Source organism: Sturnira hondurensis, unplaced genomic scaffold (assembly GCF_014824575.4).
Source record: "Sturnira hondurensis isolate 20B ecotype Veracruz unplaced genomic scaffold, ASM1482457v3 Scaffold0003693, whole genome shotgun sequence".
In the NCBI taxonomy this organism is placed as follows: Eukaryota; Metazoa; Chordata; class Mammalia; order Chiroptera; family Phyllostomidae; genus Sturnira; species Sturnira hondurensis.
This window is the reverse complement of record NW_028076324.1, coordinates 11,854,000-11,915,777: the sequence shown is the minus strand read 5'-3', so window position 1 is coordinate 11,915,777 and position 61,778 is coordinate 11,854,000. Positions and strand designations below refer to the sequence as shown.

General features: G+C 39.2%; 1 protein-coding gene and 2 pseudogenes across 1 annotated transcript; 2 read left to right on the top strand and 1 right to left on the bottom strand.

The window, feature by feature from the left end:
• Positions 1-4,165: 4,165 nt before the first annotated feature.
• LOC118984607 (H/ACA ribonucleoprotein complex subunit 3-like) lies at positions 4,166-4,371 on the top strand (annotated as a pseudogene).
• A 25,906-nt stretch (positions 4,372-30,277) lies between these two features.
• LOC118984606 (olfactory receptor 18-like) lies at positions 30,278-31,160 on the top strand. Its single transcript, XM_037042749.1, has one exon. It carries the CDS (start codon positions 30,293-30,295, stop codon positions 31,121-31,123), a length of 831 nt encoding a protein of 276 aa, XP_036898644.1. The 5' UTR covers positions 30,278-30,292; the 3' UTR covers positions 31,124-31,160.
• A 6,869-nt stretch (positions 31,161-38,029) lies between these two features.
• Positions 38,030-38,826, bottom strand: LOC118984648 (olfactory receptor 7C1-like; annotated as a pseudogene).
• Between the last annotated feature and the right edge of the window lie 22,952 nt (positions 38,827-61,778).

Here is a 61,778-nt window from a genome sequence, read left to right as displayed (position 1 = left end):
GCCTGGCTTATTTCACTCAGCATAATGCTTTCGAGTTCCATTCATGATGTTGCAAAGGGTAGTAGCTCCTTCCTTCTTTCTGCTGCATAGAATTCCATCGTGTAAATGTACCATAGCTTTTTGACCCACTCATTTACTGATGGGCATCTAGGTTGCTTCCAACTCTTGGCTACTGTCAATTGTGCTGCAATGGACATTGGTTTGCACAGGTTCTTTTGGATTGGTGTTTTAGGGCTCTTAGGATATACTCCTAAGAGTGGAACTGCTGGGTCAAAAGGCATGTTCACTTTTAGTTTTCTTAGAAAATTCCATACTGTTTTCCATAGTAGTTGTACCAGTCTGCAATCCCACCAACAGTGAAGTAGGGTCCCCTTTTTCCCACAACCTCTCCAACATTTGTTGTTTGTTGCTTTGTTTATGATGGCGATTCTGACTGGAGTAAAGTGGTGTCTCATTGCGGTTTTAATTTGCATCTGTCTGATAGCTAGCAATATTGAGCATCTTTTCATGTGTCTGTGGATTCTCTGTATGTCCTCCTTGGAGAAGTGTCTGTTCAAGTCCTTTGTCCATATTTTAATTGGGTTGCTTGTCCTCTTTGAGTGGAGTCACGTGAGTTCTTTGTATATTTTGGAGATTAAACCTTTGTCTGAGGTATCATTGGCAAATATGTTTTCCCAAATCGTTGCTTCTCTTTTTGTCTTAATACTGTTTTGCTTAGCCATGCAGAAAGTTTTAATTTTGATAAGATCCCATTTGTTTATTCTTTCCTTTATGTCCCTTGCTCTAGGGGACATATCAGTAAAAATATTGCTGCGTGAAATATCTGAAATTTTTCTGGCAATCTTCTCCAGGACTTTAATGGTGTCACGGTTTATATTTAAGTCTTTTAACCACCTTGAATTTATTTTTGTGTATGGTGCAAATCGGTATTCAAGTTTCATTTTTTTTGTATGTAACTGTTTTGTTCTCCCAACACCATTTGTTGAATAGGCTATCTTTACTCCATTTTATGTTACTGCCCCCTTTGTCAAATATTAATTTACTGTAGAGATTTGGGTTTATTTCTGGGCTCTCTGTTGTATTCCATTGGTCTATGTGCCATTTTTTATGCCAGTACCAGGCTGTTTTGATTAGAGTGGTCATGTAATACAGTTTGGTATTGGGTATTGTGATTCCTTCTACTTTGTTCTTTTTTCTCAAAATTGAGGCTTCTATTCGGCATCTTTTATGGTTCTATATAAATTTTTGAAGTGTTTGTTCTGTCATTGAAATATGGCATTGGTTCTTTAATAGGTATTGCATTGAATCTGTAAATTGCTTTGGGTCGTATGGACATTTTGATGGTGCTAATTCTTCCAATCTATGAACATGGCATATGTTCCTATTTGTTTGTTTCTTCCTTGATTTCTTTCTTCAGTGTTGTGTAGTTTTCTGCGTACAGAAAGCAGAAAGGAATAAATGTCCTTGGTTAGATTTATTTCCAGATATTTTATTTTTGTTTTTGCTACATCGAGTAGGATTTTTTTCTTGATTTCTGCTTCTGCTGATTCATTGTTGGTATACAAAAATGCCTTTCATTTCTGGATACTGACTTTGTAACCTGCTGTTTTGCCAAATTCATTTATTAGTTCAAGCAGTTTTTTTGGTAGAGTTATAGGATTTTCCATGTACACTATCATGTCATCTGTGAACAATGACAGTTTTGTTTCCTCCTTTCCAATTTGGATGGCTTTTATTTCCTTTTCTTGTCTGATTGCTGTGGCTAGAACTTCCAATACTATATTGAATAGAAGTGGGGAAAGTGGACAACCTTCTCTTGCTCCTGAACTTAGTGGAATGGATTTTAGTTTTTGCCCATTGAATATGATGTTGGCTGTAGGTCTCTCATACATGGCCTTTATTATGTTAAAGAATGCTTCCTCTATTCCCACTTTTCTGAGTGTCTTTATCATAAATGGGTGTTGTACCTTGTCAAAAGCTTTTTCCCTGTCTATTGATATGATGATGTGGTTTTTGTCTTTGCTTTTGTTTATGTGATGTGTTTCATTTACTGATTTATGAATATTGAACCATCCTTGCATCCCTGGGATGAATCCCACTTGGTCGTGGTGTATGATCTTTTTGATGTACTTTTGGATGCGGTTTGCCAATATTTTATTGAGGATTTTAGTGTCTATGTTCATCAGCAATATTGGCCTGAAGTTTTCTTTTCTTGTTGTGCCTCTACCTGGTTTTGGAATTAGGATGATGCTGGCTTCATAAAAAGAGTTTGGGAGTCTTCCATCATTTTGGATTTTTTGGAATAGTCTGTGAAAAATAGGGGTTAGCTCTTCATTAAGTGCTTTGTAGAATTCTCCTGTGAAACCATCTAGTCCAGGGCTTTTGTGTGATGGGAGTTTTTTGATTACTGCTTCAATTTCATTTGCTGTTANTCTACCTTGTTTTGGAATTAGGATGATGCTGGCTTCATAAAAAGAGTTTGGGAGTCTTCCATCATTTTGGATATTTTTGAATAGCCTGTGAAAAATAGGGGTTAGCTCTTCATCAAGTGCTTTGTAGAATTCTCCTGTGAAACCATCTGGTCCAAGGCTTTTGTGTGATGGGAGTTTTTTGATTACTACTTCAATTTACTCTGCTGTTACTGGTCTGTTCAGACTTTCTGTTTCTTATTCATTGAGTTTTGGAAGATTATATTTTTCTGGAAATTTGTCCATTTCTCCTAGGTTTTCAAATTTCTTGGCATACACTTCTGCATAGTAATTTTTTACAATCCCTTCTATGTCTGTGGCATCAGTTGTAATCTCTCCTCTTTCATTTCTGATTGTGTTTATTTGTGTCCTCTCTCTTCTTTTCTTGATGAGCCTACTTAAAGGTTTGTCTATTTTGTTTATCTCTTGACAAAACCAACTCCTGCATTCATTGATCTTAAGAATTGTGCTTTTAATCTCTATGTCATTTAATTCTGCTCTGATCTTGGTTATTTCCTTCCTTCTACTTACTCTGGGCTGTCTTTGTTGTTGTTCCTCCAGTTCTTGCAGGCGTTGGGTCAGGTTGATTGTTTGAAATGTTTCTATCTTGTTTAGGTAAGCCTGTATTGCTACGAATTCCTTCTCAGGACTGCCTTCACTGTGTCCCATAAGTTTTGGGTTGTTGTGAGTTCATTTTCATTTGTTTCTATAAACTTTTTGATTTCTATTAAACAATGAATGGGTCAAGAATGAAATTAGGAAAGAAATAAAGTAAATCTTGATGGACATACATGGAGAGATGGACACTAAAACAGCCATAGTAGGGGATTTTAACACCCATTGACATCAATGAACAGATTGTACAGACAGAAAGTCAGAAGGAAACAGCAGGCATAAAGGACACACCAGAGTAGATGGATTTAATGGATATCTTCAGAGCATTCTAACCCAATGAGCATAATACACATTCTTTTCAAGGACATGTGGAAAGTTTTCCTAAACAACCACATGTCAGGATACAACACAAGTCTGGTGAAATTTAATACAAGTGCTATCATATCAGTCCTCATCTCTAAAAATAAAGATATGAAACCAGAAAACAATCACAAGAAGAAAAACTGAAAACACACAAAGACATGCAAGCTAAAGAACATGTTACTAAACAACAAACAGGTTAAGTGTAAGGTAAAAAAACATTTTAAAAATACCTTGAAACAAATGAAAATGATAACACAGCAACCCAAAATCTATGGGTCACAGTGAAAGAAAACCTAGAAGGGAATTTGTAGTGTTACAGGTCTACCAAGAGGAACTAGAACAACCTCAAATAAGGAATCTTTTTGATACTTAAAAGAACTAGAAACAGAACAATGAACAAAGCCCTAAGTGAATAGAAGAAATAAATAATAAAGATTGGAGCAGAAATAAGTGATAAAGAGTCTATAAAACAATGACAAAGTTCAATGAAACCAAAGCTATGCTCTGGAAAGGTAAACAACTTTGAAAACTCTTTAACCAGACTCAACAAGAAAAAAAGAGAGAGGAGACAAACAGTTATTGTAAAATCAGAAACGAAAGGGGAGTAGTGACAATTAACTCCAGCAAAATACAAGGGATAGTAAGAAAATATTATGAAGTGAGGCCATCAGTTAGATTGATCTGCAGATGGATTTGGAACCTCCAACTTCAGCGTGATCATGTTTCTCCAGTATTACCTCCATGAACAAGAAGAGTTGATCTTGTTCAGGAACTATAGCCTGAAGAAGTTTGACCCAACAGGACAACAGACCTGCTTGCTCATCTTGCTGGGTTCTCCACAAACAACAAATAATCTAGACACCAAATCACCATCAAGAAATATTTCAAGGTGCTTATGACCCAGGAACCATGCCCTGTACTCTGAGAGTCCCTTAAATTTCACATCTTTCCTGCTACCTGCGACCCCTCTGGGTCTTTCCAAAATGAAGCTCTTTAATTTGTGGACCTTGAAGCCTACTGGCCACCATTGCATTTTGGAATCTGGAGTCATCATTAGCTTTGATCATGCATGTGCAAGGCAATCATGGTAGCATCGCCTTAAAGAAAACAAGTTTGAATTTGCTTTTTATATTTGACTGTCAGGTTATTAAAGTGATTTGAGAGAGAATAAGATAAAGAAAATATTATAAAAACCTATAGGCCAAAAAATTAAACTATTTGGGTAAAAATGCATAAATTCTTAGAAACACACAATTTTTAAAAACTGAATCAGGAAGTATCAGCAATTCTGAATAGACAGATTTACAATTAATGAACTTCAAGCAGTAATAAGAAAAACTGTCAACAAACCAAAATCCTATACCTGAATGCTACACAGGCGAATTTTATCAAATATTTAAAGAAGAACTAACATCTACCCTTCAAAGAATTCAAGAGGAGGGAAGACTCCCACATTCAATTTATGAGACCAGCATTATTCTAATTATAAACGAGATGATACAAAGAAATAAAATTATGGCCAGCATCTGTAATGAACTTAGACAGTATAGTCCTCAACAAAATACTAGTGAACTGGAACTAGATACATTGAAAAGATCATGTTCCACGATCAAATGAGTTTTATTCTAGGGATTCAAGTTTGGTATATTCACAAGTCAATAAACAAGATATATCACCTAAACAAATTAAAGGATAGAAATCTCATGATTATGTCAATAGATTCAGAAAAAGCAATTGATAAAATCCAGCACCCATCTGTGGTAAAAATTCTCAGCAAAGTAGAAATACAGGAAACATACCTCAATGTTATGAAGGCCAAGTATGACAAAATCACAGCCAACATTATATTCAATAGACAAAAACTAAACATGTTTCCCTTAAGATCAGGAATAAGACAGGTTTTCCTGTTTTCAACATTCTTATTCAGCATAAAATTGGAAGTCCTAGCCACAGTGATTATACAAGAAGGACAACTAAAAGGCATCCAATCGGAAAGTAGGAAGTAAAACTGTCATTATTTGCAGAGGACATGACACTGTATATTAGAGAACCCTAAAATATCCACCAAATAACGCCTACTAGAACTGGTACATGAATTCAGTAAAGTAGCAGTACACAAAATAAATATCCAGAAATAGTTGCATTTTATATATCAATTACACTCAGAAAAAATAAACTAAGGCTACAATCTCATTTACCATTGCACCAAAAATAAAATACCTAGGAATAAATTTAACCATGGATGTAAAAGACCTATACTGGGAAAGTTATAAGAATCTGTAGAAATGAAAGAAAAATACCACATGATCTCACTTATATGTGGAATTTAATGAACACAGTAAGCTATTGAACAACATAGTAAGAGAAGATTAGGTACCTAAAACAGACTGACAGCAGCTGGAAAGGAGAATGGGTGATGGGATGAAACAAGATGAGGAGATTAACCAAAGAACATTTATGAAAAACTGATGGCCATGGACAACAATATGGAGATTGGAATGGGATGGGCAGAGGATGAGTGCAGGGTAAATTGAGGCAGTCTAACTCTCTTACCCAGGTGTCTGGGTAAGGGAAGTAGTGTTTCCATAACCTTGAATGGGCATGGTAAATAGTGTTCTCATAGCCTTGAAACGAAATCCAATAAACTGTTCCCATAACAATAAGTGGACTTGCATGGGCATAATTATGCTATGTTATATAATGTTCTGTCTTGAAGCTGGCTTTGTTTGTTCTAGTATTTAGAAGGGGCTAGAGGTTCCCTGCTGTGTGCCATGCTGGGGAGCAAGGGGCACACTGCGTGCCACACAAGAGGACAGGTGATATGCAGAGACTTGTAGAGACAAGCAGAAAGAGAGAGAGAGAGAGAGATGCAGCTTGCAGCATGCATGGCTTGTCCACCTGTGAATAAAGGCATGTCAAGCATCCCCACAGTTCTACATATTTTCTTCTGTCTCCCAGAATCTAGAGTGGATCTGCCAGGCCTTGATAGGGTGCAACACAGTGTCGCTGGTTAGATGTGGGGAAATGGAGAAAAAATGGTAAAATTGTAACAGCATAAACAATAAAAACGAAGGAAAACGCTCCCCTCTAAAAAAAATCTGAAGAAAGAAATTGAAGAAGACACAAATAAATGGAAGCGTACATTATATTCATGGATAAGAAACATTATTAAAATGTCAATACTACCAAAAGCAATCTATAGATTCAATACAATTCCTATAAAATCACAATGGTGTATCTCACAGAACTAGAACAAATGATTCTAAAATTTATATGGAAGTGCAACAAGCCCAGAACAGCCACAGCAATTTTGAAAAAAAAAAAGAAGAAATTTGGAGGAATCATGCTATCTGATATCAAACTATACAACAAGGTCAAAGTAATCAAAACAACAGAGTGCTGACATATAAATCAATGGAACAGAACAGAAAGCCTAGAAGTAATCGTTTGCCTTTATGGTCAATTAATATTTGACAAAGGAGATTGACAAATATTGCATGAAAATACAATGGGGTAAATGTACTCTATTCAATACATGGTGTTGGGAAAATTGGGTAGATACATGCAAAAAAATTTAAAGGTGACCACCTTCTTACACCATACACAAGAACAAACTCAAAATGAATTAAAGACTTAAATGTTAGACTTATAACCATGAAAATTCTAGGAGCATAAGCAGTAAAATCTCAGACATTTCTTATAGCAATATTTTTCTGATATATCTGTTTGGGCAAGACAAACCAAAATATAAAGAATGGGACTACATCAATAGAAAAATGTTTTGCACAGCAAATTGAACCATCCCCAAATTGAAAAGACAACCCATTGAATAGGAGAACATATTTGCCATTTAAAAAGGGTTAATATTCCACATTTATAAACTTGTACAACTTAAACCAAACCAAACCAAACAAAACAAGCAATCCAATGAAAATACGGGCAAAGGACCTGAATAGACACTTCTCCAAAGAGGACATATAGATGGCCAATAGACATATGAAAAGATGCTCAACATCACTAATCACCAGAGAAATGTCAATTAAAACCACAATAACATATCACCTGACTCCTGTCAGAATGGCTATCATCAATAAATAAACCAGGGACATTGAAATTAAGAACAAACTGACAGNAAGAAGAAATTTGGAGGAATCATGCTATCTGATATCAAACTATTCAACAAGGTCAAAGTAATCAAAACAACAGAGTGCTTACATATAAATCAATGGAACAGAACAGAAAGCCTAGAAGTAATCGTTTGTCTTTATGGTCAATTAATATTTGACAAAGGAGATTGACAAATATTGCATGAAAATACAATGGGGTAAATGTACTCTATTCAATACATGGTGTTGGGAAAATTGGGTAGATACATGCAAAAAAATTTAAAGGTGACCACCTTCTTACACCATACACAAGAACAAACTCAAAATGAATTAAAGACTTAAATGTTAGACTTATAACCATAAAAATTCTAGGAGCATAAGCAGTAAAATCTCAGACATTTCTTACAGCAATATTTTTCTGATATATCTGTTTGGGCAAGACAAACCAAAATATAAAGAATGGGACTACATCAATAGAAAAATGTTTTGCACAGCAAATTAAACCATCCCGAAGTTGAAAAGACAACCCATTGAATAGGAGAACATATTTGCCATTTAAAAAGGGTTAATATTCCACATTTATAAACTTGTACAACTTAAACCAAACCAAACCAAACCAAACCAAACAAGCAATCCAATGAAAATACAGGCAAAGGACCTGAATAGACACTTCTCCAAAGAGGACATATAGATGGCCAATAGACATATGAAAAGATGCTCAACATCACTAATCACCAGAGAAATGTCAATTAAAACCACAATAACATATCACCTGACTCCTGTCAGAATGGCTATCATCAATAAATAAACCAGGGACATTGAAATTAAGAACAAACTGACAGTAACCAGAGGGGAAGTGGGAGGGTATAATGGGAAGGAAAGGGGGAAGCGTTTTCAGGAACATCTATAAAGGACACATGGACAAAACCAAAGACGGGTAGGATCAAGGGTGGGATGTGGGGTTGGCTGGGGCAGGGCGGAGTGATCAGGGGGTGAAATGGAGACAACTACTTGAGCAACAATAAAAAGAAGCTAGAAAAAAAATCAACAAGCAGCAAGTGTTCATGAGGATGTGGAGAAAAGAAATCCCTCATTCACTGTTGGTGGGAAAGCAGATTGATGCAGCCACTATGGAAAACAGTATGGAGTTTCCTCAAAAAGTTAGAAATGGAACTGCTTTATGAACTCAATATTCTACTTCTGGAAATATAGCCAAAGGATCCCGAAACACTGTTTTGAAAGAATACGTGCACCTCAGTGTTCAATGCAGTGCAATGAAGACTTGAAAGCAACCTGAGTGCCCATCAATAGATGAGTATATAAAAAAGTTGTTGTACACTTACACAATGAAACACTGCTTGGCTGTAACTAGAAAGGAAATCTTACTTTTTGTGATAGCATGGATGGACCTGGGGAATTATTTTTAAGTTTTTCTTTGTTATATTTTAGTTATTATTATTATTTTTAGATATGAAGAGGAGTATGCTAAGTGAAATAGTTCAGTCAGAGAAAAATGAGTACCATATGGTTTCACTTATATGTGGAACCAAATGAACAAAATAAACTAACAAACAAACTAGAAACAGACTTATAGATAAGAAGAATGAATGGACAGCTGTCAGAGGGGAAAGAGGGTAGGGGTAAATGGTGATGGGGTTGAGGAAAAAAAAAAGGAGAACAAAAATTCAATATAGACACAAACAACAGTATGGTGGTTACCAGAGGGAAAGGCTATGGGGGAGGTGGAAGAGGTGAACAGGGGATTAAATGGGGATGGAAGGAAACTTGACTCAGGTGGTGAGCACACAATATACAAATGATGTACTATAGAATTGTGCGCTTGACAGCTATATAATTTTGTTAACCAATGTCACCCCAAGAAATTCAATGTAAAAAAGAGAAGAAAAGGACTTGATATGACAGCAGCCCTACATCTAGAGTACAGACATCTGTGAGACCCTGAGACGGGTTTATGAAAATAGCCATTTGGCATATTCAAAGGGCCGTGCTTTTTGGACCATAAGACACACCTTGGTTTTAGAGGAGGAAAATAGGGGAAAAAGTTTTGAAGCAAGAAGTGTGGTAAAATATTTAATAACATAAATAACATAATATTTCACCAATGTAAATGTAAACAGAACTCAACAGTGGCATTAACAACCATTATTCCTCCCAAATTGGGGGGACGGAGTACATCTTATACTCGAAAAAATATGGTAGGTGGTTTTCTAATTTAATACCACATGTAAATTCTATGGAAAAATTAGGATTTTGGCTGACTTTTAAAATAGTAACAACAAAGATCTCTTAATGTACAATATTCAAAATCCCATAGCAGACTACAGAAGAAAAAGAGAAAGTTTCTCCTTACAGACATAAATCTTAAATGAGAAAATAAAAGTTATATCATATTCTTGGTATAGAAAACATAATTATCTCCACAAAGAATTATCAGTTCAATGAATGGGCAGACATACAAGTCAAACATTGCTCTTTTTAATTGAAAAAAACTTGTCTGAATTTATAAAATTTCTGCAACTTGGAAGTCGGAAGTGAGGAGTATAGGTGAGCTTCCTCCTGAGAAGAGGAAAGCCCAAATCCTTGGAAATACCTTCCATTTCCCCCTTCTGTGAATAATAGCAAGTCCTCAGAGACTGGGATAACACAGCCTGATTTAGCTAATTATGAGCTCTGAGCATTGAGCTCCCAAGTCCATGCAAGAATAGACCATCAGCTTTGCCTCTAGCCCTTGAAGTTCCCTGTCTCAGTCCAGTGGGCTTCACATCTGAGTCTTCCCATCACAAGTCACTGCATCAGGAGGCCCATGACAGACTCGGCCATAATGCCAGCCCTGGAGATGGAGCCTGAACCTTCAGGGCCCATGCAGGGCAGCAGCAGTGGATTCCCACTGCCTGGTCCTGCTGCAGCAGAGCCAGAACAACTCAGTGAGTACTATGGAGATGATGGATGGAGCAGGGACTGTCAGGGGCATTTTCTCTTTCATCATTAGGACAAATAGGAGAGTTGAGGCAAACAGATGGGAGAGCACCAACCTGGAAAGTTTCAGATATTTTGATCCCTGTACAGGCAGATTCTGAATACATGGAGGGACACAATGATCCAATTCATTTCTGGCCCCCCAGGAGCTACACTCTGCTCGGCAGAGAACACCAACAATCTCTGTTAAATATTGAACAGACTCTGCCTTGGATCTCAGAAACAGAGAGTAGGCAATATTGCTTCCACACAGCAGGTACTGTCCTTCCTGTGCTTTCATTCTTCCAGCAATTTCTCAGAGGACCAGAAGGGAAATACAACCGTGTCTGCATGTATCAATGGCACTGATTTTCTAAGAAACCTATCAATCTTCAATTAATAGGATCTACAGCACTAAAACAAAAAGAAAAACTGGAGATTTTAATCAATAGGACATAATTTTAAAAAGAGAAGAATAGAGAAAGGGAAGTCAATCTTACTGTGTGGGCTGAGACACATGTTAGGATTTCCACTCACTTTGTGAACAAATTACCTGGGACCTGATAGGCTTCCTCCCCTCGCTGCTATCTGATGGAATATGTCATTACACCTTTCTCATGATTGTTTTCATCAACAAATCTGCTATTTCAAACTGATTTCAAAAATATGACTGAACATTTCTTGAGGGCAAACCTCTGTTAGATGACACATGTTTCCCAGTGGTAAGTGTTATTCTCCCATTTCTATGAAGAGATACCCACCCAGAGGAATGGAGAGATCACACACACTTCACATTGAGTGGATGACAGCTGGGGGACTCTGTCCCTGATTCTGACCCCAGAGCTCTGTCCCATCCACTGCAGCAGAAGGATTGTTTCTTTCCAAACCTGCTTTACCCTCAGATGAGCAAACAGGGGCTGGACCACCAATTCCTTCTCTTGGGATTGGGTGAGTTCACCCATGAATTAACAAAATGTACCTAGAGGTTTTCAGGGACCTTTACTGAATAAATGTGTGGATCCTAGGGGTTTGTGTGAATAGCAATGCATGTATGAGCACATCTTCTAAAGCTGAGATATGGAGATATCATTCCCCAGACAAGATGGGAACTTTCATGTGGTTCTACCATAACAAGACTACTGCTAGTCAGACATTGGGGAACTTGGTAATTTTACTCTTTGGCAATCATTTTTCGTCTGATTATTCTACTGGGAAAATAAATATAGGTAATTAATAGTAAAATTGCACATATATCAATTTTTATACAACTCACAATTGTTTTATGCTTATGCCTTTAAGATTCTCACTTGTATGATGTGGAAAGGGGCATAAGAATTTTCTTAACTACTGTCACAACAAAAAAATTAAAGAATGGGGGAAGGGTTTTCAGGAACAAGTATAGAGGACAGATGGACAAACCCAAAAGAATGGAAGCAAGGGATGGAGGAGAATTTGGTTGGGGTGGAGGAGGAGTGGTGGGTAGTAAATGCAGACAGCTGTAATTGAACAACAATAACATAATAAAAACAACATAAAAAAAGAATAAAATGAGGCTTACCCCACAGGTAATGCTGTGCATCATTTAAAGTGCTGAAATATGCCCTGGTTGGTGTGGCTCAGTGGACTGACCACTGCCCTGTGAACTGAAAGGTCACTGGTTTGATTCCCAGTAAGGACACATGCCTAAGTTGTGGGCCAGGTCTCCAGTTGGGGGTGCATGAGAGGCAACCACACATTGATGTATTTCTCCCTCCCTTCCCCTCTGTCTAAAAATAAATAAATACAATCTTTAGAAAATTAAGTGTTGAGATAAACATATGTATTTCACAGAGAGACTTAAAATGCAAAGCTATGGTAAATGAGAACTCAGAGAACCATATTGTAGCATGTGAGTATTTAGGCTAGTTTTTAGGAAAACTGCTATAAATACATAAATCAGTACCAGTACAAAAACATTGAAAATAAAATGCATCCACCAGATTCATGACAGTTTTTGCCTTTGGACAACTGAAGCACAGGAGAAGATCATGCAGGGATAAGAAAAAAACTCAAGTTTTATCAATAATAAATGTATAAAGAACCCATGGACAAAGACAAGGGCAGGTTTGAGGATTGAATGTGGGAGGTGGGGGTGGCAGGGCAGGGTCTAAATGGGGACAACTGTAATTGAATGACAATAAAAATCAATATAGTTTCTACAGCATGCATTATTAAATATTTATATTTTAATATGGGTAGTGATTAAAATGGTTTTGAAAAGAATTGATAACATTAATACATTTATTAATTGTCTGACAATAGTCATCTGCTCTAGCTTTATGATAATGTGCAAAAAGGACTTATGTGTGGAATTTATGATTTAACTGGTTCTAATTTAAGGCCAGCCCATCACTAATTTTTTAAAAATTATTTTTTATCGTATTTTTCCATTGCCATTTAGCTCCCCTAAACCTTCTTCCACCTATACTGACTCATCCCCACCACAATGACCACACTGTTGTCTGTGTTCATAAGTTCTTTCTCTCTTTCTTTTTATCTCAATTTCCCCTCCCCTAAATCCTCCACTCCCAGAGCTGCTAGCCTGTTCTCTATCTACGAGTCCATCTCTATTTTGCTTGTTAGTTCAGTTTGTTCATTTGATTCCACATGTAAATGAAATCATATGGTACTTGTGTTTCTCTGACTGGCTTATATCACTTATCTCAATTTTAAAAGATGGATAGATAATTATAATATCCACCAGCATTGATAACCACTGTTTAACAATTTTATGTTTATACTTCAATTTTATTAACCAAGGGTGGGTAGAATCAGGGGAGGAAGATGGGGATGGCTGGGGTGGGGTGGAGAGGGGGAAGAAGAGTCAGACAACTGTACTTGAACAATAATAAAATTTAGAAAATGAAAAAAGAATTTAATTTAATTTTTTACAACAAACTATAATGTCAGTTCAATTAAAATACCTATTTTACATATGAAAAACTCCTCAAATGTGATAGTATTTGTTTTTTCTCTTTTGATTTTCCTAAGGTATATCACTTCTGATGCAAAATAGTTATGATATAGTTCATGTAAATGCAGGTAGTACTTACAAATTAGAAATGATCAGCTATATCCCTAGGAATCTAGGATGTCACACAAAGGAAGAAATATGTTGACAATGTAATGCTTCAGTAATTCATGTTTTGGCCTGTCAAAAGAAATGACCTGAGTAGCCTTCAGGGAGCTGAATTGAGGAGAAATGCAATCCCTCTCTCAGGAAGAATTGACTTGAAATGACTCAGGCTGGCAAAAGAAGGCCAACATATAGTTTGAGACCTGGCTTTGTCCTCAGTTTCTCAACTGTTTGTTAGAGGGTTGGATTTGATAAGAAATCAACACTTCACAAATGTTTGTGGTTACAAAGAAATGTAAGTTTTACCTAGTCACAATGAACAAAAACAGTAAAGTACAAACTGAAGCACAGATGTTTCTCTGAGATTGTGTATCACTGACAGAAAATACGTTTTCACAAGAAAGTGAGTACAGAGTATTCATGAATGTGAATTATTATTTAATCTTTGGTGCACTGTAAACTAACACCATCTTTAGGATCAGGGGTGCTGTATGATTTTGTGCATTTAGAGAATATGGTTTTCAAGATGTGAAGTCCACCAAGGCCAAAATTATACATATTTGAGTTATAGTTGAAGGACTGACTTTGACAAGACAACCCACTCGTTTGAGCGAACACTTATCTCCATGGAAGATGGATGTCATAGATCCAAGTAAAGATGAAAACCCTTGAAGATAATTGCCATACAAAAATCTATCTGCTTATGAACATTTTATATTAAGATAGAATACAATTAATGTGGTTTTAGCTCTTCAAGACTACATTGTAAATTAAGAGAATTTCTGGTACTGCACCTGAGTGAGATAAAGTACATTCAACTTCTTCTTAGTGTTCTTCAGTTAAGATGATTTACACTTAGAAAACAATCTGTCCCATTCCATATATATATATGGAATGGGATATATATATATATATATATATATATATATATATATATATACACACACACACACACACACAGAATTTGTTTATTTATATGTATATAAATAAACAAAATCATACACACACATATATATATTTATTTATTTATTTTTAGACAGAGTGGAAGGGAGAGAGAAAGACAGGGAGAGAAACATCAATGTGTGGTTGCCTGTAACCCACCCCACACTGGGGGTATTGGACTGAAACCCAGGAATGTGCCCTGACTGGGAATTAAACTGACTACCCCCTTCTTCACAGTCTGGTGCTCAATCCACTGAGCCACACAACCCAGGGGCTATTCCATAATTTTACTTTCAAATCACAGGGCTGATATCTTTCTCTGTTTATGAAGGTTTTTTTTTTTATTTTTTAATTTAATTCTTGTTCAAGTACAGTTTTCTGTCTCATATTCCCAGCCCTGCCCCTCCCAGTAATCCCCCCTCCCTCTCATTTCCGCCCCCCACCTTAGTTACTGTCAATGTGTCCTTTATAGTTGTTCATGTGAGTCCATCCCCTTTTCCCCTATGATTCTCTTCCCTTTCCCCTCCGGACCCTGTCTGCCTGTTCCGTATTTGAGTGTCATTGGTCATATTTTGCTTGCTTGTTTGTTTTGATGTATAGATTCCTGTTAGAGGTGAGATCATATGGTATTTGTCGTTCACCACCTGGCTTATTTCGCTCAGCATAATGCTTTCCAGTTCCATCCATGATGTTGCAAAGGGTAGGAGTTCCTTCTTTCTTTCTGCAGCATAGAATTCCATTGTGTAAATGTACCATAGCTTTTTGATCCAGTCATTGACCCATGGGCATCTAGGTTGCTTCCAGCTCTTGGCTATTGTAAATTGTGCTGCAGTGACCATCCAGGTATATAGGTTCTTTTGGATTGATGTTTCAGGGTTGTTAGGATATGCTCCCAATAGTGGAATTGCTGGGTCAAAAGGCCCGTTCATTTTTAGTTTTCTTAGAAAATTTCATAATGTTTTCCATTGTGGTTGTACCAGTCTGCAATCCCACCAACAGTGGACCAGAGTCCCTTTTTCCCCACAACCTCTCAAGCACTTGTTGTTTGTTTTTGTTTATGATGGCCATTCTGACTGGTGTAAAGTAGTATCTCATTGTGGTTTTAATTTGCATCTCTCTCATAGCTAGCGATATTGAGCATCTTTTCATGTGTCTCTGGATCCTCTGTATGTCCTCCTTGGAGATATATCTGCTCAAGTCCTTTGCCCATTTTTTAATTGGGTTGCTTGTCTTCTTTGAGTGAAGTCGAGTGAGTTCTTTGTGTATTTTGGAGATTAAACCTTTGTCTGAGGTATCATTGGCAAATATGTTTTCCCAAAAAGTTGCTTCTCTTTTTATCTTGATATTGTTTTCCTTAGCCATGCAGAAGCTTTTAATTTTGATGAGATCCCATTTGTTTATTCTTTCCTTTATGTCCCTTGCTTTAGGGGACATATTAATAAAAATATTGCTACGTGGAATATCTGAGATTTTCCTGTCAATGCTCTCCTCTAGGGCTTTAATGGTGTTACAGCTTATATTTAAGTCTTTTATCCACTTTGAATTTATTTTGGTGTATGGTGTAATTTGGTGCTCGAGTTTCAGTTTTTTGCATGTGGCTGTCCAGTTCTCCCAACACCATTTGTTGAAGAGGCTATCTTTACCCCATTTTATGTTACTGCCCACTTTATCGAATATTAATTGACTGTAGAGATTTGGGGTTATTTCTGGGCTCTCTGTCCTATTCCATTGGTCTATGTGCCTGTTTTTATGTCAGTAACAGGCTGTTTTGATTACAGTGGCCCTGTAATACAGTTTGATATCAGGTATTGTGATTCCTCCTACTTTGTTCTTCTTTCTTAACATTGCAGCTGCTATTTGGGGTCTGTTATGGTTCCATATAAATTTTTGGAGTGTTTGCTCTATATCTTTGAAATATGCCATTGGTACTTTAATAGGTATTGCATTGAATCTGTAAATTGCTTTGGGTAGTATGGACATTTTGATGATGTTAATTCTTCCAATCCATGAACACGATATATGTCTCCATTTGTTTGTGTCTTCCTTGATTTCTTTCTTCAGTGTTGTGTAGTTTTCTGCATACAGGTCTTTTACCTCCTTGGTTAGGTTTATTCCCAGATATTTTATTTGTGTTTTGCTATATTGAATGGGATTTTTTTTTCTTGATTTCTGCCTCTGCTGTTTCATTGTTGGTATACAAAAATGCCTTTGATTTCTGGATATTGACTTTGTATCCCGCTGTTTTGCCAAATTCATTTATTAGTTCCAGCAGTTTTTTGGTAGAGTCTATAGGATTTTCTATGTACACTATCATGTCATCTGCAAACAATGACAGTTTTGTTTCCCACTTTCCAATTTGAATGCCTTTTATTTCCTTTTCTTGCCTAATCGCTGAGGCTAAAACTTCCAATACTATATTGAATAGAAGTGGTGAAAGTGGACAACTTTGTCTTGTTCCTGGTCTTAGTGGAAAAGTTTTAGTTTTTGCCTATTGAGTATGATGTTGGCTGTAGGTTTTTCATATATGGCCTTTATTATATTGAGGAATGCTCCCTATATTTCCCCTTTGCTGAGTACCTTTATCATAAATGGGTGTTATACCTTACCAAAAGCTTTTTCTGCATCTATTGATATGATCAAGGGGATTTTTTCCTTGCTGTTGTTTGTGTGATGTATTACATTTACTGGTTTAGCAACATTGAACCATCCTTGCATTTCTGGAATGAATCTCACTTGGTCATGTTGTATGATCTTTTTGATGTATTGTTGGATGTGATTTGCCAATATTTTATTGAGGATTTTAGCGTCTATGTTCATCAGCAATATTGGCCTGAAGTTTCCTTTCTTTGCTGTGTCTCTATTTGCTTTTGGAATTAGGATGATGCTGGCTTCATAAAAAGAGTTTGGAAGTTTTCCATCATTTGGAATTTTTGTAATAGTCTGTGAAGATTAGGGGTTAGCTCTTCCTTAAATGCTTTGTAGAATTCTCCTATAAAACAATCAGGTCCGGGGCTTTTCTGTGATGGGAGTTTTTTGATTACTGGTTTAATTTCATCTGCTGTTATTGGTCTCTTCAGGCTTTCTACTTCTTCTTCATTGAGTTTTTGAAGATTATATTTTTCTGGAAATTTGTCCATTTCACCTAGGTTTTCAAATTTATTGGCATACAGTTCTTTATAGTTATTTCTCAGGATCCCTTTTATTTCTGTGGTATCAGGTGTAATCTCTCCTCTTTCATTTCTGATTGTGTTAGTTTGGGTTCTCTCTCTTCTTTTCTTAATGAGCCTACTTAAAGGATTGTCAATTTTGTTTTTCTTTTGAAAAAACTAACTCCTGCATTCATCGATCCTTACAATTGTGCTTTTAGTCTCTATGGACTTAATTCTGCTTTGGTCTTGGTTATTTCCTTCCTTCTCTTTGCTCTGGGCCATCTTCATTGTTATTCCTTGAGTTCTTGCAGGCATATGGTTAGGTTGTTTGTTTGAAATATTTCTATCTTCTTTAGGTAAGCCTGTATTGCTATGAACTTCCCTCTCAGGACTGCCTCTCTTTGCCCCATAAGTTTTGGGTTGTTTTGAGTTCATTTTCATTACTTTCCAGTGAGTTTTTTATTTCTTCCCTAATTTCAATCTTGACCCATTTATTATTTAATAGCACACCATTCAGTCTCCCTGATTTTCGGCGTTTTGGGTTTTTTCTTTTTTTTTGTTTTCCATTGTCAGTTCCTGTCATCAGAGAAAATGCTGGGTATGACTTCAATTTTCCTGAATTTGTTGAGAATCGTTTTGTGTCCTCTCATGTGGTCCCTCTGAAAATATTTTATGTGCATTTGAAAAGAATGTATATTTATCTCCTTTGGGATGAAGGGCTCTATATATATCAGTTAGGTCCATTTCATTAAGGGTGTTGTTTAAAGCTGCAATATTTGTTGATATTTTGCTTGGAAGATTTGTCCATTTTTGACCATGGGATATTAAAATCCCCTACTTTAATTGTGTTGCTTTCAATATCTTTCTTGAGGTCCTCTAGGATTTTCTTTATATATTTCGGTGCTCCTGCGTTGGGTGCATGCATATCCTCGATGTGAATGTCTTCTTGGTGGATTCTTGCATTGATGTTATGAAGTCACCTTCTGGGTCTCTCTTTATGGCCCTTTTTTGAAGTTTCTTTTGTCTGATATGAGAATTGCTACCCCGGCTTTTTTTTCTCTTTTCCATTTGCTTGGAAAATTTGTTTCCAGCCTTTCACTTTTAGTCTGTGATGGTCTTTTGACCTTAGGTGGGTCCCTTGTAGGCAGAATATGTGTGGGTCATGTTTTCTTATTCATTCAGCTATTCTATGTCTTTTAATTGGAGTATTTAATCAATTTACATTTAAGGTTATTAATGAAAGGTACTTATTCATTGCCATTTATGTACCTGTTTTCCTCTCTATCTCAATTTTTTCCTTCTTTTCCTTAAAGCAGCCCTTTTAGTAATTCTTGTAGAGCTGGTTTGGTGAATGGATATTCTTTTAGACTTCTTTTGTCTTGAAAGCTCTTCATTTGGCCTTCTATCTTGACTGAAAGCTTTGCTAGGTAACGTAGGCTTAGTTGTAGGCCTCTGGTTCTCATTACTTGGGATATTTCTTGCCATTCTCTTCGTGCTTAGAGTGTTTCCATTGAGACGTCAGTAGCTAACCTTTTTGGGGCTCCCTTGTATGTTACTTCTGTTTTCTCCCTTGCTGCCTTTAAGATTCTCTCTTCCTCTTGGAGTTTTGCCATTTTCATGATGATGTGTTCTGCAGTGGGCTTCTTTGAGTTCCACCTGATTGGGACTCTCTGTGATTCCTGGATTCATGTTATTTTTTCTCTCATCAAATTAAGAAAATTTTCTGTTATTACTCTTTCAAATAGGTTTTCTATCCATTGTTCTTCTTCTTGTCCTTCTGGTGTTCCTATTATTCATATTTTATTACATGTCATATTGTCTTGCATTTATCTCAATCCCTCCTCATTCTTTCTGAGCCTCATTTCCTTTTCTTGCTCTGCGTGAGAGATATTTTTACTCTGTCCTCTAACTCACTGATGCAATGTTCTGCCTCATCGATCCTACTATTCTTACCTTCTACTGTGTTCTTCAGTTCAGAAATTGTATTCTTCATTTCCTTTTGGCCATTACTGATGGTTTCTATTTCCTTTTTCATGTTGGTATAGTTTGCAGAGAGTTCATTGTAGCTCCCCTGGAGTTTCTGGTACCTCATTGTAAGCTCCGAATTTCCTGATAACCAGTGCTTTGAAATCAATATCTGACAGTTCACTTGCCTGTATTTCATCTAACATTCTTTCTGCAACTTCCATCTATTTTTTCATTTTGGAATTCTTTCTTTGTCTTCCCACTGTTTGGGATACTCTTCTTCTTGGCCTCAGCTTCTTAAATTGATCTGTTGTGATTCCCTGGGTTTATGGTGTGAACTTCTGTGGTAGAATACCTGTGAAATTCAGGGGTGCAGTGTCCTGCAGGTATCTTGGTGTTCTCTGCTTCCACCTACGTTTTTTTTGTGCATGTGTGATCAGTTGGAGGGGGAGGCAAATGGTTTATGACAGCAGAAGTGTATTTTATGTTATTTACTGTCACTGTCGGTAGAGAAGAAATAGACAATATTTAGGCTATGTATAGTGTTAACTGTACTATTCAACCCAGCTTGCCACTTTTAAGAGTGGATGGATAGAAGATAAGTCTCTTGTTGGGAAGGGAAGTCTTGTGAGTTGGATCTAGAAAGTAGTGAGGTTGTGGGTGGTCAGGTTTTGAGGTAAGGTGAGAGTAAAGGATAGTAATTAGGTGTAGTGTGTGAGCAAATAGAGTTAATCACTACAGTAATGGAATTCAGGAACCTGTAAGGTTGTCTAAGGTCCGAGAGATGTGTTGTGAAGTATTTACCGTTGTATAGAACAGCTGTTATTTAAAATAATATTAGAGCAACATTCACATGACAGACTCCATGTGATCTGTCTGAATGGGGGTTATAGAGCTTGGGTAGTATGCCAAAGGAAAGCAAGTTGCATGAAGTATAGAAAATTAGGGGGAAAGAATAGGGGAAACCTGTCAAATAGTACAATATAACCATCCAGGACTAAGGAACCTATACAGAAAGAGGAGGAATACAAAGATACTATTAAAATATAAAAGATGTGAGAATAATGAAAAAAATAATAATACACCTATGCAGCAACTGAGGCTTTTCTGCTATAGCAAAGTGAAATTTGTCTCTGTGTCACTATTGTTGAGATGCCCCCTCTTAGGGTCCCACTATGGTCCTTTTGCACTTCCCAGTTATTTGTGTCTCTTGTGGGTAAAAGAAAACTAAGCAACAGGGAGGGATTAAGATGGTGACAGTGTAGCACGGAGGGAACCCAGCTCCCATGCATGTGGTGGAAAATCTGGGTGAATCTACCGAAGAACAGCATAATCAATGAACAGTTCCCCAACATTTATGAAAATAGGAGACCACAGAGTGTGACAGAGGAACCAGACAGCTGCAGGCCGGCAAGGACTTCAGAAGGCTTGTGAGGACAAAAGCGGTTGTGGGCCCGCGGCCGCCTAAGCTGCGGGTTGCGCCCAGGGCGGGCGACCTCTGGCAGAGTGTGAGTACTGATGAGAATTGGCGCCCAAGGGGGGCCAGCACCATCAGTGGGAAACAGAAGCCCCGTCTGAATCCAGGGCTGGGGCGCCTGTGAGGGAGTGAAGGCTGGAGGCCCCGCACCCGGTGGGCCAGCAACAGACTCGGTGGGAGAGAACTGACTGTCCCCTCCCCGTCTAGGCAGGCAGGTTAATATGGGGCAGAGACTTGTGGGTTTAAGTTAACGCAAAGGGTGGCAACTGCGGACTCTATGGTCACCAGTCCGCCAGCCCACCAGCCCCGGGGATTTAAGAAGGACACTGTTGTTGCTGGTCTTTTGGGATTGGGCTGGGCTGAGAGGCAGGCTTTGTGGAGAAGTCTCTATTGGAAAGTGAACTGAGGGGCTCTAAGACCGAAGCTTGCCTCACGGCCTATTCACCCAGCAGCCATCCAGGGGAGGGTTGGGAACGCCTTGTTCCCACCACCGGACTGAGGAGGACAGTGCCAGATACCTCGGGACACCCTGGGGTGTTCGCGACCACAGACCAATTGGCAGCCTGCTCGTCAGCGCCTGCATACCTGCCCTCAGAGAGGCTGCAACCAGAAAAACCGGTTTGGACAGTTTGAAACCAACAAAGGAAGGGAGCTTCTTCTTTTGTTTTTTTTTCCTTCTCTGGTGTGTGTGTGTGTGTGTGTGTGTGTGTGTGTGTGTGTTTTCCCTTCCCCCTTTTTTTTCTCTCTCAACTTCTTTTGTAACTAATCTTATATCTTGTAAACTGTATTGTTGCTCTATCTTTCAGTACTCTGTCCTTCATTTCTTTTCCTTTTTGTCTGGTTTTAGTCCTTCTGTTCTTCCCAAATTTTCCGCTTATTCCCCTTTTCTCCTGACTTTTGTGTGTGTGTGTTTGTGTGTGTGTGTGTGTGTGTGTCTGTGTTGGATTGTTTGTTTAGTTTTCTTTTAGGTGTACTATTATTTTTTTGCATTATTCTTACTCCTTTTATTATTTTAAGAATATCTTTGTATCCCTCCTCTCTCTGTACAGGTTTTTTAGTCCTGGCTGGGTATACTGTAGTACCTGACAGGTTCCCACTGCTCTTTCCTCCACAGTGATTTGCTGACTTTCTATACTTCACTTGCTTTCCTTTGCTATACGACTCAAGCTCTATAACTGCCATTTAGACAGATCACATAGAATCTATCACATGAGTGTTGCTCTAATATTATTGTAAATAAGAGCTGTTCTGTACAACAGTAATACTTCATAACACATCTCTCGGACGTTAGACCACCTTACAGGTGCCTAAATTCTATTACTCTATTTACTGATGTGCTACAGCCAGTTACTAAACTGTACTGTCACCTTACCTCAAATCTGACCACCTGCAACCACACTGCTTTCTAGATACAACTCACAAGCCCCCCCTGCTTAACAAGACACTTAACTTATGCCCACCCTTTCCTAAAAGTGGCAAGCTGGGTCGAAGAGCAGGATTAACTCTATACGTAGCCGGAAGATTGTCTATTTCTTCTCTGTCCACTGTGTCTATAAATAACATAAAATAATCTTCTGCTATCATAAACCATTTTGCCTCCCCCCCAACTGATCACACACCCACAATAAAGAAAGGAGTAGGTGGAAGCGGAGAACACCGAGATACCTGCAGGAGACTGCACCGCTGACTTTCACAGGTATCTTACCACAGTTCACACCATAAACCCAGGGAACCAGAAGAGATCAATTTAAGAAGTGGAGGACAACAAGAAGAGTTTCACAAACAATGGGAAGATAAAGAAACAATCCGCAAATGAAGGAAAAAGAGGAAGTCTCAGAAAGAATGCTAGATGAAATAGAGCCAAGCCAACTATCAGATATTGAATTCAAAGCACTGGTTATCAGGAAATTCAGAGAGCTTACAACGAGCTACCAGAAACTCGAGGGGAGCTACAATGAACTCTCTGCAAATCATACCAACATGAAAAAGGAAATAGAAACCATCAGTAAAGGCCAAGAGGAAATGAAGAATACAATTTCTGAACCGAAGAGCACAGTAGAAGGTATGAAGAATAGAATTGATATGGCGGAAGATCTCATAAGTGAGATTGAATAGAGGATAGAAAAAATCTCCCAGATGAACCAAGTAAGGGAAAAGAGAATCAGAAAAAATGAGGAGAATTTAGGAGAAATGGAAGACAACACGAAACGTAATAATATCCGAATAATAGGAATACCAGAAGGAGAGGAAGAAGAACAAGGGATAGAAAACCTCCTTGAAAGAGTAATAATGGAAAATCTTCCTAAGTTGAGCAGTGATAAAGTCACACAGATCCAGGAATCGCAGAGAGTCCCAAGCAGGTGGAACCCAAAGAGGCCTAATGCAAGACACATCATCATTAAAATGGCAAACCTCCAAGACAAAGAGAAAATCCTACAGGCAGCAAGGGAGAAAAAGAAAGTGACATACAAGGGGGTCCCAATAAGGCTGGCTACTGACTTCTCAATGGAAACATTCCAAGCAAGAAGAGGATGGCAAGAAATATTCCAAGTAATGAGAAACAGAGGCCTACATCCAAGGCTACTATACCCAGCAAGGCTCTCAATCAAGATAGAAGGCCAAATAAAGAGCTTCTGAGACAAAAGAAGTCTAAAAGAATATGCTTCCACCAAACCAGCTCAACAAGAATTACTAAAATGGCTGCTTTAAAAAAAGGAAGGAAAAGAGAGAGACGGAGACAAACACAGGTACATAAATGGCAATGAATAAGTACCTTGCAATAATAACCTTACCCGTAATTGGATTAAACGCACCAATTAAAAGACACAGAATAGCTGAATTGATAAGAAAGCATGACCCACACATATTCTGCCTACAAGAGACCCACCTCAGGTCAAAAGACCATCACAGACTAAAAGTGAAAGTCTGGAAACAAATTTTCCAAGCAAATGGACAAGAAAAAAAGCCAGGGTAGCAATTCTCATATCAGACAAAATAGACTGCAAAAAAAAAAAAGGGCCATAAAGAGAGACCCAGAAGGTCCCTTCATATTGCTCAAGGGAAGAATCCATCAAGAAGACATTAACATCTAAATATATATGCACCCAACTCAGGAGCACCCACATATATAAAGAAAATCCTAGAGGACCTCAAAAAAGATATTGACAGCAACACAATTATAGTAGGGGATTTTAACACCCCACTGTCAAAAATGGACAGATCTTCCAAACAAAATATCAACAAAGATATTGCAGCATTAAATGACACTCTAGATGAAATGGACCTAATTGATATATATGGAGCCCTTCATCCTAAAGAAGCTCAATACACATTCTTTTCAAATGCACACAGAACATTTTCCAAGATAGATCACATGATAGGACACAAAACAACGCGACAAATTTGGGAAAATAGAAATCATACCAAGGATTTTCTCTGATCACAAGGGACTGAAATTGGAAACTAACCACACAGGAAAAAACCAAGAACACCCAAAATCATGGAGACTGAATAGTATGCTATTAAACAATGAATGGGTCAAGATAGAAATCAGAGAAGAAATAAAAAAGTTTCTGGAAACAAATGAAAATGAACTTACAACAATCCAAACCTTATGGGACACAGTGAAGGCAGTTCTGAGAGGAAAGGTCATGGCGATACAGGCTTAGCTAAAGAAAATAGAAACATTTCAAACAAACAACCTAACCCAACTCCTCCAAGAACTTGAGGAACAACAACAGAGACAGCCCAGAGCAAGTAGAAGGAAGGAAATAACCAAGATCAGAGCAGAATTAAATGACATAGAGACTAAAAGCACAATTCTAAGGATCAATGAATCCAGCAGTTGTTTTTTTGAAAAGATAAACAAAATAGATAAACCTTTAAGTAGGCTTATCAAGAAAAAAAGAGAGAGGACCCAAATAAACACAATCAGAAATGAAAGAGGAGAGATTACAACTGATACCACAGAAATAGAAGGGATTGAAGGAATTACTATGCAGGGCTGTATGCCAAGAAATTTGAAAACCTAGATGAAATGGAGAAATTTCTAGAAAAATATAATCTTCCAAACCTCAATGAAAAAGAAGCAGAAAACCTGAACAGGCCAATAACAGCAGATGAAATTGAAGAAGTAATCAAAAAATTCCCATCGCACAAAAGCCTTGGACCAGATGGTTTCACAGGAGAATTCTACAAAGGTTTTAAGGAAGAACTAACCCCGAGTCTTCGCAGACTATTTCAAAAAATCCAAAAGGAGGGAAAACTTCCCAACTCTTTTTATGAATCCAGCATCATCCTAATTCCAAAACCAGATAGAGACACAACAAAGAAAGAAAATTATAGGCCAATATCACTGATGAACATAGATGCTAAAATCCTCAATAAAATATTGGCAAATCGCATCCAACAATACATCAAAAAGATCATACACCACGACCAAGTGGGATTCATCCCAGGGATGCAAGGATGGTTCAATATTCGTAAACCAGTAAATGTAATACACCACATAAACACAAGCAAAGACAAAAACCACATGATCATATCAATAGATGTGGAAAAAGCTTTTGATAAGGTTCAACACCCATTTATGATAAAGGTACTCAGCAAAGGGGGAAGATAGAGAGCATTCCTCAATATAATAAAGGCCATATATGAAAAACCTACAGCCAACATCATACTCAATGGGCAAAAACTAAAAGCTTTTCCACTAAGACCAGGAACAAGACAAGGTTGTCCACTTTCACCACTTCTATTCAATATAGTATTGGAAGTTCTAGCCACAGCGAATAGACAAGAAAAGGAAATAAAAGGCATACAAATTGGAAAGGAGGAAACAAAACTGTTCTTGTTTGCAGATGACATGATAGTGTACATGGAAAATCCTATAGACTCTACGAAAAAACTGCTGGAACTAATAAATGAATTTGGCAAAGCAGCGGGATACAAAGTCAATATCCAGAAATCAAAGGCATTTTTGTATACTAACAATGAAACAGCAGAAGCAGAAATCAAGAAAAAAAATCCCATTTGATATAGCAAAAACGAAAATAAAATATCTGGGAATAAACCTAACCAAGGATGTAAAAGACCTGTATGCAGAAAACTACACAACACTGAAGAAAGAAATCAAGGATGACACAAACAAATGGAAACGTACACCGTGTTCATGGATTGGAAGAATTAACATCATCAAAATGTCCATACTACCCAAACCAATTTACAGATTCAATGCAATACCTATTAAAGTGCCACTGGCATGTTTCAGAGAAATAGAACAAACACTTCAAAAATTTATATGGAACCATAAGAGACACCGAATAGCAGCTTCAATTTTGAGAAAGAAGAACAAAGCAGGAATCACAATACCTGATATCAAACTGTATTACAAGGCCACTGTAATCAAAACAGCATTGTACTGGAATAAAAACAGTCACATAGACCAATGGAATAAAACAGAGAGCCCAGAAAGAAACCCCAAACTCTACAGTCAATTAATATTCAACAAACGGGGCAGTGACATAAAATGGAGTGAAGATAGCCTCTTCAACAAATGGTGTTGGGAGAACTGGACAGCCACATGCAAAACAATGAAACTCAAGCACCAACTTACACCATACACCAAAATAAATTCAAGGTGGATAAAAGACTTAAATATAAGCTGTGACACCGTTAAAGCCCTAGAGGGGAGCATTGGCAGGAAAATCTCAGATATTCCACACAGCAATATTTTTACTGATACGTCCTCTAGAAGAAGGGACATAGAGGAAAGAATAAACAAATGGTACCTCATCAAACTTAAAAGCTTCTGCATGGCCAAGGAAAACAGCATCAAGATAAAAAGAGAAGCAACAGTTTGGGAAAACATATTTGCCAATGATACCTCAGACAAAGGTTTAATCTCCAAAATATACAAAGAACTCACATGACTCTACTCAAAGAAGATGAGCAACTCAATTAAAAAATGGGCAAAGGCCCTGGCTGGTGTAGCTCAGTGGATTGAGCGCGGGCCTGCGAACAAGATGATCGCGGTTCGATTCCCAGTCAGGGCACATGCCTGGGTTGGAAGCCGGTTCCTTGCAGGTTAACTACCAGCAGGGGACGCACAAAAGACAACCATACATTGATGTTTCTCTCCCTCTCTCCTTCCCCTCTAAAGATAAATAAAAAATCTTTAAAAAAAATAAAAAATGGGCAAAGGAGTTGAACAGATATTTCTCCAAGGAAGACATACAGAGGATCCTGAGACATATGAAAAGATGCTCGATATTACTAGCTATCAGAGAGATGCAAATCAAAACCACAGTGAGATACCACTTAACACCAGTCAGAATGGCTACCATGAACAAAGGAATAAACAACAAGTGTTGGAGAAGTTGTGGGGAAAAGGGGACTCTAGTTCACTGCTGGTGGGTTTGTAGACTGGTACAACCACTATGGAAAGCAGTATGGAATTTTCTAAGAAAACCAAAATGGACGTGCCTGTTGACCCCGCAATTCCACTGCTAGGACTATATCCTAAGAACCCTGAAACATCAATCGAAAAGAACCTATGCACCTCGATGTTCATAGCAGCACAATTTATGATAGCCAAGAGTTGGAAGCAACCTAAATGCCCATGGGTCAATGACTGGATCAAAAAACTATGGTACATTTACACAATGGAATTCTATGTTGCAGAAAGGAAGAAGGAGCTCCTACCCTTTGCAACATCATAGATGGAACTGGAAAGCATTATGCTGAGTGAAATAAGCCTGGCAGTGAAAGACAAATACCATATGATCTCACCTTTAACAGGAATCTAAACAACAAAACAAACAAGCAAGCAAAATATAACCAAAGGCACTGAAATGCAGATCGTGGTGACAGGGTCCAGAGGGGAGAGGGAAGAGAATCATAGGGGAAAAGGGGAAGGACTCACATGAACAACTATAAAGGACACATGGACAATAACTAAGCTGGGGGGCAGAGATGGGAGAGAGGTGGGGAGCACTGGGGGGGCAGGGCTGGGAATAGAAGAAAGAAAACTGTACTTGAACAAAGAGTTCAATAAGAAAATTAAAAAAAAGAAAACTAAGCAACAAACAAAGAAACAAACAATCCAACACACACACTCACACACAAAAAAGTCAGGAGAAAGGAGGAATAAGTGAAAAGTTTGGGAAGAAAGGAAGGAGTAAAATCAGAGAGAAAGAAATGAGAGGAACAAAGTATTGAAAGATAGAGCAATAATACAATTTAAAAATATAAGATTACTTAGAAATGAAGTGTCTAATCATGGTGGGGGGGGAGATGGAATATAAAAAAATCTTTCTTTGGCTGTTTCAAACTGTCCAAACTGGTTTTTCTGGGTTGCAGGAGGACTTCTCTGTGGCCTGGGATGCAGGCCTGCAGGCTCTCACAGGCGCGCCAGCCAGGCTACTGGTTTGGGATGTGGGCGCCTGCACCCCTGGCCAGCTGCCTGGGTCCTGCTGGATCTGGCACTATCCTTCCCAGTCCTGTGCCAGAATCCAAGTGCTCCGGCTCCTCCCCTGGATGGCTGGTGGGCTGGGTGGGCCGTGAGGCAAGTTGCTGTTGCAGAACACCTCAGTTCATTTTCCAATAAAGACTTCTCCGCAAAGCCTGCCTCTCAGCCCAGCCCAATCCCCAAAAGACTGGCAACAACAGTGTCCTTCTTAAATCCCCTGGGCTGGCAGGCTGGTGGGCTGGTGAGCTGGTGATCATAGAGTCTGCAGTTGAACACAGCCCTCTGCCTTGTTACCCTTTACGTAAACTTAAGCTTACAGGTCTCTGCCAGGTATTGCCCAGCCTTGCTTAGAAAGCGAGGGAGGGAGTCAGTTCTCTCACAGGTATCCTGTAGCAGGCCCACGGCTCCCACAGAGTATGTTGTAGACCCATCAGGTGTCGGGCTTCCAGAGTTACCTCTGCAGCAGGAGCCCCGGCGCTGGTACCAGACCGAGGTCTCTGTTTCCCAGCCACGGTGGTGGCACCGAAGTGGTTAGGTCGCCTGTCGCCTCTTATTGTCTGCACTCAGGTATCAGGCCATGGGCGCAGCTCCCTCTTGGAGGCCAGGGGCACAGCCACTTTTGTCCTCACTCACATCCCAGAGTACTCACTGACCCGCAGCTGTCTGATCCCTCTGTCACACTCTCTGGTCTCTTATTTTCCTAAATGCTGGGGAATTGTTGGTTGATTATGCTGTTCCTCAGTAGATCCACCTGAATTTTCTACCAGGTGTACGGGAGCTGGATTCCCTCTGTGCTAGTCTGTCCCCATCTTGTCCTCCGGCTTGTTTATGAAGTTTTTTAATCTCAAATGCCCTTTCTATAAAGAAAGAGTTCCAAAAGAGTTCAAAACTGAGAAATGTTGCTTAAGGTTAAGGGGTGGTGGTGGGTGGTGTATGGACCTCAAGCTCAAGTGTGATTCCTTTTTTTAAAAAGAATTTATTTAATTATTTTTCAAGTACAGTTTTCTGTCTATTACTCCCATCCCATCCCACCCCTATGCTCCCCCCTCCCTCCAATTTCCACCCTTCTTAATTGTTGTTCATGTATCCTTTATATTTTTTCCTCTAAATCCCTCCCCTATTTCCCCTGAAATTCCCTCTCCTCTCCTCTCTGGTCGCTGTCCCCGTGTTCTCTATTTCAGTGTCTTTGGTTATATTTTTCTTGCTTGTTTGTTTTGTTACTTAGTTTCCTGTTAAAGGTGAGATCATATGGTATTTGTCTTTCAATCCCTGGCTTATTTCACTCAGCATAATGCTTTCCAGGTCCATCCATGCTGTTGCAGAAGGTAGGAGCTCCGTCTTTCTCTCTGCTGCATAGAATTCCATTGTGTATATGTACCATTGTTTTTTGATCCATTCATTTATTGACAGGCACCTAGGTTGCTTCCAACTCTTGGGTATTGTAAAGTTTGATTCCTTTATTTGTAAATTGCTTGATTGCAAAAAATGGATGTATCTACAGTTGTTTTAATTATTCAACCCTCTCTTCTTTTTCAAACTGTGTCCTTTTTGAATAGTACCACAGAATCGAACAGGTGACTTCAAATTCTTCCTCCTGGGACTGTCAGATGATCCAGAGCTGCAGCCTCTTCTGTTTGGGCTGTTCCTGGCCATGTACCTGGTGACCGTGCTGGGGAACCTGCTCATCATCCTGGCTGTCAGTTCTGATTCCCGTCTCCACACACCTATGTACTTCTTCCTTTCCAATTTGTCCCTGAATGACATCAGTTTGAGCAGCACTACAGTCCCCAAGATGGTGGTGAACCTCCAGACACACAGCAAATTGATCACCTATGCAGGCTGCCTAACTCAGGTCACTTTTTTTTCTCTATTTGCATGTTTGGAGAGTCTTCTTCTGGCCATAATGGCCTATGACCGTTTGGTGGCCATTTGTCAGCCTCTACACTACCTGGTCATCATGAACCCCCGCCTCTGTGGCTTGTGGGTCCTCCTGTTATTTTCCATCAGCCTTTTGGTCTCCCAGCTGCATTTCTTAATGGTGACACAACTTACCTTCTGTGCCTATGTGGAAATTCCTCATTTTTTTTGTGATGCTTCTCAACTCCTCAAACTTGCCTGTTCTGATGCATCCACTAATAACATATTTATCTATTTTTTTGGTGCTCTCCTGGGTGGTGTTCCACTCTCAGGGATCCTTTTTTCTTACACTCGAATTGTTTCCTCCATTCTGAGAGTCCCATCATCAGGCGGGAAGTATAAGGCCTTCTCCACCTGTGGCTCTCACCTGTCAGTTGTTTGCTTATTTTATGGAACAGGCCTTGGGGTATACCTTAGTTCCATTGTGTCATCTTCCCTGAGGAAGGGTGCAGTGGCCTCAGTGATGTACACTGTTGTCACCCCCATGCTGAACCCCTTTGTATACAGCCTGAGGAACAGGGACATCAAGAGTGCTCTCTGGAGGGTGATCAGAAGAATAGCTTAGTTTTATACCTATGAATCTTTTTTGTCTCATAGACTGTAAATAGTAACAAAACCAAACATGTGTAACAAGAAACCTGAGATCGCAGTCTTATGGTGTATTTGTACCCATATGGACCTACTCTCGGTCTACAGTTTTTCCTGTTACAACAGATGTAATGAATTTAGAGGTCGTTTGGACTTTGTACTTCAGCGCGAGTCCCTCCAGGATAATGCGCAGCCCATCAGTATACCCGTCTTGCTTTCCTGTGCATTACCCAGGACTCTTGGTCCTGATTGTCCTGATTGTATCATTACAAAATATCCCAGCTCTCTCCTGTGTGGTGTTTATTCTTTGTACAGTTTCCCCATGATTCTTCTCCATTTTTCTATGTTTTTGCTACTTCACGATCGGGGTCAGTTGCTTGAGAAGATAGAGTATTTGATTTCTTTTCCAAACTAATGTATTTTGAAATTGAAATGTGATGGCATTAATACTGAACTTGAATAAATGCTTATGAACTAAGACATTAGTAGAAAACTGGGATGTATGGTTTTCAATATTCGGATAATTCTATTTCCCAATTCATCTTACATCTCCTCATCAATTTCACAGCCAGACATGAAAGGACAAATACTGTGTAATTTCACTTATGTGAGGCACCTAAAGTAGTGAAATGTATAAGATGTAAAGTAGAATATTGGTTGCCAGGGGATGGGAGAAGAGGGAACAGGGAGTGAGCATTTAATTGGGAAATAATGAGTTTCGTGTTTGCAAGATGAAAAGACTTGTGGAGATGGATGGTGATGATGGTGGTACAGCAATGTGAATGAACTTAATGCCCCTAAACAAGACACTTAAAATGGTTAAGATAGCAAATTTTCCATTAAATTATTTTACTACATAAAAGAAATAATGTCATACTAGAGGTGAGGGACATGTTGCTCCAAATGTCAGCATCAGCTCCCCTAGGTACCTGCCTCAGCTACAGAAAGGCAACATAACCAAGGTCATGGCTCCGTCTGAGGCTGCCCACATTCTCTGATATTTGGCCTCTTTGCACCAGTTCCAGCCAACTAGAAAGATTCATCCTAGATCCAGAGTTCCCTCGTGATTTTAGGGAGCCTTTGATGGCCTTCAGCTTGGCTTGATTTTTGCACTGCCCTTGGTTGCTAGAAAGTGTTCACCAGACCACACAGTGAGGGAACAGTCTCTGCAAGACTGTCTTCACTTCAGATATCAGCCACACATTCAGGAGACCCCAGGCACCTCACTTCAGATCAGCTGGCCACAATAAAGGGGCACCCTTACTTTCGATGATTTGCTAGAATGACTCAAAGCAAGGGAATTCCCTTAGGTTCAATAATTCACCAGAATGAGTCACAGAACTTAAGACAGTGTTAGACTTATGATTACACTTGCCTATAGGAAAAGAATACAAAACAGGACTAGTCAAAAGAAGATACACATGGGGAAATATCTGAAAGGTCCCATAGGTAAATCTTGTTGTTGTCCTCTCCCCATGGGGTTCAAATTAATTACCTCATCCTGGCCACAATGTGAGACAACAGTCAGAGTCTTCCTTGCAAGACTCTGTGGTACTCTGATGTAGCACACCTGGATTTCAGTGTTTTGAGATTTTACTGAGGCTTCATTTCATCGATGGGATAAATTGAATAATTTCCCACTTGGTTGAACTCACTCTCCAGCCTTCCTCCCCAGACACTGGGCTGCCTTCGGTTCCCCTAAAGCGCCAACCCTTCAATACATGCTTGGTCTCTTTGGCACAACCCATTGCCATCTTCAGTCATCTCATTAGCATGAACTATCAAGTATGGTCCATGGGGTCCCCCACAATAACCTATCACTTCTATCACTAGCTAAATGTCAAGGGCTTAAGGGTTACCTCCCAGGACCTGGGAAAAGATTATATCTCTCTGTAAATGAGGACAACTTCTTTTCACACATCTGCTCTTCACCAGGTGTTGAATCTAGGATTCCTACCTGGTAAGCTTCCTGCATGTTCATCACTGTCTCTGAGTCTCTTTGTGAGGAAACCAGCTTGGGATATCTTCTTACTAATAAAAGTATTTGGGGATGATTTTAAGACAGTTCCAAGGTAGTTTTCTTAAATAGTCAGCAATGCTTTATAAATTATAAGCCCAGTGTTTGGCTCAGTGATGGAAAAATTCAAGGAGAGGAGATGAGGTATTAAAATTTGGGGGTAGTAGGTAGGTCCCCATAGAAAATCTTAATCAATCTAGAAATTAAGTTTCAGAAATGCTTGATTAAAAGGGAAAACACAGTTTAAGAAAATAACATCTACATGAGCATTATACTTCAAAAATATTTATTTAAAAATATTAAGCCTCCTGGTTGGTGTAGCTCAGTGGATTGATCGCGGGCTTGCGAACCAGATGATTGTGGTTCAATTCCCAGTCAGGACACATGCCTGGGTTGCAGACAAGTTCCCAGCAAAGGACTCACGAGAGGGAACCATACATTCATATTTCTCTCCCTCTCTCCTTCCTTTTCACTGTAAAGGTACGTAAATAAAATCTTAAAAAATTTAAGCCTTAGAGTATAAATACAATGAGTTAAGGATGATAATTTATTTGGCCTGTGTCATCTTCTTGAAATTTCTAGAGGTCCTAAGTTCCAACCAGAGGCACCCACTTGGCCCTGCTTTTTGTTCCAAGGTTTGTCAGGTTCACCTGATTCCAGTTATTTAGGTTCAGAAGGCATTGAGAATATGAAAGTGTCTAATACTAAGGATGTTGGTGTCCTCTTGGGAAAGGTATCAGATGACCTAAGGAATGTAAAAAGTCTTGTGTATTAGACAACAGAGCTGCAGAGATGGGTGACTTCAAGGAGTGGAAGGACCTTTAACTGCAAGCTGGCTGACATCCCACTTAATGTTCTTCTTGTTTCATCTCTCAAAATTCATCAGAGTATAGCTGCTCTGATTTGCTGGTGATTTCCATTTCCTGCTCTTGCCAGAGTGTCCTAAAAGGCTTCTGAATGTTCAGTTTCTCTTCTTTTACATGGAAGGCAATTTTTTTTTAGGTGTAATCAGAACTCCTTGCCGAGGTCTATAAACCCTTTTTTGAAAGCATTTTTAAAATTTAATTATTATTCAAGTACAGTTTTCTGTCTTTTACCCCCATCCCATACCGCCCCCCCCGCAGTGCTCCCCACCTCCCTCCCATTTCCACCCCTCTTAGTTTTTGTCCATTCATCCTTTATACTTGTTCATGTGAATCCTTCTCCTTTTCCCCTGAGATTCTCTTTCCTCTCCCCTCTGGTCCCTGTCAGCCTGTTCTGTATTTCAGTGTCTGGCTATATTTTGCTTGCTTGTTTTTTTTTTTTTAATTCAGGTTCCTGTTAAAGGTGAGATCATATGGTAAACCCTTCATAGTTTAGTTTCTTCTATCCCTTTCCAACTTCATCACTGGTTGCTGATCCATTTATAGGCATTCCCTGGGATCTTATACGTGCTAAATATCAGGTCCTTCTCCAGACCCGCTAAATCAAAATCTCTGCAGCCTGAACCCATTACAAGCAATTCTGTTGAATGCTAAGTTTGTTTACACGTATGGTCTTTCATGTGGTTCTTCAAACAGACCACGTTCTTTGTAACCTGATGACCATTGAACTTAATTATCTATGTCTAGAATGTTCTTCCTCCAAGCAACCCAATTACAAAATGGGCAAAGGACTTGAGCAGACACTTCTCCAAGGATGACATACAGAGGATCCAGAGGCACATGAAAAGATGCTCAATATCACTAGCTAAAAAAGAGATGCAAGTTAAAACCACAGTGAGATTCCACTTTACACCAGTCAGAATGGCCATCATAAACAAAGCAACAAACAACAAGTTCTGGAGAGGTTGTGGGGAAAAGGGGGCCCTAGTTTACTGTTGGTGGGATTGCAGACTAGTATAACTACTGTAAAAAACTGTATGGAATTTTCTAAGAAAACTAAAAATGAACATGCGTTTTGACCCAGCAATTCCACTTTTAGGAGTATATCTTAGGAACCCTGAAACACCAATCCAAAAGAACCTCTGCACTCCAATGTTCATTGCAGCACAATTTACTATAGCCAAAAGTTGGAAGCAATGTAAATGCCCATCAGTAAATGAATGGATCAAAATACTATGTTACATGTACGCCATGGAATTCTATTCAGCAGAAAGAAGGAAAAAGCTACCACCCTTTGGATGGAACTTGAAAGCATCATGCTGAGTGAAATAAGCCAGGCAGTGAAAGACAAATACCATATGATCTCACCTTTAACAGGAACCTACACAACAAAACAAACAACCAAGCAAAATATGACCAAGGACACTGAAATACAGAACAGGCTGACAGATATGACACGGGAAAGTGGAGAGAATCACAGGGGAAATGGGGAAGGATTCACAGGGACAAGTATAAAGGACACATGAGCAATAACTAAGGTGGGGGGTGGAAATGGGAGGAAGGTGGGCAGCACTGTGGGGGATGGGCGGGGGTGGGAATATAAGACAGAAAACTGTACTTGAACAATAATTAAATTAAAAAATAGAATGTTCTTCCTCTTATTTACTAAACTTTCCACTTAAATATCAGCAATCGAAGATGCATAACCAAAGCCCTGGTTGGTGTGGCTCAGTGGATTGAGTGCTGGCCTGTGAACAAAAGGGTTGCTGGTTCGATTCCCAGTCAGAGAACATGTCTGGGTTGAGTTCCAGATCCCCAGTAGGGAGTGTATAAGGAGCAAGCACATATTGAAGTTTCTCTCATTCTTTTTCTCACCCCCTTCCACTCTCTTTGAAAATAAATAAATAAAATCTTTTTTTAAAAGACGCATTACAACCTATCTAAATTCTCCTGATGTTCTCTCCATCCAGTTAGTCTGCATATCTCTTGTATTGTCATTACCTTCTCAGTGGACTCACATATTTTGAATATTATAAAACATAATCTTATACCTGGCTGTATGAATTTTTCTGCCCCAAATTAAACTGATGCAAGTCTTTAAGTAAGTGAGTTTTGGTCCTCTTCCTATCCAAAGTCTTTTGTGAAACATAATATCATTGGCACAAACAGGCAAGACATCAGGCATTATGCAGATTTAAGATTCTTTGGTAGAAACTAGTTATAAAGAAATTTCCATAATTGATGTTGATTATAGCTAAGAGAAATTGCATGAGACATAGTGAAACAGGTAAGGAGACTTCATTTAAGACTATACAATGGGGGTCAAGATGATTGCAATAAGAGTGAACTCAGTTTCACTGAAAGAGAAGGCAGGAGGACTTTTAAAATGGTATAACTCCACTTAAACAAAATTTCCAGAACAGGTAAATCCATGAAGACCATACTCTATAAATGCTTAAAAAGCCATCGTATCCAAAGTCACTTACAGAGAATGGATGATAAGGAAAATTCACTGTGATGAAGAGGTGGGATTTCTTTTTCTTTTTAATTATTTTATTATTATTGTTGTTCAAGTACAATTTTCTGCCTTTTTTCCCCATGCCAGCCCAACACCTCAGGTTCCCCCACCTCCCTTCCATTTACCACCACCCCATTATTGTGCACATGTCCTTTATAATTGTTCTTGTAAACCCTTCACCCTTTTCTTCTAAAATTCCCCCTTTCCTCTCCCCTCTGGTCCCTGTCAGGCTGTTTTCAATTTCAGTGTCTTTGGTTATATATTGTTTGTTTGCTTGTTTTGTTGTGTAGGTTCCTGTGAAAGGTGAGATCATATGACATTTGCCTTTCACCACCTGGCTTATTTCACTCAGCATAATGCTTTCCAGTTCCATCCATGCTGTTGCAAAGGATAGGAGCTCCTTCTTTCGTTTTGCTGCATAGAATTCAATTGTGTAAATGTACCATTGTTTTTGGACCCATTCATTTACTGATGGGCACCTAGGTTACTTACAGCACTTGGCTATTATAAATTGTGCTGCTATGAACATTGGTGTGCATAGGTTCTCTTGGATTGGTGTTTCAGGGTTCTTAGGATACAATCCTAGCAGTAGAATTGCCAGATGAAAAGGCAGTTCCATCTTCAGTTTTCTAATGGAATTTCCATACTGTTTTCCATAGTGGTTATACCAGTCTGCAATTCCACAAACAGTAAACTAGGGTTCCCTGTTCTCCACAACCTCTCCAACACTTGTTGTTTGTTGCTTTGTTCATGATGGCCATTCTGACCTTCATGAAGTGGCATCTCATTGTGGTTTTAATTTGCATCTCTCTGATAGCTAGTGATACTGAGCATCTTTTCATATGGCTCTGGACCCTCTGCATGTCCAGATACCCTTGGAAAAGTATCTGTTCAAGTCCTTTACCCATTTTTAATTGGGCTGCTTGTCTTCTTTGATGGAGCCATGTGAGTTCTTTATATATTTAGGAGATTAAACCTTTTTCCAAGTTATCATTGGCAAAAACGTTTTCCCATACAGTTGATTCTCATTTTATTTTAATACTGTTTTCTTGAGCTGTGCAGAACCCTTTATTTTGTGAGATCCAATTTGTTTATTCTTTCCTTTATGTCCCTTGCTCTAGGGGACATATCAGTGAAAATATTGCTTCATGAAATATCTGAGATTTTCCTGCCTATGTTCTCCTCCAGGACATTAATGGTGTCACAACTTATATTTAAATCTTTTATACAGAAAAGTGGGATTTCGTTAGGCAACTGCTCCTACCCCTGTCAGCTTAGAATCTCAGGATGAGTGTTCCCCTTATGGAACATAGAGCATTCTCCCCAAAACTTTTCTTTATTTTATATTTTTATTTTTATTTAGTTCTTGTTCAAGTACAGTTTTCTGTCTTATATTCCCAGCCCTCCCCCCACGTGCTCCCCACTTTCCTCCCATTTCAGCCCCCCCACCTTAGTTATTGTCCTTCTGCCCTTCCCCAGAACTTTTCATACAGTGCTTTTGATGTCCCTGTTCCACAGACTGTAGATGAAGGGGTTCAACATTGGGGTGACCACAATGCACATAACCGAAGCAATCATGCTCCTCTTAGAGGGTGCATCAGAACTGACTAACACCAAATCCTGTCCCATTGAATAAAGAAACTGTGGACAGGTGAGACCCACAGGTAGAAAAGGCTTTATATTTCCCATATGCTGATGGGATTCTCAGGATTGAGGAGACAATTCGAATATAGAAGGAAAGAATTCCTGAGAAGGGAACAATGCCAAGAAGGGGTGTCCCCATATAGATCAGGATGCGACTGATGAGTGTGTCTGAACAGTCTAGTGTGAGGGCCTGAGCAAGTTCACAGTATAAGTGTGAAATCTCCCAGTTGGTACAGAAAGACAGCCTCAATGTCAACAGACTCTGGGTCAGGGAGTATGTTACACTAATGAACCAGGACATGAGAACCAGCAGGCCACAGAGGTGGGGGTTCATGATGAGTGTGTAGTGTAAGGGGTGACAGATGGCTACAAACTAGTCATAGGCCATCATTGTGAGAAGAAAAGTGTTCATAACTCAAACACCATAAAAAAACACATCTGGGTGATGCATTCTGCATAGGTGATGGCTTGTTCTGTGTCTGGATATTCACCATCATCTTTCGGATGTTGGTGGAGGTGAAACAGATGTCAGCCAAGGACAGGTTGAAAGGGAAGAAGTACATGGGCATGTGGAGGTGGGAGTCAGAGGTGATGGCCAGGATGATGAGCAGGTTTCCCAACACAGTGATCAGATACATGGACAGGAACAGACAAAATAAGATGGATCGATCCTCTGAGTCTTGGGGAAATCCCAGAAGTATAAAATATGACACTCTTGTTTGATTTCCTGTTTCCATGCTGCTGACATATCAGCTAGATGATTGAGAAAAGAAAATAGCATGAAATAGACACTGAACACATAATGAAGAATGGACACAGTCTACTTACATAAAGCCACCCACATTAATTCTATTAAATGTTAAACCCAGCATGTTACTCCAACCTGATCTTTTTCCTCAAAGTTAGATGTTGCATGTCAAATTGTTATAATTTTTTTAGTTAGCAGTTTCAGTTCCTGTGTGAATCTAAGGAGCAGGTTGACCTCAAGGCCCCAGCCATTGCCAACAGCCCAGACATAGAAATGCAACTGACATAAACCAGAAGGCCAAATCCAGGACACTGCCCATGAAAATCCATAATGGGACCATGAACAACACTACCTGCATGCCCAAAGCCCTTCCTCGATCACCTTGTTCTTCTTTCCCTCTCCCTCCTTATGAAAACTTTTGCCAGCACTGAGAAGTTAAAATTGGGTTTGGAGGTAAGGCCCACCATCTTCTCATGTGGCCAGCACTTGAACAAATCTCTTTTCTTTTGCCAGCAGCTGTTGCATAAAGTTGGCTTTCGTTGTAGCAGGCAGCCAAACTGGGATTGGTGCCAGATAGACCAAAATTACCTCTACTTTTTAAATTTCTTGAAGTTGAGACTTCCAGCCAAGATGGAGGTGTAGGTAGATATACTTTGCCTCCTTGCAAAACCAAAAGAAGAAAAACAAGAAATTTGTAAGCAAAAAATAACCAGGAGTACCATAAAATTGAATTGTATGGAAGGACGTCTGGCAACCAAGAAGTGAAAGAAGAAACATTCACTCAGATTGGTAGGAGGGGTGGAGACAGACACCTCCCTGTGGCAGGGAGGGCACATGGCAAAGCAGGGAGGAATGGGTGGGTGAGGTGGTGGCTGTTGGACTACATGGTTCCACATTTGCATGAGGATAAACCAGGAAGAGAAAGTGGGTAGTAAGACAGACCATGGAACCCAGGGTACCGGTGTGGAAAAAGAAAGCCTCAAAAGCTCTGGATGTGTAACCCTGTGGTGGTTGATGTGGTGGGAGAAACTCCTAGTCTCACAGGAGGATTTGTAGGAGAGACCGATATGAGAGTCCTAGAACACACACAAACCCACCCACCTGGAAATCAGCACCAGAAGTGCCCAGTTTGCTTGTGGGTAGTGGGGAAAGTGACTGAATGCCCACTGAGGGCTAAGCAAGCAGCATTGTTGCCTTTTGGACCCCTCCCCCACATACAGTGCCTCAGCGCAGCCCTGTGAGTTGCGTAGCCCTGGTGAATACCTAAGGCCTTGCCCCTTACAATGTAACAGGAACTCAGAGACAAAGTAATAGAGCCCAAATAAAAGAATAGATCAAAACTCCAACAATAGAAGTAAATGATGAATTGATAGTCAACCTACCAGATGCAGAGTTCAAAACACTGGTAATCATGATGCTCCGAGAAATGGTTGAGTATGCTCACAAAATAGAGGAAGAAGTGAAAGGCTATGCAAAGTGAAATAAAGAAAGATATAGAAAGAATCAAGAGTGAAGGGAAGAAAACCAGGACTCAAATCAAGGATTTGGAGCAGAAGGAAAATAAACATTCAAGCAGAGCAGAATGAAGAAACAAGAATTCAAAAGAATGAGGAGAGGCTTACGAACCTCTGGGACTACTTTCAATGTTCCAATATCCAAATGATAGGGGTGCCAGAATGAGAAGAGGAAGAGAAAGAAATTGTAAACTTATTTGAAAACATAATGAAGCAGAACTTCCCCAATCTGGCAAAGAAAATAGTGTTCCAGGAAGGTCAGAGAGTCATAAAAAATTTGAACCCAAGAAGCACACACCAAGGCACATCATAATTACATTACCCAAGATTTAACATAAGGGGAGAATCTTAAAAGTAGTAGGAGAAAAGGAGAGAGTTACCTATAAAGGAGTTCTCATACAACTATCAGCTGATTTCTCAAAAGAACCCTCATTGGCAAGAAGGGGCTGGAAAGAGCATTCAAAGTCATGAAAGGCAAGGACCTACATCCAAGATTACTCTCTCCAGCAAAGCTACCATTTAGAATGGAAGGACAGGTAAAGTGCTTCCCACATAAGGTCAAGTGCAAGGAGTTCATCATCACAAGCCCTTATTATATGAAATGCTACAGGGACTTATTTAAAAAAAGAAGATGATCAAGAACATGAACTGTAAAATGAGAATAAACTCACAACTATGAACGACTGAATCTAAAAACAAAAACAAAAACAAACTAAGCAAACAACTAGAAGAGGAACAAAATCACAGAAATGGAGATCACATGGAAGTTTATCAGCAAGGAGGGGGGAAGGAGGAGAATGGGGGAAAAGATGCAGGATACAAGAAGCATAATTCATAGATACAAAATAGAGGGGGGTAGATTCAGGATAGTATAGGAAATGGAGAAACCAAAGAAATTACATGTATGACCCACAGACATGAACTAAGGGAGGGAATGTTAGTGGGAGGTGGGGTGCAGGGCAGAGAAGAATAAAGGGAGAAAAATGGGACCACTGTAATAGCGTAAGCAATAAAATACACTTAAAATATAAATAAAACTGAAATAAATAAATTTCTTGAAGTACGTGGGCATAAAAGCTATAATAATAAGATTTATAAATTCTATGTTCTTTTATTTGTTACATTCAATACATCATATTGTTGATCAACCCTTGGTTATTGTCCCCTGGAACCCTTATCTTTCTTCTTTATCCCAGGCTTATAATTATCAGTAAACAGCAACTTTGGACCTTAGAGATAAAATGGTTAATACTCACTCTAACACAAAAATGAAACGAGGTGTTGTGAACTCAGTATCTTGAACTGAGCTTTCTGCCCTCTCTAGACCTCATGAAAGCATCTGGTAACCATGTCTTAGAGGTGAGAAAATTTCAGCAAATATCTCAAATATCTGGACAGATGATTGAACCATGAGTAGAGTGTAGATTCACTTCTTGTATATGTCACTTGACAAAATGCGTTTCATCTGTGAAGTTAAGGAATTGTTTAAAATGTTCAAGGGTAGAGCAAATATGAAGGCTTAAATTATTTCAATACCCTAAGATACTATTTGAAAGGGCACAGGCAGAATTTTGAGTCCTGTTGTCTATCCCGTTCATTAAATACTGGGGTGAGCAAAATCACCCAGGATTTTAGCACAGCCTGAAAGGATGAGAGTTGTATTTGGCACTCACACAGGGTGCTGCTTAGAATGGGGCAGGAAACATGGGTGCATTCATTCACAGCCCACCTACTTTCTCCTCTCTTCACCCCAGGTGTATAAAGTCCTATAACCAGGCACAGAGGGATAGGTCCTATAACCAGGGACAAGGAATAGCATAAAACCATACAGTGATCTCCAGTGTTTTGTTTTTCCTTGTTGTAAGGGTTTTTCTACACTTGCTATTCCATAATGCCCCTAACTACAATGGAGACTTTCAGTATCATCTGTCTTCTTAGGTATAAAAACCAAAGTGGGAGGAGAAAGCAGAAGATCGAAAGGTCCAAAATTCCAGACATAAAATAAATAAGTCATGGGGATGTAATATATGACATGGTGACTATAGTTAACACTGTATTGCATGTTTGAAAGTTGCTAGGAGAGTATATCTTAAAAGTTCTCATTACGAGAAAAGAATTTCTGTAAGAATGTAAGGTCCAAGATGGTCACTAGACTCATTGGGGAGATCATTTACAATATATACACATACCGAATCATTATGTTGTACACTAGAAACCAATATAATGTTGTATGTCAATTATTTCTCAATTAAATAAGCTCCAAACTGGATATTATCCCTAAAGTGATAAAAATGGCCATATCATATGTGATTTGTTTAGCAATGGATGAATACCTTTGTTCTGACCCTTTTGGGTAAGGGTAGTTTGGAATCATCTCTGGTTGTGTCTGATCATATGGGAGACACACTAAGCAAATTGTCAGGATACATTTCTAAAATATAGTATCTTGCAAAAAATTCTCTTGTGTTTCAATAATTATGACTTGCTGTGTTGCCCTGGATTTTTTCTTATTGAGCAGAATAGGGGAGAGTATGTGGAAGATGTCTGAGATTCTGGATATTTCTTAATGTTCTGTGTGTGTTAATGGCATCAGCTGCATTGGAAAAGAGGGAACAATTTCATTTCTTACTAGACTATTTCAGAGACTTCCTTCCTGGTCTCCAGTTTCACTTTTGATTCCTCCACACATCTATCTGACTAAGATTTCCAAATAGAAATCGGATCCTGTCACTCCCCTACCTGAAGTCCTTCAAATGACTGTGCCACTTGCCGAAAACATCCAAGATTTTTGGTATATCATGATTCCACTTTGACATGCTAGCCTTATTTCTCACTATTTCTCAATTTTTACTCTAAATTCTGATCATTCTACAAAGCTTTTCTTTTCCAAAAGGGCCATGCTGCCTTACATCTCTGATATTTGTCAAAATCTTCTCCCTTTGCCTAAACCTCTGTCTACTTCCTTCTCTTCATTTCTACCTGTTGTTATATACATGGCACAGGCTCTCACCTGGTTAGATAATTCCCAACCACTTCAGTTCTCAATGATAGTTGAGTTCTTAGTGCACAGGAGACACTTTTCATTGGTTTGATTGTAGAATTAGTAAAGAGATGAGCTTCAAACCAATATTATTTCATTGCTGCAGCTCATCATATAGTCTTTGGGTGTCCACTACCCCAAAATCTTTAGCAATTCCTGTCTGCAAGGAGGTTAGTATATGGAGAGAGGATAAATAAAAATGTTGATGGAGAAAAGAGAGAAAGAAAGACAAAAAAGGGCATATAAAGTTGTTGCTCATTAAATAGCCATGTCCTCTTAATCTTGATCAGCATGCATTCCCAAGTTGACCCCTATCAGTTCCAAACAACTCAGTCTATATTTTCTTTTGCTTGGATCTCACCTGGCCTCCTTTCCCAGAGTAGCATCAGCAACTGCTTCTCCACAGCCTTTGTCTGAAGTCTGCACACACAGCCTTGAGTTTCTGTCCTAATTATCCAGAGGCACAAACAAAGAACACTGAGAAGCTAAGCAGGCAAATGACAAGTGTATGAATAATTTCACAACAGATAACTGGCACACATTTTTGTTGTGAACTTATTTATGAGGACATCCATCATCTTTTAATTCCCTTCCTGGAAGCCCCTCAACATTCACACTCTCAGTCCTTTTTCTTGCATGTGAAAGTGCTAAATACTCTCTTCCCTGTGTGGGCAGACATGGCCTTCTTTGTGGTCTCTTCCCAAACTTGTGAATATCCACTTTCCAGGAGAGAGTGATAATGGGAAAGTGAATGAAGGCACCCACTCTTTTCTCTCTGGTTCCCAGACCCACAAGACCTGGCAAGGAGAGAGCCAAAGGTAGGCAGAGAGTGGACCAATGCTCCCTGTCTCCACCTGCCCAGTGCTACTTTAAGCATCACCACTTGTCTGACCCTCATGCTTTTGGGCTGATATGAAAACATCCTGGTGTAATTTTTCTTCTTACAAGTACAGCAGATCCTCAAGTACAATTGTTTCATTCAATGTTGTTTTATTATAAGGTTGATGATTGCTGTAAGAATGTAACTCTTCTCTGTATCCATTAGATTAACTCATAGTAAAATTGGTTTTGTTACCTGTTGTTTCCCAGGTCCAAGAACTGATTGAAGACTTTCATAGAGGACTGATGTATTTCACGAGGACCATGGAGGAAAGTATTAAAACACTTTTCCAGATCTTTGCTGCATGGAGGAATGGTTAAAGAAGACATCAGACCCTTAAGTTGCACATTGTCTCAGATGCTTATTGCTTCCCCTGAGGAAGGGCGCAGAGCCCAAGCAAAACCTTTCAGGTTAAGAAGTCGAGTATGTTTGATAAACGTCCATGATGAGCTTTTGGTAGGATTGTCAAATATTTCTTCCTCAGGACAAATAAAAAGATTGAGAGAGTAAAAAATATTCAATGAAAATAATAATGAACATTAGGGAGAGAAACTAATAAGAGATAACTTTGTTCTGATGCCAGGGGTCGAGTGCTGCAGGGTTTTCTCTCAGTTTCTTGGAAGTGAATCCACCACAGTGACTATTTTCTGCATAAGTCCCCCCTGGAGTTGCAGAAGCAGCTGAATTATGATTTAAAGTGTTGTGAAAAGAATAATGACATTCATCTTAGCAAGTTTCCACGCTGGAGCTCTTGGGCCATGTAACAAGATGAAAGAAGATCAAGATTTCACTGTCATCATGATTTATAAAGCTTTTCTGCATGTCAGTAAAGTCTCACCATTTTCTTCATATACATTTTGTTTTTTTCATGTTACGTTTTCCCTTAGGTATTCTGCAGTTCTTATGATTATACACGTTTTTTCTCCTATATGCCCTAATGATGTTGCTATGGAATAAGAATTCTTTTGACTTCTGTTCATTGATCTTTTATTGCACTGCCTTCTTCACTCTTGTATTAGTACCAATAAATTGTCATTAATGCTAAAATAGATAAGTAAGTAAGTAAGTAAATAAGTAAATAAAAGCTTTGGTGTAAAAGACCTAAAGCTCTATCAGTACCTGGGGGCATCCATTTGTACACCAAAGACTAGTGACTGTATTCCTACACAGAATGATTGTGGGAAGTGTAATGGTGTCAAAGGGAACTGGGGGTTTGGCTCCTGCATTCCCATCTGTATAATTTTCATCACTCGTCTAACCATATATCATATCACTGAAGGAAAAGCTCATGATGTAATGAAAACTTCAGGCAAGGAATCTAGCCATTCACCCTCCCAAGCAAGTAACCTCTAGAGCTCATTCTCCATAGACAGCACAGGGTTTCTCCTGCCCTGTGCTTAACAATGCTCAGTACCCTACTCACTCTACCACCCCTTTTTCTTATTTTCTACAACACTTATTGGGCTCTGAAGGCTTGACAGTGTAAATCTTGTTCTTTCATAGAAAGTGGTGATGAAAAAGGAAGGTATGTCCTCCATAATAGCAAGAATTCAAAGCCTGGCATGTAGGACAGGGCCTGAATATATCTTCTGGAAAAGGCATGAGTGTCTTGTATCAGGCACAGGAGAGCCTTGGTGACTGACTATAAGTTGATATTTTACAGGTTATGTGACCCTGGGGGCAGATTCTCCTCTGACCCTTGTTAGATAAATTGATAAATATCTCTTCAAATCCCCTGATCAGGTGACTCCTCAGAGGCAGGGTCACAAAGGAAGGCATCTCTGTCTTGCCAATTCCTTATCTTTGAGAGACTAATAGCTGGACCAGCTGTGATTCTTTTTTCTTGGATCCCTTTTCTCTGGGAAGAATCACTCTAGTTTTCCTTGGATCTCCTGTTGAGAAAATGTTTCATCATTTAATTTTTTAAATATTTATTTACATCATATTTATTTATTTGAGTGAGAGGAAGGGAGGGAAAAAAGAAGGAGAAAAACTTTAATGTGGGAGAGAAATATCAGTTGATTTTCTCTTGTAGGCACCTAGACTGGGGGCTGAACTCAATACCGTGGCATGTGCCATGATCTGTAATGGAACTGGCAGGCTTTCATTTTGTGGGATGCTGCCCAGTGAACTGAGCTACAACAGTCAGAGTCAGCTTTCATCATTTCCCAGTTTGTAGTTTCCTCATTGAATAGATTGCTGAGTAGTAAAGTGTTCTAGGATTCACTAGGGAATGGCTCTCAAGCTTCAGCTTGCACTGAGATAATCTTGAGCATTTGTCAGAACAGATTTCAGTACTCTTTCCCTAATTTCTGTCTTTGAGGACCTGAGTTAAGTCTGATAATTTGGAATTTTCACAAGTTCTAAATTTTGTGGATTTGTATTATAATCCATTGAGACTCATTTCTCTTGGACAAGGAATGGTTCATAATTTTACCTTTATCAAGATATCAACTGAGGCACTTGTTAATATATATCTTTCCAGACTTATATTTTTCTTAGACTCATCTTGTTAACATCTCCAGAGGGAGAGCCCCAGATTCTACATTTAAAAGAAAATTGCAATTTAATTTATTTTTACTTTATTTTACTTTTGCTTGTATTTTTTAATCATAGCTATGTATGTTTATATAGATAAAGTTTTATTTATATGTGCCATTTTAACCACTTTTTATTTAATTATTGTTCAAGTACAGTTTTCTGTCTTTTACTCCCAACCCAGCCCGCTCCCCCCAGTGCTCCCCACCTCCCTCCCATTTCCACCCACCTTAGTTGTTGTCCATGTGCTCTTTATACTAGTTTCTGTAAGTCCTTCTCCCTTTTCCCCTGAAATTCCCTTTCCTCTCATCTCTAGTCACTGCCCCCTGTTCTCTATCTCAGTGTCTTTGGTTATAATTTGCTTGCTTATTTGTTTTGCTGTTTAGTTTGCTGTTAAAGGTGAGATCATATAGTATTTGTTTTTCACTGCATGACTTATTTCACTCAGCATAATGCTTTCCAGTTCCATCCATGCTGTTGCAAAGGGTAGGAGGTTCTTCATTCTTTCTGCTGCATAAGATTTCATTGTGTATATGTACCAAAATTTTTTTGATCCATTCATTTACTGACAGGAACCTAGGTTGCTTCTAATTCTTGGCTATTGTAAATTGTGCTGCTATACACATTGGAGTGCATAGGTTCTTTTGTATTGGTGTTTTAGGGTTCTTAGGATATAATCCTAGATGGGACAAAAGGCAAGTCATTTTTTATTTTTCTTAGAAAATTCCATACTGTTTTCCATAGTGGTTGTACCAGTCTGCAATCCCACCAACAGTGAACTAGGGCCCTGTTTTCTCCACAACCTCTTCAACACTTGTTGTTTTTTGCTTTGTTTAAGATGGCCATTTTGACCAGTGTAGGGTGGTATCTCATTATGGTTCCAATTTGCATCTCTCTGATAGCTAGCGATATTGATCATTTTCTCATGTGTCTCTGAATCCTCTGTATGTCCTCCTTGGAGAAATATTTGTTCAAGTCTTTTGCCCACCTTTCAATTGGGTTACCTGTCTTCCTAGAGTGGAGTCATGCAAGTTCTTTGTGTATTTCGGAGATTAAACCCTTCTCTGAGGTATCATTCGCAAATATGTTTTCCCATATAATTGGTTCTCCTTTTATTTTAATACTGTTTTCCCTAGTCCTGCAGAAGCTTTTTGTTTTGATGGGATCCAATTTGTTTATTCTTTTCTTCATGTCCCTTGCTCTAGGGGACATATCAGTAAAAATGTTGCTACATGAGATATCTGAGATTTTCCTGCCAGTGTTCTTCTCTAAGATGTTAATGGTGTCATGACTTATGTTTAAGTCTTTTATCCCGTTGAATTTATTTTGGTGTATGTTGTAAGCTGGTGCTCAAGTTTCATTTTTTTTGCATGTAGCTTTCCAGTTCTCCCAACACCATTTGTTGAAGAGGCTATTTTTAGTCCATTTTATGTTGCTGCCCCCTTTGTCAAATATTAAATAACCATAGAGACTTGGGTTTATTTCTGGGCTCTCTGTTCTGTTCCATTGGTCTATATGCCTGTTTTTATGCCAGTACCAGGCTGTTTTGATTACAGTGGCCTTGTAATACAGTTTGGTATTGGGTATTGTGATCCCTCCTACTTTGTTCTTCTTTCTCAAAATTGCAGCTGCTATTCAGGGTCTTTTATGGTTCCATATACATTTTTGAAGTGTTTGTTCTACGTTTGCGCGTATGTCACTTGTACTTTAATAGGCATTGCCTTGAATCTGTACATTGCTTTGAGGAGTATGGACATTTGATGATGTTAATTCTTCCAATCCACGAACATGGTATATGTTTCCATTTATTTGTGTCTTTCTTGATTTCTTTCTTCAGTATTGTGTAGTTTTCTGCATACAAGTCTTTTACCTCCTTGGTTAGGTTTATTCCTAGGTATTTTATTATTCATTTTGGTATATCAAATGGGATTTTTTTTCTTGATTTCTGCTTCTGCTGATTCATTGTTAGTATACAAAAATGCCTTTGATTTCTGGATATTCACTTGTATCATACTGTTTTGCCAAATATATATATTAGGTCAAGGAGTTATTGGGTAGAGTTTTTAGGAATTTCCATGTACACTATCATGTCCTCTGCAAACAGTGACAGTTTTGTTTCCTCCTTTCCGATTTGGATACCTTTTATTTCCTTTTCTTGCCCAATCACTGAGGGTAAAACTTCCAATACTATATTGAATAGAAGTGGTGAAAGTGGACAACCTTGTCTTGTTCCTGATCTTAGTGGAAAAGCTTTTAGTTTTTGCCCATTGAGTATGATGTTGGCTGTAGGTGTCTCATATATAGCCTTTATTATATTGAGGAATGCTCCCTGTATTCCCACTTTCCTGAGGTATAAACACCCATTCATTATGAATGGGCGTTTTACTTTATCAAAATCTTTTTCCACATCTATTGATAGGATCATGTAATTTTTGTCTTTGCTTTTGTTTATGTGATGTATTACATTCACTGATTTGCCAATATTGAACCATCCTTGCATCCCTGGGATGAATCCCACTTGGTCATAGTGAATGATCTTATTAATGTATAATTGGATTCAATTTGCCAATATTTTGTTGAGGACTTTAGCGTCCATGTTCATCAGCGATACTGGCCTGAAGTTTTCTCTCTTTGTTGTATCTTTATCAGGTTTGGGGATTAGGAGGATGCTGGCTTTATAAAAAATGTTTAAGAGTCTTCCATCATTTTGGATTTTTTGGAATAGTGTGTGAAAAATAGGGGTTAGCTCTTCCTTAAAAGCTTCATAGAATTCTCCTGTGAAACCATCTGGTACAGGGCTTTTGTGTGAGGGGAGTTTTTTGATTACTGCTTCATTTCATCTGCTGTTATTGGCCTGTTCAGATTTTCTGTTTCTTTTTCGTTAAGTTTTGGAAGATTATATTTTTCTAGAAATTTGTGCATTTCTCCTAGGTTTTCAAATTTCTTGGCATACAGTAATTTCTTGGCATACAAATTTCTTTTGCATAGTAGTCTCTTACACTCCTTTGTATTTCTGTGGTGTCAGTTGTAATCTCTCCTCTTTCATTTCTATTTGTGTTTATTTGAGCCCTCTCTCTTCCTTTCTTGATGAGCCTACTTAAATGTTTATCTATTTTGTTTATCTTTTCAAAAAAACCAGCTTCTGGTTTCATTGATTCTTAGAATTAAGCTTTTAGTCTCTATGTCATTTAATTCTTCTCTGATATTCGTTATTTCCTTCCTTCTACTTGCTCTGGGCTGTCTTTGTTGTTGTTCCTTGAGTTCTTACATGCATAGGGTTAGGTTGTTTGTTTGAAATGTTTCTATTTTCTTTAGGTAAGCCTGTATTGATATGAACTTCCCTCTCAGGACTGCCTTCACTGTGTCCCATAAGTTTTGGGTTGTTGTGAGTTCATTTTCATTTGTTTCCAGAAAGTTTTTGATTTCTTCCCTAATTTCATTCTTGACCCATTTATTGTTTAATAGCATACCATTCAATCTCCATGATTTTGAGTGCTTTGGGTTATTTTCTTTGGGGTTGGTTATAGTTTAAGTCCCTTGTGATCAGAGAAAATGCTTGGTATAATTTCAATTTTCTTGAATTTGTTGAGCCTCATTTTGTGTCCTATCATGTGGTCTATCTTTGAAAATGTTCCATGCACATTTGAAAAGAGTGTGTATTTAGCTTTTTTGGGATGAAGGGCTCCCTATATATCAGTTAAGTTCATTTCTTCTAGGGTGTTGTTCAATGTCACAATATATTTGTTGATATTTTGTTTGGAAGATCTGTCCATTTTTGATAGTGGGGTTTTAAAATCTCCTACCATAATTGTGCTGCTATCAATATCTTCCTTGAAGTTCTCTCAGATTTTCTTTATATATTTGGGTGCTCCTACATTGGGTGCATATATATTTATGATGTTAATGTCTTCTTGGTAGATTCTTCCCCTGAGTATTATGAAGTGACCTTCTGGGTCTCTATTTATGGCCCTTTTTTTGAAGTCTATTTTGTCTGATATTAGAATTACTACCCCGGCTTTTTTTCTTGCCCATTTACTTGGAAAATTTGTTTCCAGTCTTTCACTTTTAGTCTGTGATGGTCTTTTGTCCTGAGGTGGGTCTCCTGTAGGCAGCATATGTGTGGGTCATGCTTTCTTATCCATTCAGCTATTTATATGTCTTTTGATTGGAGCATTTAGTCCATTTACATTTAAGGTTATTATTGCTAGGTACTTATTCATTGTCATTTTTGTACCACAGTTCCTCTCTGTCTCTCTCTTTTCCTTCCTTTCTTTAAAGCAGTCCTTTTAGTATTTCTTGTAGAGCTGGTTTGGTGGAGGCATATTCTTTTAGACTTCTTTTGTCTTGGAAGCTCTTTATTTGGCCTTCTATCTTGATTGAGAGCCTTGCTGGGTAAAGTAGCCTTGGTTGTAGGCCTCTGTTTCTCATTACTTGGAATATTTCTTGTCGTTCTCTTCTTGCTTGGAATGTTTCCATTGAGAAGTCAGTAGCCAGCCTTATTGGGACCCCCTTGTATGTTACTTCCTTTTTCTCCCTTGCTGCCTTTAGGATATTCTCTTTGTCTTGGAGGTTTGCCATTTTAATGATGATGTGTCTTGAAGTGGGCTTCTTTGAGTTCCACCTGATTGGGACTCTCTGTGATTCCTGGATTCGTGTCACTTTTTCTCTCATCAAATTAGGAAAAATTTCCATCATTAGTCTTTCAAATAGGTTTTCTATCCCTTGTTTTTCTTCTTCTCCTTCTGGGATTCCTATTATTTGGATATTATTACGTTTCATATTATCTTGCATTTCTCTTAGTCCCTCTTCATTCTTTTTGAGCCTCTTTTCCCTTTCTTGCTCTTTCTGGGAGATTCTTTCTACTGTGTCCTCCAACTTGCTGATCCAATCTTCTGTGTCATCGATCCTGCTTTTGATTCCTTCTACTGTATTCTTCAGTTCAGAAATTGTATTCTTCATTTCCTCTTGGCGTTTGCTGATGGTTTCTATTTCCTTTCTCATGTTGATATAGTTTGTGGAGAGCTCATTTTAGCTCCCCTCTAGTTTCTGGGAGCTTCCCTCTAGTTTCTGGTAGCTCATTGTGAGCTCTTTGAATTTCCTGATAACTAGTGCTTTGAATTCATATCTAATATATGACTTGCCTCTCTTTCATCTGACATTATTTCTGAGACTTCCACCTTTTCTTTCATTTGGGCATTGTTTCTTTGTCTTCCCATTGCTTATGAGACTCTTCTTGTTAGTTTCAGCTTCTTAAATTGATCTGTTCTGACTCCCTAGGTTTATGGTGTGAAATTCTGTGGTAGAATACCTGTGAAATTCAATGTTGCAGTCTCCTGCAGGTATCTTGATGTTCTCTGCTTCCACCTACTCCTTTATTTGTGTGTGTGTGATCAGTTGGAGGGGGAGGCAAAATGGTTTATGACAGCAGGAGAGTACTTTATGATACTTACAGTTACAGCTGGTAGAGAAGAGATAGAAGATCTTTAGGCTCTGTATAGTGTTAACTGTAATCTTCAACCCAATTTGCCACTTTTAAGAAAGGATAGACCAACGATAAGTCTCTTGTTGGGGAGGGAAAGCTTTTGAGTTGTATCTGGAAAGCATCGAGGTTGTCGGTGGTCAGATTTTGAGGTAAGGTGAGAGGAAAGAATAGTAAATAGACATAGCATGTGTGCAAGTAGAGTTAATCACTACAGTAATAGAATTCAGGAACCTGTAAAGTGGGCTAAGACCCGAGAGATGTGTTGTGAAGTATTTACAGTGGTACAGAAAGCAACAAACAAACAAACAAACACAAAAAAGGGCAAGAGAAGTGAGGAAAAAGCAATAAGTTTGGGGTGAAAGGAAGAAGGACTAAAACAGGAAAAAAGTAAAGAGAGGAACAGAGTACTGAAAGATACAGCAACAATAAAATTTTAAAAAATATATGATTACTGACAAAAGTTTTTTAAAAAGTTAAAAAAAAAGCTTCTTCCTTGTTGGTTTCAAACTGTCCAATCTGGTCTTTCTGGTATTGGCAGGACCCCTTTGTGGGCTGGGTTGTAGGCCCAGGCACACTCTCCTGCACCCGCCAGGCTACCAGACTGGGGTGTGGGCGCCCGCCCACCCAACAGGCTGCCTGGGTCCCACGGGATCTGGTACTGGTCCTTCCCAGTCCTGTGGCTGGGTGAGAAGCAAGTCAAGCTGCCTTCACAGGAGAACAGCTCAGTCTACTTTCCAATACAAACTTCTCCAGAAAGTGTGCCTCTCAGTCCAGCCCAATCCCCAACCTGACTGGTTAGGACAATGCTCCTCTCAAATTTCCTGGGCTGGCAGGCTGGTGGGCTGGCGACCACAGAGATCGCGACTGAACATGGCTGCCTGTCCTTGCCACCCTCCCTGCCCACCTAGGCAGACAGGTCTCTGCAACCCAGCCCCACCTAGATGGTGAGGGGGGTAGCCAGCTCTTCCAAGGACCCCGCAGCTGGCCCAGTGCTCCATTGGGTGCCGGGCTCCCTATGAGTCCTCCGTGGCACTTGCCGCATGGAAGCCTCTACACCCCTAACTCAGCGGCAGGGGCTGCTCCAAGGTGTTTTGGGCTGGTAGAGGGCAACCGGCCCTGCCACTGCCGCTTTTGTCCTTACTCGCAGGTACTGGGCTCCCAATGAGTCCTCGGTCACAGACACCCTGACGCTGGCCATAGACAGAAGCCTCTGGGCCCTGGAAGCTGTGGCAGCAGCAGCTCCGAGGTCTTTACGCCAGCCAATGGCTGCTGGTCCCGCCGCTGCTGCTTTTGACTTTACTCTGGGGTGACTGGCTCCTGAGGGCAGCCGGCCCTGCCACTGCCACTTTTGTCTTTACTCACATGTGCTGGGGTCCTGATGAGTCCTCTGTGGCAGACGCCCCTGGCCCTGAGCGCAGGAGGAATCCTCTGGGCCCCGACTGCTGCTGCAGCCATGGCTCCAAGGTCTTTATGCGCCAGCCAATGGCTGCCCTCCCACCGCCACTACGCCGCCACTGCCCTTGACTTTACTCAGGGTTGCCGGGATCCTGATGAGTTCTCCATGGCAGACGCCCCTGTCGCTGGGCACAGACAGAAGGAAGCCTCTGAGCTCCAACCCCTGCGGCTGTCCTGGCTCCAAGGTCTTTACCCGCCGGCCAATGGCTGCTGCCGGCCTGGCTGCCTCTGTCCTTACTGAGTCCCTGAGACCCCAACGACCTGTGGCTGTCTGGTTCATCACTATCTCTGGTCTCTTATTTTCATAAATGCTGGGAAATTGTTGTTTGGGGAATTGATTGCACTGTTGTTCAGTAAATCTGCCAGGATTTTCTCCCAGGGGTACGAGAACTGGAGTTGCTCCATCCTACTCTGCCGCCATTTTCCTCTCTCTAATTTTTCCGTTTTAATGATGTGTCTTGAAGTGGGCCTCTTTGGGTTCCTCTTGATTGGAACTCTCTGTGATTCCTGGATATGCATGACTTTTCCTCTCATCAAATTAGGGTAGTTTTCCCGCATTACTTTTTCACATAGGTTTTCTATCCCTTGTTCTTCTTTTCCTTCTGTTATTCCTATTATTCGAATATTATTGTGTTTCATATTATCTTGCATTTCTCTTAATTCCTCTTCACTCTTACTGAGCCTCTTTTCCTTTTCTTACTCTTTTGGGGACTTTTTTTTCTACTTTGTCCTCCAACTCACTGATCCAGTCTTCTGCTTCATCGATCCTGCTTTTGATTCCTTCTACTGTGTTTTTGTGGTCAGAAATTGTATTCTTCATTTCCTCTTGGCTTTTGCTGATAGTTTCTATTTCTTTTTTCATGTTGATACAGTTTGCAGTGAGTTCATTGTAGCTCCACTCTAGTTTCTGGTAGCTCATTGTGAGCTCTTTGAACTTCCTGATAAGCAGTTCTTTGAATTCAATATCTGATAGCTGACTTGCCTGTGTTTCATCTAGCATTCTTTCTGAGTCTTCCTGCTTTTGTTTCACTTGGGGATTGTTTCTTTGTCTTCCCATTGTTTGTTAGACTCTTATTGTTAGCTTCAGCTTCTTAAATTGATTTGTTCTGGCTTCCTGGCTTTATGGTGTGAAGTTTTGTGGTATAATACCTGTGAGATTCAGTGTTGTAGTCTCCTTGACCTCCCCAGCTTTCTGGTCTTGGGCTGTCCTTTATGTTGGCTCTGAGTGTGTCTTTGGGTTTTCATTATTTTGGGGTCTTTCTCTTGTGGGTCCTTTTCACCAGCTGGTGAACTGATGGTCCCTCTGTACACTACCTGTTTTAATTTGTTGTGCTGTTGAGGGTGAGTTGCATTGGAGCTAGTTTTTCTGCGTGTACAGGGTTTTGATGATTCTCTTTTGCTCTTGTTCAGTTGTTTGTCCTCGTTAGTTTCTCCACTGCTTAGTTGTACTTCCAGATAAGTCTTGGATTGAGGTTTGTGTGGTTTCCACTTTCTCCTTCACCTCCTTTTGTTGTTATCTGTTGGTGGTTCATTTGTTGTAGGGTTTCCTCTTCCAGTGGGTATCCTGGTGTTCACTGCTTCCAACTACATTTTTTTGTGATCAGTTGGAGGGGTAGGCAAAATGGTTTATAACAGTAGGAGAGTATTCTGTGATATGTACAGCAGTAGCTGGTAGAGAAGAGATAGGAGATCCTTAAGCTATGTATAGTGATAACCATAATCTTCAACCCAACTAGCCACTTTGTAGAAAGGATGGAAAGATGATAAGGCTCTTGTTGGGGAGAAAAGGTTTGTGAGTTGGATCTAGAAAGCAGTTCGGTTGAGGGAGGTCAGATTCTGAGGTAAGGTGAGAATAAAGGATGGTAAATAGGTGTAGTGTGAGAGAGAATAGAGTTAACCACTATAGTATTATAATCCAGGAAACAATGAAGTGGGCTTCAATCTGTGGGGTGTATGTGTGTGGTATTTATAATAGTATGTAACAGCTATTATTTACAATAATATTAGAACAATAATTATATGACAGAATCTATGAGGTACCAAGATTAGGGAGTATTGGGCCTTCAATAGTGTGCTAATGGAGCAAGGGGAAGTAAAGGACAGTAAATTAGCAATACACTATGAATGAGGTGACAGGGGAAACCTGTCAATCAATACAATATATTCATCCAAGGCAAAGAAGACTATACAGAAAGAGGAGGAATACAGAGATACTATTAAAATAAAAGATGTAAGATTAATGAAAAAATACAAATATACAGTAACTTGTAGTTTTTCTGCTATATCAAAGTGAAATTTGTCTCTCTGTTTCTAATGTTGGGATGCTCCTTCTCTGAGTCCAACTCTGGTCCTTTCACAGTTCCAAGTTTTTTGTGTCATTTGTGGGGGCCAGGCGGGGGGGGGCGGAGAAAAAGAAGGCAGCAGAAGAGAAGAAAGAAGAAAAAGCAATAAGTTTATAAAGAAAGGAAGAAGGAATAAAACAAGAAAGAAGGAGAGAGAGGGTAAAAGTATTGAAAGATAAAACAATAATAAATTTAGAAAAATAAAAGATTAAAACAAACAAACAAACAAAAAAACCCTCTTGTTGGTTTCCAGCTGGCCAAACCGGGTTTTCTCGTCTCACTGGCTGCAGTAGTCTAAGGGGTGATTGGTGTGGCCTTTCTCCCCTATCGGTGTACTGGATCCCAAGATCCAGACTAGCGCCTCTCCCCAGTGCCTCACTGAGAGCAGTCTCTCTCTGGGAGTCACCGTCATGGCCTGGGGTATGGACATGTGCTGGGGACAGCCAGGGGAGCTGGAGTACCTGGGGTATGGACATGCGCTCCTAGCCAAGACAAAGCAAAACCAGGAAAGCCTGGCTGGGAGCGCATGTTCGTACCCCAGCCAGGCTTTCCTGGTTTTGCTTGCTTGGGCATGAACCTTTCCCAGTGCTATGGGGAATACAAGGGTAACTCTCAGTTCTCCCAAGCCGGTGATCACAGACTCCACAGGTGATCAAGGCCCTCTTGTTTGCTCCCTCATGCCTATTCCTCTCTCTGACACATTACACAAACAGATCTCTCCCAGCGTTTTTGAAACTGTGCCCAGCCAGGTAGGGAGGGAGCTGATTACCCAGCTCTCTCCCAAGCACCTTGCTGCCATCCCTTGGCTCCAAAGAGTCCTCAGCAGACCCAGCCCAGGCCCTGGCATGGCTCAGTGGAGGTGGCAGCCTCGGCCTGCTGCCTCTGCGCTGTTCCCTCAGACCTTATTGACCTGCAGCCCTCTTCTCACCATCTGGTCTTTCAGAGTCTGCTACAATTTCTGGACTCTCATTTTCCTATAGGCTGGGTCACTGTTGGCTATTAGCTGTGTTCCTCCACAGATAGGCCAGGTTTTTCTCCCAGGCATAACCATTTTTAAATATACAATTTTGTAGTGATTAAGTATATTCACAATATCATGAAACCATCACCAGTGTCTATTTCCACACCTTTTTCATCATTTCAAAGAGAAGCTCTATATTATTAAACACCAACTCCCCATTCTTCTCAATCCTTACACATTAAAACCTTTATTCTACTTCTACCTCAACGAATTTGCTTATTTTATGTACCTCATAAAAGTGAACTCATATAATACCTACCCTTTGGTGTCTGGCATATCTCACTTAGCAAAATGTTTTCAAGTTTCAACTACATTGCACATGATTCAGAATTTCATTCCTTTAAAAATTTGAATAATACTCCATTGCATATATATTTAATTTTGTTTATCCATTCATCTGTTCATGGACACTTGGATTGTTTTCATATTTTGGCTAATTCTGCTATGAACATTGGCCTGCAAGAATCTATGTGAATTTTTTCCTTTTAATTCTTTTGAGTACCTACCTAGACATTGATTGATGGATCCTGAGAAACTACATTTAAAAGCATGCTGAAGGATCAGGTGTTTGAGGAACACTGTCCTACACCCTTGAACAATAAATCCTGGAGAGACCCAATGAAGTCTATTCTGCACTTTAAGACAAAAGCTACGGTAAGAAAAACACTATATAATGATCAATGGAGCACTATAACAAGAGGATATAACTCTTGAAAACATTATGCACCTAACTTAGGAGCACTTAAATAAATAAAATAAATCTTGAGGGACATAAATAGAAAGATGGACACTAAAATAGTCATAGTAGGGGATTTTAACACCCATTGACATCAATGAACAGATTGTGCAGACAGAAAATCACAAGGAAACAGCAGCCATAAAGGACACACCAGATCAGATGGATTTAATGCATATGTTTAGAGCATTCTACCCCAATGAGCAAAATATGTCTTTCCAAATGTCTTTTCAAGGACATTTGGAAAGTTTTCCTGAACAGACCACATGTCAGGATACAACACAAGTCTGGTGAAATTTAAGACAACTGATATTACATCAATCATTTTCTCTAAACATAATGATATGAAACCAGAAAACAATCACTAGAAGACAAACTGAAAAACACAGAAAGACATGCAAGCTAAAGAACATGTTACTAAACAATGAATCGGTTAAGGGTAAGATAAAAAAACATTTTAAAAATACCTTGAAACAAATGAAAATGATAACACAACAACCCAAAGTCTATGGGGCATAGGGAAAGCACCACAATAGAGGAATTCATAGCATTACAGGTCTACCATGAGGAACTAGAAAAAACCTTAAATAAAAGAACTAGAAAAAGAACAACAAACAATGACCCAAGTGAGTAGAAGGAATAAATAATAAAGATTGGAGCAGAAATAAGTGAAAAAGAATCTATAAAAACAATGCCAAATGTCAGTGAAAGCAAGAGCTTATCCTGGAAAGGTAAAGAAGATTGAAAAGTCTGCAACCAGACTCATCAAGAAAAAAAGAGAGAGAAGACAAATAAATACTGTAAAATCAGGGATGAAAGAGGAGGACTGACAACTGACTCCAGCAAAATACAAGGGATAGAAGGAAATTTTATGAAAAACCATAGGCCAACAAATTAAACAATCTGGGCAAAATGGGTAAAGTATTAGAAATGCACTATTTTCCAAAATTGAATCAGGAAGTATCAGAAATTCTGAATAGACAGATTTACAACTAATGAACTTAAAGCAGTAATAATAAAAACAAAAACAAACAAACAAACTCCCAACAAACTCCCAACAAGTCCTGGAACTGATGTCTTCACAGGTGAATTTTACCCAACATTTAAAGAAGAACTAACACCGATCCTTCAAAAATTGAAGAGGAAACTTTGGGCCAAGATGGAGGTGTAGGTAGATACTATATGCCTCCTCACTCAAATATAAGAAGGACAACAAGAAGTTTAAAAATGCAAAACAACTACAACTGCCAGAAAATAGAACTGTATGGAGTCTGACAACCAAGGACTTAAAGAAGAAGCATTCATCCAGACCAGTAGGAGGGAGAGAGACAAGCAGCTAGGCAAAGAGGACTTGCAACAAAGCAGTGGCTAGAGGTTTGGGTGGGAAAGGCAGGGCTGGTAGACCTGGCAAGGCAGTGGCTAGCAGAGTGGGTTGTACCATATTCATGTGCAGATAAACTGGGAGAAAAAACTGGGGAGTGAGTCAGACAGCCCAATCCAGGGCCCCAGTGTGAGAAAATGAAGCCTCAAACCTCTGATTGAAAACACCTGTGGGGGTTGAGGTGCTGGTAGGAGAAACTCCAAGCCTCACAGGAGAGTTTGTTGTAGAAATCCACAGGGTCCTAGAATGTACACAAAACACCCACCCAGCAGTCAACACCAGAAGGGTCCAATTTACTTGTGGGTAATGGGGGAGGTGACTGAAAACTAGCAGAGAGTGGAGCAAGCAGCACTGTTCCCTCTCAGCCCCCTCTCCCACATACACCATCAGAAGGCAGCTATGTGGGTTGCCCTGCCCTAGTGAACACCTATGGCTCCACCTTTCACTACATAACAGGAGTGCCAAGAGAAAAAAAATGGCCCAAATGAAAGAACAGATCTTCAGGAAAAATACAACTAAGTGATGAAGAGATAGCCAACCTATCAGATGCACAGTTCAAAACATTGCTAATCAGGATGCTCACAGAACTGATTGGGCTTGGTCATAAAATGAGGGATAAAATGACGGCTTCCCAAAGTGAAATAAGAGAAAATCTAGAGGGAATCAACAGTTATGGGAAGGAAACCAGGACTGAAATCAATGGTTTGGACCAGAAGGAAGAAATAACCATTCAGCCAGAACAGAAAGAAGAAACAAGAATTCAAAAGAATGAGGAGAAGCTTAGGAACTTCCAGGACATCTTTAAACACTCCAACATCTGAATCATAGGGGTTCCAGAAGAAAAAGAGGAAGAGCAAGACACTGAAAACTTATTTGAAAAAAAATAATGAAGGAGAATTTCCTGAATCTGGCAAAGAAAATAGACTTTCAGGAAATCCAGGAAGGCCAGAGAGTCCCAGAGAAGTTGGACCCAAGGATGAACACACCAAGACACATTATAATTACATTAGCCAAGATTAAATATAAGGAGAGAATCTTAAAAGCAGCAAGAGAAAAGAAGACAGTTGCCTACAGAGAAGTTCCCATGAGACTGCTAGCTTATTTCTCAAAAGAAATTTTGCAGGCAAGAAGAGGCTGGAAAGAAGTATTCCAAGTCATGAAAGACAAGGACCTATATCCAAGATTGCTCTATCCTGCAAAGCTTTCATTTAGAATGGAAAGACAGATAAAGTGCTTCTCAGTTAAAGTCAAGTTCAAGGAGTTCACCATCACCATTTTATTATATGAAATGTTAAAGGGATTTATCTAAGAAAAAGAAGATAAAGATATGAACAGTAAAATCAAAACAAACTCACAGTTATTGACAACTGAACCTTAAAACAAAAGAAAAACAACTAAGCAAACAACGAGAACAGGAACACAATCACAGACATGGAGATCACCTGGAGGGTTATCAGTAGGGGACTGGGAGGGGGAGAGCAGGGGAAAATATGCAGAGCAAGTATCATGAAGGGTAGATAGAACATAGACAGGGGGAGGTTAAGAATTGTATAAGGAATAAAGAAGCCAAAGAATTTATATGTACCATCTATGAACTTGAACTAAGAGGTGGAATGTGGGTGGGACGTGGTGTGCAGGAAGGAGGAGAATAATGGGAGAAAAATGGGACAACTGTAATAGCACAATCAATATAATATATTTTTAAAAATTCAGGAGGAGGGAACACTTCTACATCCATTTTATGAGGCCAGCATTATCTTAATTATGAACCAGATGCTACAAAGAAATAAAATTATGGCTAATATCTGCAATGTACTTAGACAGTATAGTCCTTAACAAAATACTAGCTAACTGGATCTAGCAATACATTAAAAAGATCATATCCTACGATCAAGTGAGTTTTATTCCAGGGATGCAAGTTTGGTACAACATGCACAAACCAATAAATGTGATATATCACCTAAACAAATTAAAAGATAGAAATCTCATGATTATATCAATAGATTCTGAAAAAGCAACTGATTAAACCCAGCATCGATTTGTGGTAAAAACTCTCAGCAGAGTAGGAATACAGGAAACATACCTCAACATGATAAAGGCCAAGTATGACAAAATCACAGCCAACATCATACTCAATAGAAAAAACTAAAAGTGTTTCCGTTAAGATCAGGAAAAAGATAGGATGTCTGCTTTCAACACTTATTCAACATAGAATTGGAAGTCTTAGCCACAGCAATTAGACAAGAAGAGAAACTAAAAGTCATCTAATTGGAAAGGAAGAAGTACAACTGTCATTGTTTGCAGATGATATGATACTGCATACTAGAAAACCCTAAAAAGTCCACCAAAAGGACTACAAGATCTGATAAATGAATTCAGAAAAGTAGCAGGATACACAATAAGTATCCAGAAATAGTTGCATTTTTTATATATCAACAACACTCACAAAAAAT

Bases quoted from the DNA above. Each gene is read 5' to 3' on its own strand.
- LOC118984606 (XM_037042749.1), top strand. From the start codon at position 30,293: ATGTACCTGGTGACCGTGCTGGGGAACCTGCTCATCATCCTGGCTGTC.